General features: G+C 38.7%; 1 long non-coding RNA gene across 2 annotated transcripts; it reads left to right on the forward strand.

Moving 5' to 3' along the window:
• Window positions 1-26,456: 26,456 nt before the first annotated feature.
• Window positions 26,457-54,057, forward strand: LOC131276514 (uncharacterized). Of its 2 annotated transcripts, none has more exons than XR_009183981.2 (4): window positions 26,457-26,591; window positions 52,134-52,236; window positions 52,331-52,790; window positions 53,244-54,057. It is a non-coding gene; the product is annotated as an uncharacterized lncRNA (long non-coding RNA). The 2 variants fall into 2 exon arrangements; XR_009183982.2 differs by having other exon boundaries at window positions 52,493-52,790.
• Window positions 54,058-72,089: the final 18,032 nt, after the last annotated feature.

Raw genomic sequence — 72,089 nt, forward strand, 5'->3', positions numbered from 1 at the left:
GGTGAACATATAATTTGAAAACCCAGTAGCGATTGCATCTTTTCTCCTTTCTTTCCCTCCCTCCCTCCCTTCCCTCTCACTCTTCCTCTCCTCCTTTCCTCTTTCACTCTCTCCCTCCCTCCCTCATTCTACCTGGAACCAAGAAGACAGAAATTACATTTTTCTTTTGCCTCCATTTAGGGCATTATTTGAGACTGTTCTATTTACTATTTATTTTCCATTGATCTAAGAATAATTTGGGGTTTTTTAAAGATTTATTTATTTCTCTCCCCTTTCCCCCCACCCCAGTTATCTGTTCTCTGTGTCTGTTTGCTGCATGCTCTTCTTTGTCCGCTTCTGTTGTTGTCAGCAGCATGGGAATCTGTGTTTCTTTTTGTTGTGTCATCTTGTTGTGTCAGCTCTCTGTGTGTACAGCACCATTCCTGGGTAGGCTTCACTTTCATGCTGGGTGGCTCTCCTTATGGGGTGCACTCCTTGCATGTGGGACTCCCCTATACCAGGGAAACCCCTGCGTGGCAGGGCATTCCTTGCGTGCATCAGCACTGCGCATGGGCCAGCTCCACATGGGTCAAGGAGGCCCAGGGTTTGAACCACAGACCTCCCATGTGGTAGATGGATGCCCTAACCACTGGGCCAAGTCTGCTTCCCTAATTTGGTGTTTTGGATAAACACTCATGGAATCAGTTTTGGGTTTGCATTAAATTGTTAGTTTGGTAACAAAATGAATGATTGTCTTGTGAATTGTAACCCTTTCTATTTGTTCCTTAGAAATTATCTTTAGGAACAACCATATTTTTCTGCTGAGACTCAAATTTTGTGAAGGCTTACCAGAGTATTTCCATGATGAAATTGAGATAAGGATGTAAGACATTATAAGTGTGATAAATAATAATGGAGGAAGAACAAGAACTCTTCATTTGTGACCTCTAATTTAGAGATCTAAGTTTCTTTTAGTTGAATTGTATTTAGAAAAAGGTACCTTTTTATAATATCTGTTCATTAATTCATTGAATAACATTTATTGAATATTTACTCTTTGCAAGGCTTAGTAGATGCCAAGGGTATAGTTATGAACAAGATATACTGTCCCTAACCTTATGAAGATTATAGTTTATCAAGGGAAACATAGAAAGCAACAAATTACACAGTGGATGATTGAAACACTGTTTTGTAGTGAGTCCAAAACAAATAGGGAATGTTGTGAAAATACTTAATTTGACCCTGTCTGGGAATCTGGGATAACTCCCTTGAGGAAGTGACATTTGAGTTCCATTATTTATCATTATCACAAATGGACTGAAGAATTCAGATTAAATCAAAGCTTAGGGAAATACCTAAGTAAAAACTATTAAAGCTTTAATAACAGTCATGGTAACCTAAATTTATATTCTTTCAATTCTTAGCCATCCACTTGCTAAGATCATTTGAAACTCTTGGCTTCTTTTATTTTAATAGTAGCTTCCACAATTCCTACATGTACCTATGTATAGAGTATAAGACTTCATAAACTCATTTCAGTCTTTACAGTTGACAACTACTAAAAGCTTCCAAGCTATAATAGTTTTGAAAAAAAATTGTTAAAATGCTTTAAACTTAGTTTCTATGTCATCTTATTCTTCCTTCAAAAAACAAAGCAAAGCAGTCTATTAACTATCTTTCCAGATAGACAGTGAGCTTCTCAATGACAGAGGCCATGACCCCAGAACTTTGCCTACAAAGGAGACATATCCTAAGTAAATAAATAAATAAATATTGAGTAATTCCAATTATAAATAATTTAATGAGGTAGAAAGCAACTAAATTACCAAACTTTGGGATTTTTGGTAAGAAACTTTTTAAGCAGAATGAATAGTTACAAGCAGGGGCTTTGAAATCACAAATCCTGGTTTTGAATCCAAGTTCCTTAATGTAATATTGTGCATCTTTAGGAAAGTCACTACATTTCTCTAAATTCCATTTTCCTTGTCTCTAGAATAACAGATTCTGTGTATCAAGTACTCAGCATAATGTCAAGTACTTAGGAACTGTTGCATAAGTGGTGGCAAATGTTATTAAAAAGACTGTACCAAATTTTTTACCCATTTATGTTTTATCTGTGTAGATTTAAGTAGATAAATATTGTGACATAAAATACTGATATGCTTGAGAGAAGATAGATAATTGGCCTGTCCCACAATTGTCCCAAGTCAGAAAGTAAAGTGCTCTTAACTAATACCCTAATTATTTATTGAAACTAAACCATGAATTACTGCTAATCATTGGTAATTAAATGGATAATTATGGCCTTACCAGTTCAGAGACTATACTTCCTTCCTTTTTCTGTCAGTTTTTTAATAAATCAAGTAGTCTTTAGAAATTATTTTTTGTGGATTTTAAAAATCTAAATAATCTCCTGTTGTATCTTTCACAGAGATTAGAGATTTGATGTATGAGGTTTACTTGAATTGGTGTGTGTGGATATATTGCCTTTGGGGATTGAAAGAATAGGAGATCTAGTCTATATTTCTATGTTTCAGCTTCTGTAAATGAATTAATTCATCTTAAATACTTCTCAGGTATTCTCTTTTCCTATATTGTGTAAGGTACTTTCACTCTTCTCTTCCTGTTTTCATTTTATTGATTAATACTTGCATTTCCTAAGACCTATTTGGAAGTAAAACATGTAGGGAAACTCATTGATTAAATAAGCTAATATTTTAAGGCTTTAAAATGTCTTTTAATTTATGTTATTTCTAAAGTTTGCTTTACTGGGAAAAGTAAAATATAAGTGCACCCTACAACAAAGCAAAAAAATTCACTCAACAAAAATAACCTTTAAGTCCCTTTTATTCTACATTTTTAAAATGTCCTTTAAGTTTCTCTAGAAACAAAGTATTGACAATGTTTTTTCTCTAATAAACCCTAGATCTTGGATGTAGTTAAAAGATTTATGGAAAATGATTTTGGAATATGGTTCTAAGACTATAAGATGTTGATTTAAAATATGGGAATAGGAAACGGACTTTGGCCCAGTGGTTAGGGCGTCCGTCTACCATATGGGAGGTCCATGGTTCAAACCCCGGGCCTCCTTGACCCGTGTGGAGCTGGCCATGCGCAGTGCTGATGCGCACAAGGAGTGCCCTGCCACGCAGGGGTGTCCCCCACGTAGGGGAGCCCCACGCGCAAGGAGTGCGCCCGTGAGGAAAGCCGCCCAGCGTGAAAAGAAAGAGCAGCCTGCCCAGGAATGGCGCCGCCCACACTTCCCGTGCCGCTGATGACAACAGAAGTGGACAAACAAACAAGACACAACAAATAGACACCAAGAACAGACAACCAGGGGAGGGGGGGAAAGTAAATAAATAAATAAATCTTTAAAAAATAAAATAAAATAAAATATGGGAATATATGGTGACCTGAAAATTATTTCTGTACATGAAATATTTTGATTTGGTAGATTTTCTTGCTTCAGAAGTTATATTTAAAAGTAACAAATATGGGGAGTGAATGTAGCTCAAGTGTTTGAGCATCTGCTTCCCATGTATTGAGGTCCTGGGTGTTTCCAGAAACACCTTTTAAAAAAGTAAATTCAGCTTGAAGTTAGTGGGGGTTCCTAGGAATCCACTTAGAGGATTTTGCTTATAAGATTAATAACAGCTGACAGTTTTATGTAAGGCAACCCAACAACCTAAACTCATAAGAATATTAGTGAATGGAATTTATATCATAACAGTTTTAAATTTTAAAATTTGCATTGTTTTCTTTTTTTACCTTTATTTGTATTTCTCATTTACTCCTATAATGCCAATGAAAAATAGGAAACAGACAATATTTTAACAATTGTGTCCTGCCCCAGGATACAATGCAAATCATTGATTATTGATAGTTGTCTGTGGGTCTTCTGATTGTTTTTTCTCTTTCCATATGTTGGGCTATTTCATTCAATTATTTTGTTGACTTTTTAATCCATAATGAGGATTTAGAAATCTTGGTCTGTAATTCTCAAGATGATTTGCAAAGTATACAGTATTTACTGAAAGAATGAACTTGAAAATAAATGCCTAAGTAAAATTAAACTTTTCTCTGAATTTCCTAATGTGCATTTCTGGACATTGGTTTTCCTTTATGTACCTATTGCAATTCTAGATTTTCACTATTAGCAAAATTCAATCATGATGATTAAAATCTGGCTTCGCTGGAATTTTGGTTTCTAGAGACTATTAGTGGCCATGTTTTTCCACTTCAAACAACTGTGCTGGGTGGTTCTAGAGAGAGCAGATATGAAAGCTTATTTATTTATGTATTTATTTATTGAGGGACTTATATGCAAGTTTATTACAGTAGAACTTGCCATATACCTAGCTGCCCATTATCTTCTAAAAAAATTATTTAAGTATATCACTCATACATAAACATACATAAACAATAAATATTTAGTAATAGTTGTGAATTATAAAACAAGCATATAACATCATACAAGACTCTCTTACCTCTCCCTAACACCAATACCTTGCACATTTGTTAAACATTTTTACATAGAGAATAAAGAGCATTGTCAAAATATTACTACCAACCAAAGTATTTTCCCCAACCCACTCTATTATTATCTTTATATCATTTGTATATGAGCATGCATATACAAAAAGTGTACAGTAAAAGTTGTGAACTTACAAAGCAAACATGCATAACATACAGGGTCCCATACGTAAACCCTCCACCAATACCTTGCATTGTCATGAGATGTTTGTTACATATTATGAAAGTCTATTGCCAAAATCTTACTACTAATTAAAGTCCTTATCTTATATTTAGGGTATTTTCCCCCACCCACCCTATTATTATTTTTAAATATATTTTTTATGACTGAAGTTGTAAACTTATAAAACAATCATGCACATGTATAGAAAAACAACATCCCTCTATCAACACAGCACACAGTGGTAGAACATTTGTTACAAATAACATATTGTCATCTGATTGCTACTACATCCATAGTGTACATTTGGCACACATTTTTCATACTTCCCCATTATCAAAACAGTACATCTTTGACATAGATGCAAGAATATTATATTATTACTGCTAACCACAGTTCATAGATCACTCCAGTTGTATCTTTCCCATGCTTCTCCACATTCCCACCACCCTGCAGTAGTGATGTACATTTTCTCTAGCTAACAAAGGGCACTCTTGCATCTGTACTATCGACCACAAATCTCATCCACCTCTTGGTTTACTGTGTTATTCACTTACTAGATCATTCTTTAGCATTCTGTCAATTGGCATTTAAATACCTAGACTACCATTTTCAGCCACATCTCTAGTTATAAACTAGTTGTTATATGTGTTACCATCCACTCTATACATGTCCACACTTTTACAGTAAAGCTATTTAAAACTTCTACATACATTAAAATTAGTTCATCTTGGTCCTCATACCTCCTTTAAGAATCCAACACCAGGGAGCAGCCTTGTCCCAGTGGTTAGGGCATCCATCTACCACATGGAGGTCCACAGTTCAAATCCCGGGCCTCCTTGACCTGTGTGGAGCTGGCCCATGCACAGTGCTGATGTGCACAAGAAGTGCCGTGTCATGCAGGGGTGTCCCCCACATACGGGAATCCCATGCACAAGGAGTGTGCCCCATAAGGAGAGCTGCCCAGCGCTAATGAAAGTGCAGCCTGCCTAAGAATGGCACCACCTACATGGAGAGCTGACACAACAAGCTGACACAAGGTGACACAGCAGAAACACAGATTCCTGCACCACTGACAACAGAAGCACACAAAGAAGATGCAGCAAATAGATGCAGGGAACAGACAACCAGGGGGGAAGGGGAGAGAAATAAATTTAAAAAAAAGAATCCACCACCTACCACCAGGTCTTGAAGCTATTTTCCCACAATTTATTTTAGAAGCTTTATGGTTCTTTTATTTTTAGTATTTTTAACCATTTTGAGTTAATTTTGGGATAAGGTGTGAGAGAGGGGTCCCCTTTCCTTCTTTTGGCTATGAATATCCAGTTCTTTCAGCAACATTTGTTGAATGGACTGTTCTAGCCAAGCTGTGTGGATTTGACAGTCTAGTCAAAAATCACTTGAGCATACATGTGAGGGTCTGTTTCTGAACCATCAATATGGTTCCATTGATCTTTGTGTCTGTCTCTAGGCCAGTACCATGCTGTTTTTACCACTATAGCTAGGTAATATGAAGTCTAGAAATAAGAGTTTGCTTTTCCTTTTTATGATGTTTCTGGCTATTCAGGACCCCTTACCCTTCCAAACAAATTTGATAATCATGTTTTCAATTTAAAAAAATGCTGGTTGAATTTTTATTGGGATTGCATTGAATCTGTATATCAATTTGAGTAGAATTGACATCTTAGTGATATTCAGTCTTCCAATCCATGAGAATTGAATGTTCTTCCAATTATTAGGCCTTTCTTGAATTCTTTTAACATTGAGTTGCAGTTTTCTGAATACAAGTTCTTTCCATCATTGGTTAAGATTATTCCTGACTATTTGAGTCTTATCTGTCATATTATATTTTCACAATTAAAAAAAAAATTAGTTACTTTTATTGATATAATCTTCATTTCTAGACTCTCTTCTAGACCACTCTCTACTGTCTTTTCTTTTCAGCCTCTAGCACACTCTTTAGAGTTTCCTGAAAATCTGATCTCTTTGTTAGACTTTCTCTCAGTTTCTATTTATCTGTGAATATTCTAAACTCACCCTAATTTTTAAAAGACAGTCTTGCCAGATATAAGATTCTTGGCTGAAGTTTTTCTCTTGTAGTATCTTAAATATATCCCACCACTGTCTTCTTGCCTCCATGTTTTCTGGTGAGAAATCAGCACTTAATCAAATTGGGTTTCCCTTATGTGTTATACATTGCTTTTCTCTTGCTGTTCTTAGAATTCTCTGTCTTTGGCATTTGACATTCTGATTAGTATGTGTATCAGAGTTGGTCTTTTCAGAGTTTTTTGGATGGGAGTATGTTGTGCTTCTTGCACATGAATATCTGTGTCCTTCAATAGGTTTGGGAAATTTTCTACCATTATTTTTTCAAATATTCCTTCTGCCCCTTTTCCCTTCCTTCTCCTTCTGGGACACACATGACATTTCTGTTTGCATGTCTTTTGCTGTCATTTAGTTCCCTGAGACCTTGTTCAAATTTTTTCCATTCTTTTCTTCATCTGTTTTTTTGTATGTTTGCTTTCAGAGGCCATTTCTTCAAGCTCACCAATCCTTTCTTCTGCCTCCTCAAATCTATTATATAATTCCAATGTTTTTTTAATTTCATTGATTGCACCTTTCATTTTCCTAAGATCTGCTATTTTTCTATGTATGCTTTCAAATTGTTCTCTGTGCTCATCCAATGTCTTCTTAATATCTTTACTCTCTTTAGCCATCCCATTGAATTTATTAAGGAGATTTGTTTGAACATCTATGATTAGTTGTCTCAACTCCTTTATGTCATCTAGAGGCTTATCTTGTTCCTTTAACTGGGCCATATCTTCCTGTTTCATGGTGTGGTTTTTTTTTTTTGTTCATATCTTGGCATCTGACTTAGTAGAGTATTCTTTTTTTAAAAAAAAGATTTGTTTTATTTCTTTCTTTCCCCTTCCCCTACCCCATCACAGCTGGCCCCACCCCACCCTGTCCTGGTTGTCTGTTCTCTGTGTCCACTTGCTGCATGTTTTTTGTCTGCTTCTGCTGTTGTGAACAGCATGGGAATCTGTGTTTCTTTTTGTTACGTCATCTTGTTGTGTCAGTTCTCCGTGTGTGCAGCACCATTCCTGGGCAGGCTGAAATTTCTTGTGCGTGGGCAGCTCTCCTTACGGGACACACTCCTTGTGAGTGGGGCTCCCCTATGTGGGGGCACTGCTGCATGGCACAAAACTCCTTGCACATATCAGTGCTGCACATGGGCCAGCTACACACAGGTCAAGGAGGCCTGAGGTTTGAACTGCAGACCTCCCATGTGGTAGACGGACACCCTATCCACTGGGCCAAGTCTGCTTCCCTAGAGTGTTCTGGATGCAGTTTTTCTCTTTAGTTTAGGGCTTCCTGCCCTTTCTCCCCATGCTGGTTGTGTAGTAGGAACCAAGGATGTAGTTAGTGCTCTAAGCTGTGGAGGCTCAAGCTGTCCTCATTGCCCCAGGCACCAATGAAGCTTCTCCCAACTTTCTTCTTTGCCAGGGATAGGAACAGAGTCATAGCTGTGTGAAGTAATCCAAGTCATGCAGGCCTAGACTGTAATTGCTCAGAGAGACTAATGAAGCATCCCCTGCCCAGGATGGGGATGGAGCTGCAGGTGTGGGCAACAATCTATACACTGTTGGTCCATGATGATCTCATTTGCCCTGGTAGACTTCCAATTATTCAGTCTGTGCCAGCCAAAGGTACCTGCAGTTACCTGGATAGGGTGGTGCAGATCCCACAAGCCCCCTCCCTGCCAGAGGTGGGACTGAAACCTAGGTGAGGGCTGCAGGTCATTTTGGGTGAAAGAATCTGGTTCCAACCATCACTGTGATTTTTGGTCAGCCCTACTTCCCCTCATGCTGGTGGTAGAGTCCAAATGGTGGCTACTGGCCTCTTTCTGACATGGACAGGTTCAAACTTTAATGTTCTTAGGGTTATACTTTAGCATTGAATTTACTAATCAGTAGCTGAAATCAGTGGCCAACCATCTCCTCCTACCATTTTTGGGAGTTGGAGCTTCCAATTCCAATCACAGAATAACTCCTGTGTAAGCCTGTGCTGCCAAAGTAGGCTAATCACCAGCCTCTGTGGCATGGCTTTTATTTTCCCAGAGAGGCTGGCACAGGTCTCCCTAGCTTCCTCCCTACCAGAGGTGGGGCTGAGGCCTAAGCTAGATCTGCAATCTGATCTGTATGGAAAGAAGCCAGTCCCCATCAGCACTGTGATGTTCAGTCCACCCCACTTCTCCTCGTGCCAGGTACAGAGTTAGATGGTTGCTCCTGGCCTCTTTCTGACTTGGACAGGCTCAAACTTTAGCTGTTCTAAGGATTATAGTTTAACCTGCTGAATTTACTCCTCAGTAGCTGAAGTTGGTGCCCAGCTGTCTCTTCCCTGTTTTTGGGAAGCGGAGTTGCCAATTCCAGAAACAGAACAGCTCCCAAGGCAGCTTGTGCCTCCAGTGGAAGATGGGCAATGGCCTCCAGGGTGTGGAGTGCTCTACTCATGAGTCTTCTCTGCAGATGGGCAGTCTCCTCCTTCCATGCCTACATGGGTGAAATGTATGAGAAATTAGAGGTAAGTAATTGTACAGGGAAGGGATAAGCTGGGGGCATAGGCATACTCTTAGGTGGGTCTTTGCAGGCTTGAGGGCTCTAGGATTGGGATGGTGGGTCAGGCGGTTCAAGGAATTGGGGGGGTAGTTAAGGGAAGCAGATGAACATGGGAGATTGTCAGGTATGTGCTTGAAACTATAATGTTGAGAAAACTCTTTAGAAAATATAAGAAAGGGTTACTTAAGGTGCTTAAGGGGGCGATCTGACACAGGGGCAGGCTTTGAGGGGGTGTGTGAGTGCTTATCTTGTCATAGTGTGTTAAAATACTGGGTGGAGTCACATGCAATGAGTGGGAAGGTGTACCCCCATCCTTGGGAGACCTGATGTTCTCAAACACAGGGAAGGGTTTCTCTTGAGAGAATTGGTGGCCCCCAATGGAGGAGGACAGGCTAGTGTGTCAGCTGTCAGCACTGTTGCAGGTATCTATGAATCTGCTCCTTCAGGCAGTGAAGAACAATTGTCACTGTGGGCCCTGAGGAGAGGGGGAAGAGGAATAGAATAGATGGAAACAGGGTAACTGGGGGGGGGGCGGGCAATAGAAGTGTTCCACAAGATGGTTCAATGATGGATATAGGACATGTTAAATTTCACCAAGAAGTTATGAGAATGTATAGTCTAAAATGTAAATCATAATGTAAATAAAATTTTGAAAAGTGTATAGTCTAAAATATAAATCATAATGTAAACCAAAATGGAACCATGTTTGGTAGCTATGTTTCAATATCTGTACATCAGCTGCAGCAAATATAGTATGAACATGTAAAAATAACATTGCTGGGGAAGTGGGAAAAGGGCTTGATGTTGGGTATATGGGAGTCCCCTATATTGTATATGTGACTTTACTGAGATCTAAAGCTTTTCTGAAGGCAAAATTAAAAATTTGTAAAAAGGATGTAGACACTGAGAAGAAATTGCCTTGTCATTGTACATACAGAGCAACACCTATTACAGTGATGAAAGGCAAAATGTCAAAAACAAAGTATTATGATATATTTCATTTTTTAATTTCCCAATTTATTTTTTACTTTATTTTAATTTTCTAAATTAATATGTATTCTATTTCTACTCTTTAAACCTATCATTACTATTCTATTTCATTTTCCTACTATTTAAATTTGGCAATATATTAGGCTTCATTTTTTAAAGAAGTTTTGACCACAGAGTCATTCAACTATGACAGGGGAGGAACATTATTGTGGGATGTTACTGATGGGAGACACATGGTTGGGAGGGAGTTCTCCAGGGCATGTACATATGGTATATAAAAATGTTTGGATATTCATTGTGTATTTTATAGCAGTTACAGTTACAAACAACAACTGAGGGAGTGCTGAGTTCCCAGACAGGTGCACTCTGTCACATTCCCCAATGGGACAGCAAAAGTCTCCCAAGTGCAAGGGTAAAGACCAGTGATGAAGAATGGTCCAGTGATGAAGGATGGTCCAATGATGAGCCCTTGATACTGATGACTATACTTATGAGCCTGTGTGCCTGAAATTTCAACTAGGTTTGCCTAAAAGGAAACTCCTAAGAGCATCCAAGTTGCTCAAATGTGGCCACTCTCTAAGTCAAACTCAGCATGTAAATGCATCACCTTTCCCCCAGCATGGGACATAACTCCCGAGGATGAGTCTCCTGCATGCTGGGGGATTACTAGCGATCACCAGCTGGTGATACAACTAGAAAAAGACCTTGAATAAAAAGGGGAAATGGCAAACACAAATGAGTTTATATGGCTAAGAGTCTTCAAAAAGCATTGGGAGGTCATCAGAGGGGTCACATGCACATGTCAGCAGCATCCCAGGAACAGCCAAAGTAGATACAACTTCAGGTTCTGGTGTTCCTGGGGGCTGTGGAGACACACAGGTTCTATGGTCATGGCAGATGGATCTGCAGAAGAGTGCCTTGTCAGTGGGCCCTACTTTGTAATTTGTGTTCCTGAGTGTGATGGAGTTGGGCTCAGATATGACCTTTCCAGACATGCCTCTTCTGGCACTTTTACTGAACCTATGGCTGGTGCTGGTCTTGGTGTATACTCAGGAGACTTGAATCTCTAAATTGCACATGTGCTAGCTGGGCACTGAGCCTCAGCATAGTTGCAATCCTATTCTCTGGTTCATTGGCCTTATGCAGGTCAGCTAACATGGAGTTGAAGATGGACAAACACCATGCTAAGGAACCAAGAGTGCCTATTACTGTGAGCAGGAGAATTGCATCTCTCAACCACGTGGGATCTAAGGCCCTTCTCAATTTAGAGGTGAAGTGGACATCACCATCCCTGAGTCCACAGGGTGGAAGAGTGAAATATGGATTAGAGTGGACTTACTGGTATTCCACTATAACTATTGTGACTCTAGCAATGGAAGAAAGTGTATCATTGATGTGGAGACAGTGGCTATAGTAGTTGCTGAGGGCAGGGAGAAGAAAGCAGAGATGTGATGTGGGGGCATTTTTGGGACTTGCAGTTGTCCTCAGTGAAATCGCAGGCACAGATGCTGGACATTATATATCCTGCCATAATCTACTGAATGTACTGGGGGAGAGTATAAACTACAATGTAAACTATAATCCATGTGGTGCAGCAGTGCTCCAAAATATATTCACCAAATGCAATGAATGTGCTGCAATGATGAAAGAGGTTGTTGATATGGGAGAAGTAGTGGCTGGGGGCTAGGGGTGGGGTGGTGGGGGATGGTAAAAGGGAACCTCTTACATTTTGTAATGCAATATTTTTGTCTTTATTTATTTTTTAATGTTACATTCAAAAAATATGAGGTCCCCATATACCCCCCCTCCCTACTCCTCCCATAACAACAACCTCCTCCATCATCATGGGACATTCATTGGACCTGGTGAATACATCTCCAAGCACCACTGCACCACATGGTCAATGGTCCACATTATAGTTTACACTCTCCCCCAGTCTACCCAGTGGGCCATGGGAGGACATACAGTGTCTGGTAACTGTCCCTACAGTACCACCCAGGACAACTCCAAGTCCCAAAAATGCTCCCAAATCACATCTCTTCTTCCCACTCCCTACTCTTAGCAGCTACCATGGCCCCTTTCTCCACATCAATGCTACATTTTCTTTGATTACTAATCACAATAGTTTAAGAATAGAATATCAGTCAGTCCACTCTAATCCATACTCTATTCCTCCATCCTGTGGACCCTGGAATGGTTGTGTCCACTCCACATCTATATCAAGAGGGGGCTTAGATTCCACATGGGTGATGGATACAATTCTCCTGCTTTCAGTTGTAGGCATTCTTTGGCTCCCTGGTGTTGTGGCAACACTTTGTGTTCTAAAATTCAATAAATAAATTTAAAACAATAAGGAAGATTTCAAATCAAAGCCCTAACCTCACACCTGAAAGAACTAAATAAAAAGCAAAATAAACTCAAAGTAAGCAGAAGGAACAAAAACAAATAGAGCAGAGAGATAAATAAAATAGAGAACAACAATAACAAGAAATAGAATCAAGGTAACCAAACGTTGGTTCATTGACAATGTCAATAATACTAACCTTTAGTCAGACAGACAACAAGTTCAAAGTTTTTGTAATTTAAAAACTTATTTAAGAGTTGATATCTACATGCCCACATAAGACTTCTCCTGGAAAAGTCTCCCCCTCAGAGTCAACAAATAAAAGGCCAAATACCACTGGATTAGTTCTCTGGAGGATGACAGAGACAGGAGAAGGATTCCATCAACATTGAAACAAAGAAAACAGTAAATATCAGGTAGAGGTAATATTTAGAAACCATATATCTGATTAGAACTTACCATCCAGAATATATAAAATCTCCTAAATTCAACAACAAAGAGACAAACTAATTTAAAAATGTGCCAAAGTCTTGAATAGACACTTCTCCAAAGAGGATATACAAATGGCTAAAAAGCACATGAAAAGATTAGGGAAATGCAAATCAAAATCACAATGAGGTCTTTCATACTTACTATTAATAGAATGGCCACTATTAAAAAATCAGTGTTGAAGAGCATGTGGAGAAAGAGGAAAACTCACTCACTGTTGGTGGGAATGTAAAATGCTGCAGCCAGTGTGGAAGCCAGTTTGGCTGTTCCTCAGGAAGCTAAGTATAGAATTGCCATATAACCTGGCAATCCCACTACAAGTTATATACCCAAAATAATTCAAAGCAAGGACTTGAACAGGTATTTGAACACTGATGTTCATAGCAACATTATCCACAATAGCCACAAGATGGGAACAACCCATGTGCTCATCAACTGATGAATGCATAAATAAAATGTGCTATAGACATACAATAGGATATTGTTCAGCATTAAAGAGGAATGATTTTCTCATTCATATGACATGGATGAACTTGAAGATATTATGTTGTGTGAAATAAGCCAGACAGAAAAAGACAAATATTCTATGATCTCATTGTTAAGAACTAATTAGAATAATTAAACTCAAGAGTTAGCATCTAGAATGTAAGTTACCAGGGGCTGGGTTGGGAGTAAGGAATGGGGGAGTTAATGCTTAATTTGTACCAAATTTCTGTTTTGGTTCATTGTAAAGTTTTGAAAACTGATGATAGCAATAGTAGCACAACATTGTGTGTTCAGAAACATTTTCTTAGCAGATTAAAAATGAGAAGGGGACAAGTCAAAATCCAGGCCAGAGGTCAGCAAACTGTGGCTGGTGGGAGGAAGCCTTAAGGAGACCCAGTGTCCACAACAAATTGTGCAGAATGCGAAGTCTGACACTTTCAACTCAGCAAGGTACAGGGGTTTACTTTACCTGAGAGGTAATATACCGCTCTCTTTTGTCCCTTCTAAATGAGAAATTAACCTTTATATTAGCAATGGGTACTAGTGCCAGGGATGTAAAGAAGAAATCCACTGAGTATACATTTGGTCCTTTGTTTCAAATCATCTTAGGAGGGAAGATGTGCCTGAATTAATTTGTTCCATTCTTACCATGTGTGTACCTCAAAGTACAGCACATAAATATTTACAAAGGACTTTAGTTGACATTCTTCACTTTTCTATGCTACAATGTGCCATGCTAATTTTATTAATGATGTATCAGAAACACATAAACCAATTTTCATTCCCCCAGATTCCCTTAGTGTCAGTTGAGGATGGCCCAGCACTCTTAAAATATTGCATAGCACAATACCTCTGTGGACACATAGTTGATATGCATATAAATAAAATCACACAGAAATGTGTTTTAATTTTTATTTTAGTCTTTAAAAATATAAGGGGTAGACAGACTGGAGGCATAGTTACCTTTCAGTATTAGAGACCTTCATTGGAAAGGGAAGATTACTCAATGCACACATAAAGTAAGACCTTTGACAGCCCCTCTAGAACAGCATTTCTGAAATGGTAGTCTATGGGAGGAGTTTTAGAACCTTCAGAAACAGTACTAAAATTTATAAAATGGATGCCTTTATATCCCTGAATTTTTCTGTAAATAGGTTCATAGTTACTATCAGATTCTCATATCAGTCCCTTTCCAAAACAACTTCTGTGTAATTACTCTAGAAATTTATCAACTCCAAATGTAAAGATACAACTAGAAATCAATGTTTTCGGTTTAATTCTTGTAACGTATGGGAGACTTGATCTTGAGAATTGTTGGGGCAATGGTTGGACTTAACTTTTATAGTGATACTGTTTGGGGTTTTCTAAGATTTTCAATTTCTGGTATGCTTTCCTTGGCCCCGCACCCCAGATAGCTCCCTTATGGTTTGCTTGTTTTGTTTAGTTTTTTGCTTTTTGTCTGCTCATTGTCTGTTTTATCTTTAGGAGGCACCAGGAACTGAACCTGGGACCTCCCATGTGGGAGGGGGGCACTCAACTGCTTGAGCCACATTCACTCCCTGCTCATTTATTTTCACTCAGTGTCTGTTCATTGTTCATCTTCTTTAGGAGGCACAGGGAACAAATGGGAGGCAGGTACTCAACTGCTTGAAACACATCAGCTCCCTCCTAAATGCTTTATCTTTTCATTTTCATAGAAATCCATGAGTCTCAGCTGGCTATGCTCAAAGAAAAAAAATAACTCTTGGCCAAATAGTACTTAGAAGAATAAAAAAAGAGGAAAATCCTAATGGAACACTCAATTCAACACTGTACACCATATAAAAGGGAAACTTGAAAGTTCCTTTTTCACAATTAAATAGTCCTTCCAAACCATACATCAAACCATTTTCAATAAGCATATAGTACAGTTTTCTTAAACATAAGCTCTCATGTTTTATCTTTCTTATTGAAGATAAATCATTTATTGTAGCACTGCTTAGTCTTTTTCCTCCTTTATGAAAAGCAATAAAACAAATGTCCAGTTTAATTAATTATTGGGAGGCAATGACAACCAAATCCCACGTCAAGAAACAGGGACTTCCCAAGGAGAACTCCCACCCCCACATCCAGTGACCCTTGGGTCTAATAATCCCTCTCCCTCCTCATATCAATAGTCACTATATTGACTTAAAATAATTAAACTATACAGCACTGTGCAATGTAGTTTTGCTTATTTTGGAACTTAGCTTTAGTTCTTTCTGAGTTGTTGCCAGTTGCTGTATTTTATTTTCTCTCATATACTCTTCTGTTGTACAAATACACCACACTTTGTGTATTGAGTCTTCTGTTGGTGGACATTTGCCTTTTCTGTTTTTGATCACTGCCTACAAGTTTGCAATAAACATTCTGACCCATGTCTTCCAAGCTCATAAGCACCCATTTCTGAAGGAGTTAATACACCTGAGTACTGAACATCCTGAGTTCAAGTTTACATGATGACAAGCTGTTTTAATGTAGTCTCACCCATTTATACTCTTACCCGGAGTGCAGGGGTCTCCCCATTGGTCCCATCTTAACCAAAACTTGGTATTGTCAATTTTAGCCAGTTGGGCATGTGAAGATATGTCACATGGCTTTAATTCCTGATTCCACCATCACTCAGGAGGTTGAATGGCTTTTTATGAACTTGAGCATTTGTGTTTCCCCAATTATTTTGTCTATCTTTCTATTGAACTATTGAGCCTTTTCTTTAAATATTCTGCATACGAGAATTTTCATGAGCTCTAGAGGGCTGGGGTCAGGGACAAGAAACCAGAAGGGCCATTAAGGTTCCAGAGGGTAACTGCCATCAGGACGGTATGGGAGGAGATGGGGGAGGGGCGCTCTAAGAACCTGGGGGGCGCACAGGGTCTCTGTGATGAACCTGGAGGGGAGCTGCTGATTGGGCGAGGGGGGCCTTATAAGATGCGGCGTCACCAAGGCAGCCCCAAACGGGAGCGGGCTGCGAGGGCGCTGGACCCGTGTGCCTGCCCCTGCAAGGCCCGCTCCCCTGCTGCTGCTGCACCAGCCTGCTGACCTGGTCACCAGCACTGGGAGCCCTCCACCTCTGCTCTCTGTATCTCACCCCAAACCTCCCCAGCCCCTCCCAGCCACCTCGTCGCCCCCTTCCTAAATGGCAGTCTTCCCCAACCCTTTGCCCTCCCTTCCCTACTCCCCTCCCCCTTCCTCACCCCTTCCCCCTCCTCCGAGGGCACCGTGGGCCCACATAGGCTGCTCCTCTGGCTGCTCCTCTTCAGCCCTGGTCAGTGCTGGGTCAGCCAAACACGAGTGTGAGTGAACACTGCTCCCCCACGCCTTCTTCCTTGCCATGGGCTGTGAAGGGTTTGAAAGGGCCGACATCATGGCCACTGCTATCAGGCTGAGTGCTGGGTGCTAAACCCTCAGGTTCCACACATAGGTAAGGTCACTTGATGGCATCAGGAAGCAAGGAAGTCTAGCCTGGTAGGAGTCATGGAGCCGGGTTTGCTGCTGTGAGCTCTGTGCCAGTTGGGCATCAGGCTCTGCCAGCTTAGAGTTGGCCCCGTGTGTGCTTCATGTTTCCATGAGTGGGTTGTTCAAGGCTCTGAAAGCCTGGCAGCTGTGGCCCCAGGGTGTCTAATAAGTGCTGTTACTTCAACTCTGTTAAAAGGTCCAGGGACCTTGTGAACTCTACTTTCTGGTTTATTTACTGGCTTCTAGAACATCTAGTTTGGAAACCAACTCTCCTAGAGATGCACCTAGGGGCTCCATGTGTGGTTGGCTTGATGGGAGCTTGCAAAGCACATTGGCAGCCTGCTCAGATGACTCCTGGCCAGGAGGCAGATGAGTTACTGTCCTTCCCTTTGTCAAAAGCATCATGGACAGACTGTTGATTTACCCAAAGCAGAAAGTCCTCAGTATTGCCCAAACATAGAGATACCCAGTCCCAGCTCTGCAAGTCTTCACTCTTACTAAAAGCCAGCATCCTCCACCCTCCCCAACCAAAACAAAACTGTCAAGCAAATAGGGACACAGGAGAAGCCCCCATAGGGAGAAGCAGGGCCCTTTGGATCTTCATGCCCCAGACTCCAAGAGAGGCATCTGGATAGTCCCACTGGTCAGGGACAGCAGTGCAGTTGGGCAGAATGGCCCAAGCCACCCCACTCAAAGAACTTACTCTGTTTCTGCAGTCAACCAAATCGATGAAGACAGAGACTTCCTTGCCCATAGGGTGCACTTTTCATAGAGCAGATGCTCTCTCCCTCATCCTCGAGCATCTCGTGCGTTTCCCACCTCCAGTCTTGCTAACAACCATGTTCACCTGCACATATCCTGACAGCCATCCTAACCACTTGGGGAAGCATGGCCTTCAGGACCATCCAGAAGGCATCTTCAGCTGTGTGCAAAACTTTCCTTAGTGTGTGTGTTGCCAGGAGGCATTTGATTTTGTTGCTGTACTGCAGGGAACTTGATTACCCAGCTTCCCTCCTGGAAAAGGTCACAGACTCTGTAAGGGAAGGTACTTGTCCAATGTCCTGCCTCTGGGGTATTCCTTACAGGGCAAATACACTTATTTACAGGTATCCTGAGAATCATTTATGCAGAATTTGTCCTTTTGAAACAATGTTTTACTTGATTTTTCAATTTAAATGAATAATTCCTTGGCAAGGATGGTCTATAGAGGTAAACCCAAGCATCCCATGGTGGCTGGCCACAAAGATAATAACCATCACTGTTGGCCTCAAGTTCTATGAGATTATGTGTGAGATCTTAAGAATTGTGATGCCACCCTGTTCATAAATGTGAAGTTGATTATGACCCATGGTCTCATTGGCAAAGATGAAAAAAAGATGTATATCTCTTCTGTCTTCATATTGCTCTGATTTTTTCCCCTCTTTCCAGATTCATTAACATTTTCCTGTGGCCCCTCTTATGTTACCACACACTTTAATAAATCAAAATCACCTTCCTTAGCTTTTAAAATGGTTCTTCTTTCTGTGTTTATGCTTTCACTGTATAGTATTTTCTTATTGGAGGCTGAGGCATTCCCAGAAGCACAGCTTCAGAGGCCCCTTTTGGGGAGGCTGATTCTGGAGCCCAGAGAGCTGTCAGTTGCCACAGGAACATCTGTGACAGTGACAACTCAGATAGCACACTTTACACATCCCAGCTGAGAGGACCCCAGATGAAAGTCATAGATTTCAGAGGGTTTTTTTTTTCTCTCATGAGGAAGGTTTTTTTGCAATGTTTAACACAAATCAATTTTATTGATACATATTTATAAAGAGTACAATCCATCCAAAGTGTACAGTCAGTGGTATTTGGTAGTCATGTAGTTGTGCATTCATCATTTCAATCCTTCAATTATTAGAGCATTTCCATTATTCCAGTAATAATAATAAAAACAGCAGAACAAAAATCTTACCTTTCAATCTTTCTGTTGTTCCCCTGCTGTACACAGCTATTATTGTTTCTGTCTCTTGTTTATTTCTATGTGTATTTTGTAAAAAGTCTTATATATGCAATATTACCCATGTTCATATTTCACATGAGGTTTCACTGTTACATAGTCCCATGTTACATTTTTAAGTTTTCCCTCTAGTAATATACATGTTCTTAAACTTTCCCCTTTAACCACTCTTATACCCATCTATTAGCACTGCTAGTTACAAACACTATGATGTGCTTTCACAGTTTCTATTCATTTTCAGCAGAGGTTTTAATTTGCATGAAACAGACTTGGTGTGTGAGTGTGAATTACACCATAGATGTGTTTTCTCCTAAGATTCTTATACTATTCCCTTTTTGAAAAATCAATATGTTTGCCATTTGTTGTGGTACCTACACATTCCAGAAATTTCCTATTATTTTATCTATGTTCATAGTTGCTTTATTGGCTTAAGAGTATCTTGTAAGTGCAGTCTTATATTGAGGTGGGCTATGGGTGGGAGGCTCTTTGTCTCTTCAGAGATAACCTAAGCAGTCTGTGACTTGTAGGTGTGAGACAGTAAGAGGCTGCAGTCCTGCCCTTGGTGACCATGGCAACGACTCCAGTCCCAGGAAACAGTTTAACAATGCAAGGTCTATAAACTTTAAGTGCTCAGGGGAAATGCAAACCAAATATGCTAAAAGCTTATCTAGAATGCCTGAAGTCCATGACAATAGCTTACCTAAGATGTGGAAGATATATATGCTAATTCAAACCTATTGAGAACTGAAACGAAAGGACCATTTAACCTTTACTCTCTGTATAAAAGAAACTCGAAAGTCTTGTTTGGGGCTCAGGCTTGCAACGGGAAGCTCCTGAGTCTGGCTGGCTGTCAATAAACCATTTTTCCTTCTCAAAATCATTCCTGAGTTCTGGCCTCTCTATACACAAATAACTGAACCTCTCTCAAATTCTACAACACTATTACAGTGAAACAGGAAGGCAAATTCTTTGGTTATTTGGAATTGGGTTTCTAACCAGCTTTGATTCTCCTAACTTCAAATTTTATAGTGTACCATAATCTACTATACAATAATTCACTGTTTTTCAGATATGCTATCTACTTAAAAATTCAGACATTTTGTGTCTTGTGTTCAGAATGTAGCTGAATTCTGAAACAAAACATCAGCTTTTAAAGAAATGTTGGCCTAACAACAGTCTGCATTTAATTTTCATTGGAATAACAATTATAACAGTAATCATCCTACTTATGTTGTAGAATTTGAGAGAAGTTCAATTATTTGCATATAGAGCGGCCAGGACTCAGGAATGATTTTGAGAAGGAAAAATGGTTTATTGACAGCTGGCTGGACTCGGGAGTTTCCTGTTGCAAACCCGAGCCCCAAACAAGACTTTTGAGTTTCTTTTATACAGAGAGGAAAAGTTAAATGGTCCTTTGTTTCAGTAATCAATAGGCTTGAATTAGTATATATATCTTCCACATCTTAGGTAAGCTTTTGTCGTGGACTTCAGGCATTCTAGATAAGCTTTTAGCATATTTGGTTTGCATTTCCCCTGAATACTTAAAGTTTATAGACCTTGCATTGTTAAACTGTTTCCTGGGACTGGGTCTTTGCCATGGTCACCAAGGGCAGGATTGCAACCTTTTATCATCCCACACCCATAAGTCACAGATAGTTTAGATTATCTCTGAAGAGACAAAGAGCCTCCCACCCATAGCCCACATCATTTACTTATATTAATATATTTATCAGGTGTTTATCAGCTGTATCTGTACATTTATTGATATAATTGGTATATCATATCACAATGATGCAACATATTTATATATGCATTTCCTCACCACTAAAAATTTTCTCATTTTTCTGTTGTACGAATTTTTTTAAAGATTTATTTTTAAAATGTATTTATCCCTTCTTGCTTCATGCTTGCTGTCTGCTTTCTGTGTCCATTCACTGTGCATTATTCTGCATCTGCTTGCCTCCCTTTGTTGCATCATCTTGCTGAGCCAGCTCTCCATGGGTATGGGCCATCATGTGGGCCGTCAGCTCTCTGTGGGCACAGGCCATCAGCTCTCTGCAGGTATGGGTGAGCCTGCCTTCACAAAGAGGCCCCAGGAAACGAACCCAGGGCCTCCCATGTGGTAGATGGGAGCCCGATCACTTGAGCCACATCCACTTCCCTGTACACAATTTTAATTGCCCATTTTTGCCCATTCCTTTAAACAGATCATGTATATTTTTAGAGCTTTCCCAATAAATTTACTTCAAGCAGTTTATGAATTTATCAATGAAAAATTAGACTTCTTGACTAATGTACATTCTTGATTTCTTTTTATATTTCCAATTTAATAAGTCTAATTCAATTTTTTGAAAACCTTTGAATTTTTTTGTTAAGAAATGAAAAACTCTTACATTTTTATAATTGTTTTTCTATTATTTTATTGATGTACAAGTGATGCATATTAAAAGGCACCTCTGTGATTTGTTTGGTTTTATGTTACTAAATCCATAAAAACATTTCTACAACCAAAATAGTAACCTTACCAAACATCCCCCAGTTTTTCCTTCAGACCCTTAATAGTCCATCCTGCCATCCACCACACCTTCCCTGCCAGGTCCTGGACCACCTTCAATCTGCAATCTGCCATTACAGATTAAAATTCATTTTGTAGAATTTCATATAAATGGAATGTGGAGTAGATACTGTTTTGTTTGTCTGGGCTCTTATACGCACAATCATTTTTAAGTCTATCCATGATGTTGTGTGTACTGATAGTTTGTTACTTTTATTGCTGAGTTTTATTCCATTTATGGATATAACACAATCTGTTAATGCATTCACTTGTAAAAGGCATGGAAAGAGAGTGTTCTACTTAATGGTGCCAAATTCACAATTTCCAACAAGAAAACCAGCCGAGCAGAAAACATGAAGCAACCAATTTCCCATCTTCCCTGAAACAGTGGAATCCACTGGAGGTTTTTGAGGGATATGGTTATCACTTAGATGCTGATTGCAATTCTAATGAATGTTTTCTGTGCCTCTTTCATTGTACAATCTTTGAGGTTCTCATTATGTCAAGTATTGCTTTGCTATTTCAGCTAGTTGACATCCTACCAGGCAATTTTCTATCTGGACCTGGTTTTATGGAGTTCCATGGAAGCCTGTCAACATTGCAGTCTTGGGAATTATTTTCATTGCAATATTCTTATGGGTGAATATTCTACATGTGAGTATATTAACTTGTAGGTATCCTGTGAGTCATGAAAAACCTAGACTTTTTTAGTCACAGGACTTTTGTTTCATTTTAGATTACTAATATGAATACAAACTAATGCTTGAATTTGAAGCTAGCCTGGTTATATAGTTTAAATTTTGAGGTAAACAACTCAGTGAACAAGGCAACTGTATAATCTCAAAGTGAACATTTCAATTAAAAAAACTTTCTATTTAAAGTGAAATATTAAGTAGTAGGGAGGCACTTTAATTTACAGTTAATAGAACTCTGAATTCTCATAACCATCCTAGAAAGAAATTTCATATTATATAATGGAATGCCTTTAAAAAATTTGTATCTTTTTATTCAGTATGAAATTTACTTTTTTCTTTGTTTTAATTGCAGTTTTGAGAGTTCTTATAAATCCTGAGAGAGGTATTCATAACTGTATCACTCTAGTCATATAAAAGGATCTGTTTTTTGATCCATAGAAAAAGAATTCATTTTACATACCAAAACATTTGGAGCATTATTTTACGAATACAACAGGATGAAACCTGAAGTCCTGCTTCATCTGAGATCAGCCCTAAGGCAATTTAATTGATATTCATAGTTCACTCTTAGGTACTAAAGTGATTTCTGACTCTAGGTCAAAAAGTATCTTCTTTACATGTGTGTTTTGTACATCCTCAAATTTCCCCCTTGCTTCCCTTGGGTATTTCCTTCAGATGAATAATTTCATGATTTTCCAAGTTGGACCTTTCTGGATGCATTTTTCACTAACATTCTAGTGTTTCCATGCTACAATACGATTCCATTATTTCACAAGTTTTTCAGGCTGGTCTTAGCAGCTAATTATCACTTATAATATTTGAAAGGGGAAATATGTTCTAGGTGGAAAAGAGCTGCTACTTCACCTGGTGTTTCAATGGGTTCCTGCCTAGATTTTATTATACTGTAATTTCAGTGATGTTGTTTGGAAATGATGGGGCTTTTGAAAGAACATTCTGCCCTCTACAGCAGGCATCAGCTGGCATTTCTGTTGTTACTTGTGCATTTTGTCCAGCAGTCCCCACTCTTCTCCTGATTTGACCATTTCTGAATTTGTCTGGAACAATCATATGATCTGGCTTATTGAAATTGTTAATTCAAACAAATATCCAACTCTTAGTAAGTTCTCTAAGATGCTTTCTGGTAATTGAAAGAGGTGTTTCTCAGTCCAAAGATTTTGCCTCTACTTTTTGCTCATGGACTTTTAAAACATTTCCTGATTCTGAAACTTGTGTTTCCATTTAGGAGTTGACAAATAAGTGATTTGAGGCTAATGATACCGTATCATATTTATTCTAAAAATGTCTGCCTTTCCTGTTATTAAAAACAAATAGATTTGTCCATGTTTCAGAAAGGTGTAGGGAAACAGACTTGGCCCAGTGGTTAGGGCATCGATCTACCACATGGGAGGTCCACAGTTCAAACCCCGGGCCTCCTTGACCTGTGTGGAGCTGGCCCATGTGCAGTGCTGATGTGCGCAAGGAGTGCCGTGCCACACAGGGGTGTCCCCCGCATAGGGGAGCCCCACACGCAAGGAGTGCACCCCATAAGGAGAGCTGCCCAGCGTGAAAGAAAGTGCAGCCTGTGCAGGAATGGTGCCACCCACTCTTCCCGTGCCGCTGATGACTACAGAAGCGGACAAAGAAACAAGATGCAGCAAATAGACACAGAGAACAGACAACGGGGGGGGAGGGGGAATTAAATAAATAAATAAATATTTTTTTAAAGGTGTAGACAGACTTTAATTCCAAAATAAGGTATTTGCCTTAGTGCTTGTACCAGAACCTGATTTTTTTTTAAAGATTTATTTATTTGTTTAATTTCCCCCCCTCCCCTGGTTGTCTGTTCTTGGTGTCTATTTGCTGCGTCTTGTTTCTTTGTCCGCTTCTGTTGTCAGCGGCACGGGAAGTGTGGGCGGCGCCATTCCTGGGCAGGCTGCTCTTTCCTTTCACGCTGGGCGGCTCTCCTCACCGGCGCACTCCTTGCGCGTGGGGCTCCCCTACGCGGGGGACACCCTTGCGTGGCACGGCACTCCTTGCGCATCAGCACTGCGCATGGCCAGCTCCACACGGGTCAAGGAGGCCCGGGGTTTGAACCGCGGACCTCCCATATGGTAGACGGACGCCCTAACCACTGGGCCAAAGTCGGTTTCCCAAGAACCTGATTTTGAGTATTACTTATCACTTAAATGAGAAGTTGTTTTTAAAAAAGCTTTTCTATTTTTTCACAGATAACTCCTGTCAGTTGTTTCCTTAGAGAACCCTGAGTAAGAGAGGATTCATTATTCTAAGCAATCCAATATTAAAATTTCTCTTGGCTATGATTTTGAAGTCTTATCAGGATTTAGAAGATTTCTATCAATAAAATGTTTTGACATTAAATTTAATTTTGTTTACTTTCTTTTAGGTACAACATAGACTTTATCCAGGTAAGATTTAATCTTATGTTGTCTATACAGTGTTTTCTCTATATTGGTACTTGATGTGGGTTCTAATTCTGTTAGAAGAAGACTCAGTGATTTCTGATGCCTGATGTCTTGATAACTTGGAAAAATTTAGAATTAATGGCTTTCTGGCCTGAATGAAGGAGATCGCAATACCATCAACAGAGAAAGGAGACTGAGAGGAGCAACAGACTGTGGGATTTGGGAGAAGAGGAGTTTGATTTAGTATGGAAATTCCTATGGAGCACTGATGATCATCTGAGGTTTGGGGTCAGTGATTTCTGGCACAACCTGGCTTTACAGACAATGTAAACATGAGACCCTGTAGGTGTGTATCAAGAAATGTAAGGCTCAGAGAAGACTCCAAATATTGCTGGGCAAATTAAGTCTCTAATAGGCATTTAAGCCAGATGTTGTGAAGGTTAAGGTGAAGGAGCCATTAATTCCAGAGAGAATGAGTAGAAATAAGCATGATGCAAAATGGGGATAATGAGTTCCATATATGCATCGTATGTATTTCTTGATGGTTGATGTTTCTTCAAGAAATAGTGTTTCTTGAAATCCATGGCCTCAATACATTATATATTAGGGTCAGATGAGAGAATTCAGTGCCAGTCAGGGAAGTCTGAAATCCTAAGTCCTGTCCTAGATACCAGATCCTGTGCCTTTGCTCCTAATAATTAGGGTAGTTCCATTTTATTTCATTTCTCCTAATTTTCTTATGGGCAGGTCTCTGTCAAGAAGACAGAATATCTGAGACTTTGAAGTACTGCATGGTGGAAAACAAAATACTCATTAAAAAGTATCTGAATATAAAGAGAAGATATAAAGAGTTTTTTATTTTTCCAGGTTTCATCTCGAATTCTTTCCATGCATCTTCTGATTCCATTATTATTGGATAATTTCTTTCATTAGAGTGTCCTAGATCACAATTTTCTATAAACAGCCTAAATCTGAAGCCAGTGTCATATGTGTATATGCTCTTTAGTTTTGTTGGGGCTTACCCACTTGGGGCTAGGTTTGAATACCACTTTAATTTATATTTTTAACTCTAAATCCCTTATCACATTTTTGTGTAGATCACTGAAGTAAATAATTACTTTGAAGAAGTCAACAAATGAAATAAAACTCTCAGATAAAGCAAATAAATTTAAGGTAAAAATGTCACCTCTATCTTGGATTACATTTTAAAAATAGAAGTAAAACTAATGAGTAATCATTACTGACCTCAATATGCTTTGTGTAGGATAACAATAAAACACTCAGTGGAATGAACAAAATCCTGATTGATGTAATTCGAAGCATACAAGTTCCATCGGACTTTGAGGGAGGTCAGAATAGCAAGGATCAAGCCTTGGTAAAAGTTTTGTTTCTAATTTTCCATGATTTGGGTTTTGACTTTTTTTGTACATTGGGTGCCATATAGCTCTTTTTCAATTTTTAGGCAAATCCTGAATTATCAACATTACAATGTGAACTGAGTATCCAATGCCCAATAATTTTGCCCTGGAAGCTATGTTGGTTTTTGAGAAGAAATTCTCTCTTAGTAGAAATGCTCTGACATTGGAAGGTAAAGAATAGATTCTGATTTTCTGGATTCAGGCTCCTCTCCTCAGGCCCCCAACCAAGTTCACAAGTCCATTTCCACACACACAGTGCACAAATGTTCTATCCTTTACAGAATCTATAAAAGAACTGGAAGATGACTGTGATTCATTGCAGTCTGAGAAAGATGCATTGGATGAGTAGAACAAAGTGCTGAGAATGAAAAGAGCTGAGAATGAGAAGAGCTCCAGGAACTGTATGACCAGAGAAAGATGGACACGCAAATGTAAGATACTCCTGAGTTCACTGCTTCAAATAGTGCTCTATGAAAGAATGTGTGGTAGAGTAGATAACTGTCATTTTTGAGGAAAAGCAATGCCATATATTTGCCATATTTACACTAAAATATTGTCTTTCTTTCTCCCTTGATTCCATAATCTATACTGTTCTTTCCATCCTAACTGTTACCAGGATTCTCATCTCTAATTTGTTTTGAGGAAGGATGTTCAGGTACCATGAGTTTCTGCTGCTCCGCTGCCTCTGCCATTTTGGTTTCTTTTTTTTTTTAAGATTTATTTATTTCTCTCCCCTTCTCCCACCCCAGTTGTCTGTTTTGTTTGTCTATTTGCTGCATGTTCTTCTTTGTCCACTTCTTTGTTGTCAGTGGCATGGGATCTGTGTTTCTTTTTGTTGTGTCATCTTGTTGTGTCAGCTCTCCGTGTGTGTAGTGCTATTCCTGGGCAGGCTGCACTTTCTTTCACACTGGGCAGCTCTCCTTAAGGGTTGCACTCCTTGTGCATGGGGCTCCCCTATGCGGGGGACACCCCTACGTGGCTCAGCACTCCTTGCACACATCAGCACTGTGCATGGGCCTGCTGCACAGGGCTCAAGGAGGCCCAGGGTTTGAACTGTGGACTGCCCATGTGGTAGACAGGTGCTCTAACCACTGGGCTAAGTCCAATTCCCTGCCTCTGCCATTTTGGGAAGGCATGCTCTTTCTGTGCTCCACCAAGCTAATTCACCTTGCTTTCTCTGTGACCAAGTTACCTAACTGGGATTTATCTTCCCCTTGCTGTCCTGGCTCTCCACAATCTTGAGTGATTGGTGTGAAATGGTTGTAGTAGCATAAAGTCTTCAAAACCCTTTAGAGAATCTTTTTAGCTATCAATAGAGCCATGTGTTTCAGATTTACTGGATGGTAAATATACAGAACAAACATTGCATAATGTCAGAGGTGAGCTGGTAGGAGTTATAAACATACAAAGACATCTTTGCAGAGTATGCTTGGGTAATTCATTAGGCTGTGGAAATATATGTGGCATTTGTGGAGTTTGGTTAACTTTAAAAATATACAACTTTATAATGTATTTTGACTTGTTAATCCTCAAAATAATTTCCTTGCAATTGGACTTTCTATTTCCATTGCTGTTTGTATCTACTCATGTTCTTTGTATCTTCTGGGCATATGGCCATCACTGAGTGGTTTAGCATTTACTCACTGCTCAGGTCCCTACTGCATGATGCCGTTGAACACCAAAATCAGACAACTCACTTTGCCCCTTTTCTCTGCTCACCAAGCAATTGCTTTTTTCCTATCAAAAAAAATTTTTTGGTTCATGCTTAATGTCTGGCCTTCTTGATAAACACATGTCTCATTGCAGTATTTGTTTTTAGGAACTAATCTCTGCCACCAAAAATTACCTAAAGGACACTTGTTTTCCCTCAGGGAATGGATTCAGCTCCTCCAGCATCCAGCCCATTTCATCTGCTGTGTTGTGGCTGCCCTACTCTCTCTCCCAATGCTGTGTCCTTACCTAATCATCTTTCTTGCCCCACTATCCTAAGTGCTTTGTGTCCAATTTCCTGTCCTTCTCACTTCTTCCAAACATCGATCCATCCTCTCCACAGCTGCCAGAGGGAACTTTCTGGCCACCCCCTAAGTGTGTCATTCCCTGATACAGTCTATGGAGGATGCTCCTTGTACTGCGTGGTCAGTCCTGGTTCCTCAGCAGGGCACAGGTTGCACCCCCTCAGTTGGTCCCGGGTGCCACCCAGTGCTTCTCCTGAAGCTCCCTCCCAAAAGCACTGAGCTGCAGCCAATCTGCCTCATTTCCTCGGGTCACCAGAAGCCTTTATGCCTTTGCATCTGCTGTTTCCTCTACAGCAAAAATGTCTGCTTACATTCTTTGCACCCGACAACCTCCTGCCCACTCAGGTCTTTCTTCTCAAGTCCTTTTTGGAGAAAGGTGGTGCACAAATAAGCAGATAAGAATCTGGCAACTCATAGTTTTATGTCTAAAGTAACCTCTGAATATGTGTGGTCCAAATCAGACACCAAACACAGGACCAACTTTCCAGGGTTCTCTCTCTGCCTCCAGTGTGGTCAATTCTGATGGTAAAACCCTCCATTGAGTTCTTAATTCCAGTTACTTCATTTTTCATTCTCTGACAGAATTCATAAGCTTGATTTGTAATTTCTTGAACAAAGAGAGTTAAAGTTTGTGTGATGACTTTGCTATCTGGATCCCTCTGAGAAGGCAGGCTTCTACTGTATTTTAGTTTTTGTCACATCACAGTGCCTTGTCCTGTCCATTGTCTGGTCATTTTTAACTGAGTTCCAGAAACTGAGTTAAAAATTCAGTGAAGCTGAAGCCTAGGAAGGTATTACCTTACTCAAGAAAAGAGTGGGGTTGATTTCTTATAGCTGATAGGGGACACTAGCAGTCCTAGAGCCTCTTGATCGAGTCAATTGAGATCATTCACAAGGGTGTAATCCCTGCAACAGCCAATGGATTTCCTGCCGGCCATGACTCCACATGTAGCTTTCAGGCCCCCAAACAGCCAGGGGTTTTATTAGGTGTGACCTCACCTCAGTGGCAGACCCTGCCCTCCACCCTTCTTCCTCATGGCACATGCACACATGGAAACTGCTGGACTTTGTTGTGTCTTCTTGAATTCACCAGTGAGCCTAGGGGACAGGGCTCCAAGGGTCAGGCTGACCTTATTCCTGGGTTTCTTTCTCTGCCTGGGTCTTGGCTTCATGATTCTTTACTGCCTTCTTAGCTGTATGGTGCACTCACTCGCATACTTCACATTTCACGATTCTTGTTCTGGGAGGGGGAGAGCAGGGGCTTCAGATCCATCAATCCATGGCCTGAAGCCACCTCTCCCTGATCTCCCCTCAAGACTCAGGCACTGTGCCATCCCTTCCCGAGCCCCAGCAGGGATTGCTCTGTCCTCACTGGTACCTTACAGGCATGACCCTGTGAGCCCCTTTAGCCCCTCTGTACCTTCCAACTTCACACAGTCCACATCACCTTGTAGCCCCTGCAGAGAACATTTGCTGGAACATCGACTGGGTAGCTGGAAATGAATGCATAAGACTTGCATTCTCTCTAGGGTGTTACTGTCCCTGATTCACAGAGCTCTTTATTTTGCTTCTCAACCATAGAAAACCAAATGTTGAGTTGAATACCTTTTTAAAAATATATAACTTTATTATAGAAGTTATGAACTTATAAAGCAATCATGCACATGTGTAGAATTCCCATTTAACACCCCTTTATCAGCACACCACACTATGGAGGAACATTTGTTACAGATTGTGGGATAATATCATCAGACTATTACCACTATGGTCCATAGCACACATTTGGCATACGTTTTCCATTACCCACCACCCCCCAGTATATCAACACAGTACATCTTTGGCACTGATGCAAGGATATTACAGTATTGTTGTTAAGCACTGTCCATAGGTGACACCAATTGTATTTTTCCTAGGCCTCTCCAAATTCTCACCACCCTGCAATAGTGACAGATATCCATTTCAGTTCAAGAGAAGCACATTCTTGCATTTGTACTATTAAACACAATTCTCATCCATCTCTGGGTTCACTGTTATTCTGTCCTGTTGGAGAAAATATGGCTCTTACTGGGACATGGAGACTGATTGACCATAAGCAAAGAATTTATTTAATTGGGAAGCTATCCCAATGGAGGGGATCTGAAGAACAGACTTCAGCCCCAACACCAGCATGGTGGGGATCTGAAGAGAGACTTCAGCCCACTTCTGGAAGGAGGGGACTTGAACTTATACAGATCTTTCCTGGGTGGGAAATGATAGTGGGAGGGGGTTTGAGGGTCTGAGTGAGATAGTGGGAGGGGCTTGAGGGAGTCTATGCCTTCTTGGAATGCTGCAGGAGCAGATGTTTCTTTTGATCTGTAAGGTTTTAAAGGATTTGTAAATAGTGAAAGTTTCTGTCTCCATCTCCCTCTGATATGCAGGTAGTGGTAGTAAAGATCTCCATCTCCCCCCGATATGGTGATGATCTCTATCTCCCTTTACTCCTATCTCTATGGGGTTCCTTTGTTTAACCTGTGGGAAAGTGCCACATGGGGGAGGGGCTTTACCTTTTTCCCCCATGCATATCAGGGGAAACTGAGGTACAGCTTAATTATTGCAAACCTCTAACATTCCTAACTCTTTGTTTATATATATATAGTGGGGACTGGATATTGGGGTATAAGGTACTGGGCAGAATGGGAGGGTGAGGGGATTTGGAGCCTCAGCTCTGTCTGGCTACTTCCCGCTGTCAAGGGGCAGAGAAAAGAAGCTTTTTTCCATCCTGTACAGGGGACTGTTGTTTCAGGTCCCACAGGGGTTGATGTAGTTCACACAGCAGAAAGATGCTGTTTACATATTCTTGGTTTATTGACTGTACAATTTGGTGTATAAATTGGACAAGAAGCTATTAAGAGACAAGGACCAAAAAGGAGCAGCAGCAATACTGTTAATAATGATGGTATAATGGGTAAAATGATTGATTTTATGGGTAAAGAAAAATAAGACAGGAATGAGGATAGCCATGACTGGTTACCATAGTTGTTATTTTGGGTATTCTGGGTGATTTCTAAATATTTTTTAAGACTTTTAAGATTTTTTTATCTGACCAATTCTGTTAATGTAAAAACAGGGACAGGGGTGGCAGTTTGGGGTTATTTGTTATCTGCTTGTAGGGCAGGGGAGGCCTGAAATTCCCAACTCTTTTTGATATGGTTGGGTGGAGAGGAAGAGCAGGAAGGTGTTGTGGAATTTAGTTAGTTTTTCTTTTGGTGCTGAGGTGTTTTGGCCTCTGGCTCAGCTGCTGGCACTATATTTTTGCAGCAAGGGAAGATCATGTACATGATTATGCATGACATCTTGGATGGTTGTCCGGATAAACTGAGTTATTGCATGGAAGATGTGTGGACCTGCTGGTAGGAGGAGAATGAGTTATCATTGTGGTAAGAATAGGAATTAATCAGGAAATTTAGGGTTGATTGTGAGGTTATCACCTCCAGGAGTCTGAGGAAAAGGAATAAGAGGATTATACATTCAGCATTAAACAATGGCATTAATGGTTGATACATGATTTGATGCGCTTATACACTTAAGAGTTTTAGCTGGAATAGGAGACTTTAGATTATTAGCTGTGGTTTTATAACAGTGTTTTTGAGTGATTTTTTATTGGATTTAAGATTTTCAACCAGCAGAGCTGCATAGACCAGTATGGTGATCACAATGGCCACATTTTTCTCAGTTTATATAGTTGGAAGCTAGGCAACAACTAATTATTACTACTTCCCTTTTTGGGCTTGGAGCAGCTGGCACTTAATTTGTAATTTAGACTTAGTCCATTGCTGTAAGACTTCAGCTACAAGGTTACATGAGTTCCGTTGCAGTGTCTGCAGCATGGAAAGCATACCTTGCCCCTTCTGAGAGAGAGAGGGGACCAATGTAATCCACTTGCCATCGTGCTACTGGAGTCTGTGCTTGGCCCGTGTGTTTCATCCAGTGAGGTAATTGCCACAGTCATTGGAGTGAGCACAATGGACACTCATGGGTGATGTTCATGAGCTGCTGGTGAGTGACAGGCAGTCGGAACTGCTTGACTAGGCACCACAAGGTCTGGAATCCATGATGTTTGCCTTTTTGGTGGAGCCACTTTGCTGCTTTTTGGGTTTCAGTATTATGGCTCTGCATCTTTTGTTTTTTTTAAAGATTTATTTATTTATTTTATTTCTCTCCCCTTCCCCCCTTACCCCAGTTGTCTGTTCTCTGTGTCTATTTGCTGTGTGTTCTTCTGTGTCCACTTCTGTTGCTGTCAGTGGCATGGGAATCTGTGTCTCTTTTAGATGCATCATCTTGTGTCATCTCTCCATGTGTGTGGCACCATTCCTGGGCAGGCTGCACTTTCTTTTGTGCTGGGTGACTCTCCTTATGGGGTGCACTCCTTGTGCATGGTCTCCCCTATGCGGGGGACACCCCTGCATGGCACGGCACTCCTTGCGCTCATCAGCACTGTGCATGGGCCAGCTGCACATGGGTCAAGGAGACCTGGCATATGAACTGCAGATCTCCCATGTGGTAGACAGATGCCCTAACCACTGGGCCAAATCTGCTTCCCAGCTCTGGATCTTCTTGAGAGCATCTGCCTTAACAGTTCCAAGAGAGATGTTAGAGGAGGGGACAGGAACATGATAGACAGTTACCTGTCACTACTGGCAGGTGTTTCAGATGTTCTTCCACAGATTTCTCTTTTTTATAGAGGGCAGCTTAAGACAGTTCATTGTTCTTGTTTTGCACTTTGAATTTTTCTTGCAATTGTGACTAAAACTTAAGTCGCATTTGTTTAGAAAGTTGCCTTTGCCACAAACCCCACCCAAAACCAATATTGGTACTGGCTACATCCAATTTATAGGGTAAGTTAAGATCCACTCCCTTACTGCTTGAGCCTGTGTTATTGTTTTAAAAGCAGTCTGCTGGATGGGCTGTCATTTCCATGCACGGCTTTTTCTGATTAGCATGAATAATGGTTTTAATATCTGAGTTAAATGAGGGATGAAGGGTTTTCAATATCCCAATAATATGAGAAAATGTTATACTTTATCAGTTACACCAGAGGGTATACTTAACTTTTACTTAACTAAACACTATTTAACTTAAGTTTTACTTAACTAAACACTATTTAAGAATGTGATAGAACTTTGTAGCTTGTCCTAATTGTTTATGAATCTCAGGCTCTTAAGATAAACCAGTTGTTTTATTTTAGGACAAAATAATTATCTTTTTCCTTAACAATAAAATACATTGTATATACTTTGCATGCATAAGTTATTAAAATGATTTTGGAATCTGTTTTAAAGCAAATTTTTACAACATGCAACTATCATGATTAAATTAGTTAGCAGGTATTTTATTTTAGCAATGCAGAAAAACTACTTTTCTCATTATTTTATGATAACTTAAGATTCCCAATGAAATTAAAATGATTTTTCCTATTACCAGTGTAACATGCAGATTGAGGGACTTTTAATTATCAATTCAGTTTCTGTTTCAGGATGACTTTTTGTAATTAGCTATTTGAATATTTCAGTTAAAGCAATGCTTTACAAACTTTTTGTAATTAGTCATAATTGCATAGAGTATATTTACTTCATTTCATTTCAAACTCTGCCTTCACAGAACATATTTCTTTATTCAGTGCTATCACAATACCTTCTACAACTTGCCATGTGCATTCAAGTTTTGTCTTACATACTTTGATTCTAGTTTTATGAAAACCAGCCAGTTTATCTTAGGACAAAACACTTTCTTGACCAAACTTATTAAATTTCATTCAGCACTCTTACAAATTTTTCACTTCTTTCAATACCTTACATTTCATTCTGTGAAGAAAAATAAACATTTTAATTTAGGCAAGAACCATTTTTTAGGAGAGATTTGTAGCAATTTTATCAGTCAAGACAGAATTTTTATCAGTTATACCTACTTATTAATATAAGCACTTGTTTAATTTTTGGCCATTTGAATAGCGCTCTTGTAGGAATTAATATTACCACCCAGAGGTATTAAAATATATACTGGCAGTGAACAAACAGACAAATACAAAACGAGTTACAGCACACAGACAGAAACATAAAGTTCATTAATTTAACTCATAATTTTTACTCCTTTGGTATGGTTATTTTACTGCCTTAAGATTTTTTGGAATCAGTGTTGCTTGTAATATGTAACTTTGCTTTTGGAAACACGTTTACTAGTAATCAGCAACCCTTAGGAATATTTGAGCATGATAAATGCAGTTAAACTTTAATTTAACAGTTAAGATAGACCTTTAGCACATATATTTTAGATTATTGTTTTTTAGGAATATACTTAGACTTCAGAGTCAGCTGAAAGCTTACTTGTAAGAGGTGAGCAATCATAGCATAAGGAAGATTATTAGGGGTAGCTGGGTATTGGTACAGAGGAATAGGATCTGAGAAGGTGTTTGATTTGGGAGAGATCAGATTGAGAAAGGGATGTGCTTTCTGCCTCAGCCACTTCCTGGAGAGGGTAGACAGGAGCTGGGGAAGGAGCCTGGAGAGTGGGGAGCTGGGCTTGAGAGTGGTGGAGGGTGGGAAGAAGGGAGCAGGTTTATAGGGAGATGTGGGGGCACTGGAGGAGGATGGAGTAAGTTGGGGTGCTGATGAGGCAAATGGCAGTAGAGGAGGGACGTGATCAGAAAGATCTGAGTTGGAAGAAGGGTTTTCTGTATACAGATGTCAAGCAGGGGTGGGGAGAGGATTTGAGCTCCAGCTCTGGTTCCTATATGAGGAGGGGAGAGAGTTGGGGTGGAAGGCAGTGAGGACCAGAGGGGGAAGAGGAGGAGTTAGTGGACATGATGTCTGAGGAATATATGGAGGAAGTGCAGGGGGAGTCTGATCAGCTGGATCAAAGTTGAGGTCTTTGGGGGGATTTGAGGGGCAGAAAGGAGGAAGAAGAAAGCATTCAAAGAGGTTTTTGGTGTAAAAGATGAACAGAATACAAAGATGAGAGAAGGCCTGAGTGTAAGGAATCTCACATGTCTACCACTGCTCTGGGTGAAGTTTTTTAAATTTTGTAGAACTTGGGAATTAAAAGTGCATTGATTTTCATTGTCCATTTGATATTGCAGCCCACAGAGGTTGAATAGAAAATGAGTTTTTTAGGTCTGATATCTCCCTTCTGGGTACAGTTTTAAGGTTATGAAGGAGAAAACCCAGAAGTGTGGATTTTTGAGGGCCTGGACTTTAATTCCCCATTTTAGGTAGCTTGGGTGAGACTAAGGACCTCTAGAATGGGGGAGATTCTGAGTGAGACAGGTATCACCAAATCAGTCAGATATCTCCAAGGAAATGGGAAGCAGCTCTTGGAGCCAGACATCTCTGGGGCCAAGGGGTTTCTTTCCACAAGGATGCAGGCATACCACCCACTGTGGCTCTTGGGGAATGGTGAGGATCCTAACCTAGCACTAGGTTTTCCCAATGGGTTGTCCTGGACAACAGAAAAGGAGAGAGAGAGAGAGTAGGATCCTCCAGCGGAGAAATCCTTAACTCACCCAGCTGAGATTTGATGTCCGGTGTTGGGTGGGCATTCAGCCATGGCAGAGGGGGGAGATTCCTCACTAGTCAATCAGTCTCAACATGATCCCAGTCTTGGGTTTTAGCACCATATGTTGGAGAAAATACGGCTCTTACTGGGACACGGAGACTGATTGACCATGAGCAAATAATTTATTTATTGAGAAGATCTCCCAATGGAGGGGGTCTGAAAATCAGACTTCAGCACCAACCACCAGCATGATGGGGGTCTGAAGAGAGACTTCAGCCCACTTCTGGAAGGAGGGGACTTGAATTTATACAGAACTTTCCTAGGCGGGGGAATGATAGTGTTGTAGAACTTGAGAGAGGTTCAATTATTTGTGTATTGAAAGGCCAGGACTCAGGAATGATTTTGAGGAGGAAAAATGATTTACTGATGGCTGGCCAGATTCAGGAGCTTTCTGTTTCAAACCCAACCCTCAAACAAGATTTCCAAGTTCCTTTTATATAGGGTAAGGGCTAACTCATTCTTTGTTTCAGTGCTCAATGTGTTTGAATTAGCATATATCTTCCATATCTTAGGTAAGCTTTTGGCATGGACATCATACATTCTAGATAAGCTTTTAGCACATTAGGTTTGCATTTTCCCTGAATATTTAAAGTTTATAGAGTTTCTATTGCTAAACTGTTTCTCTGGGACTGGAGTCGTTGCCATGGTCACCAAGGGCAGGCCTGTGGCCTCTTACCACCCCACAAACACAAGTCAGGACACAGACCGCTTAGGTTATCTATGAAGGGATGAACAGTCTCCCACCCATAGCCCACATCATTTCCCCCCCTTGCTTTTCTTAATGTTAAAACAAAATTGTGAGATAATGCTGGGAGTCAATGGATTAGCATAGAAGAAGTCATGATGGAGGAAGGTGTTGTGGGAAACTGGCTTACATATTTGTTGCTTCATGTTTTTGTAGATGATGTTGCAATTGCTTCCTGTTACTGTAAATGTTACTTTATTGTAGATGTTGCAGTTACTTCCTGTTATTGTAAATGTTACAGTTGCTTCCTGCTATTATAAAAGATGTTACAAATTCCTTCCTGCTACTGTAGAAGATGTTGCAAGTTGCTTCCTGTAGCAAGGAGCTGCTCGTTAGCTTTCAAATAAATACAATGTGGAAACTAAGGTTGAGGTTCTCAGTTTCAGAAGCTGTGAAGTCCCCTGGTCCCATCTTTGCTTCCTCTCTTGTGTCTTTCTTTCTGTCCTTTTATTTCTTCAGTTGTGCATCACCTTCCCTTCATGCAGACCTATTGCTGAGCTGGTCTCAGCAAATGGCACCCAAACAGGGACTGAAGGGTAGAAGAGCTTCAAGCTAAAAGGTGTGTTGTCATCGTGCAGAGCCCTGAGTGGTTTAGAAGGCCTTCCAAGTCCTCAGTGAGTAAGGACACTCTCAGGTATTCTACATGGTTACAATGGGAAACAGAGACAGTTCAACAAAATACCATCCATGAGTCTGTCTCCTCAAACAACTCCTCAAGGCAGGAGGAGCCAAAGCCAGTGAGTCTCATATTTTAGAACTTTTTTGGATTATAGAAAAATATTGCTCATGGTTCACAGTGGTAGTGTTGTAGAATTTGAGAGAGGTTCAATTATTTGCATATAGAATGGCCAGGACTCAGGAATGATTTTGAGAAGGAAATATGATTTATTGATGGCTGGCTGAACTCAGGAGCTTTCTGTTTCAATCCTGAGCCCCGAACCAGATTTTTGAGTCCCTTTTACACAGAGAGGAAAGGCCAAATAGTTCTTTTGTTTCAGTTCTCAATAGGCTTAAATTAGCATATATTTTTCACATCCTAGGTAAGCTTTTAGCATGGACTTCATACATTCTAGATAAGCTTTTAGCACATTTGGTTTGCATTTTCCCTGAATATCTAAAGTTTATAGACTTTGCATTGTTAAACTGTTTCCTGGGACTGGAGTCATTGCCATAGTCACCAAGGGCAGGACTGCAGCCTCTTACCATTCCACACCCACAAGTCAGGACTGACAGCTTAAGTTAAGGTTATCTCTGAAGAGACAAAGAGCCTCCCACCCATAGCCCACATCAGTAGGAAGTTTAGAATTAGAAGACTGGGAAAGAGTAGGAAGACAGAATTACATGTACAAAGTGTCCCACTCCTTGTTACTTTTTGGTCCACTTGGATGATTATTAGATCTGTTTTGGAACCTTTGCAAACAGAAAATGAGGAAGAGAAAACAGAAAATAGAGAAGGAATTTCCTCCTCTGAATTTTTTGGTACTAAATCTAAAGTTATTTTGCCTACAGCTCCACCATTAACTGACTTTAGAAAGTCATCCCCTCACCAAGCCAATACCTCCTCCCCTTCCTATGCCTGGAAATGTTCAGCCAAAGTTGCCAGTTTTATAACAAGGCATTTTACAGGCTAGAAGGGAGGGTGACTTGGAGGCACTTCAAATGGCCTTTCCAGTCACTGTAAAGAAAAAATAGCTCCTGGAGTGGATCCTCAAAGTCTGAATGGGGTTTATGTGTTCACTCATGAACCCTTCCCATTTAAATTTTGAAAGAGTTAAAAGCGGCCGTGCAAAAATACAGTCCAAATTCTCCTTATCCCTATGGTATGAGGCAGGGGTTGGCTGAAGGCTCAAGGCTGATCCCAGCTGACTGGTCTGCATTAACACGCATCACCCTAGGGCCTGGAGAGTTTTACAATTCAAACTGGTGGACTGATCATGCAGAGACTCAGGCTGCTCATAATAGAGCCCATAATATCCCCATTTCCTTGGATCAGTTAGTGGGGGTGGGGAATTGGGTGGGAGTAGATCAGCAATTGACAATGAATGATCAAGCCATTTCAGAGGTCCGTCACTGTTGCTTAAGAACGTGGGAAAAAATGGAGGCTAAAGGCCAGTCTCCGGTGTCATTTAAAAAAATATTACAAGGAGCTAAAGAACCTTACCCTGACTTTAACACTTGGCTAAAAGAGACTATCAAAAAATGGGTCAATAATTTAGAAGCTGTTGATACTATTTTGCAGCTAATGGCTTATGAAAATGCTAATCAGGATCCTCAGAAGGCTATTGGGATTATGAAAGGTAAAGTGGATTTGGCAGGGTATATTAAATTGTGCCAGGATATAGGGATGGAGGGTCACCATGCTACAATGATGGCTCAGGGTATGGCAGGAATGAAAATCAGTAAGAGGTTCTTTGGAAAATGTTTTAATTGTGGGAAAATTGGTTACATGAGAAAAGATTGTCAGAAAAGGTCTGAGGGAAAATCTGCTCAGAAACCATTTGAGCCGTGCCCCTGTGGTAAATGAATTCATTGGTCTAATCAGGGTTGGTCTAATTATCATAAGAATGACACTCCTTTGTCAGGAAATTTCCTGTGGTGCCCACTCCTAGCCTCATTCCAAAAGGGGGCTTTCCCCATCCAGCAGAGCAATCCTGGCACTCCCCTATATTCTGCAGTGCCCTTGACTTATCTCCCGCCATGGCAGGAAATGCAGCCATAGATATCCCTATGGCAGAACCTGTTACCTTGTTTCCAGGAGATACCCCCACCTGTGTAAATATAGGAATAAGGGGACCCTTAAAAATTGGTATGGTCAGACCTCTCCTCAGGAGGAGCAGTCTCACCTCCCAGGGAGTTAGAGTGCATACAGGAATAATTGATTGTGACTATCAAGGAGAAATTCAAGTTACCATGTCCACCTCAGTTCCATGGAACGCTGATATTGGAGATCACATAGCACAGTTGTTGTTGCTCCCTTATGCTTCTGTAGGAGCTAGTGAGAAAGTCTGAAGGAAAAATGATTTTGGATGTACAGGAATAACAGGAGTATTTTTAATTGAAAAGATTTTAGAATCTCATCCTGTTTGTGAAGTAACCATTCAGAATAAATGGTTTAAGTGACTTACTGATACTGGAGCTGATATTTCTATCATTAGTTCTAACCATTGGCTCTCTGCTTGGTCATTACAAGATGCATCTGTTTCTGTTGTGGGACTTGGCACTTCCAGAGGTTTAAAGCAGGGTGTACAAATTTTTCATTGTCTGGAACCTGATGGGCAACATGCCACCCTGCAGCTGTAAATTGCAGACTTATCTATTAATCTCTGGGGATGTGATATATTAGAACAGTGGCAGGCTGAAATTTATATCCCCCAGGTTAGCCAATATAGTCAACAAAGTCCACAATTAATAAGGAAACAAGGGAATGTTCCAGAGTTAGGATTGGGTAAGCACTACCAGGAAATTGTTAAGCCAATAGATCCCACAGCTCTTGGTAATCATGAAGGATTAGGATATTCACCTTTTCCTTAATGGCCACTGTTCAGCCTAACCTCCTTGTACTATCCAAATCCATTCCTCTTAAATGGACTACAACCTCTCCAGTCTGGGCCTAGCCTCCTTGTACTATCCAAACCCATTCCTCTTAAATGGACTACAACCCCTCCAGTCTGGGTTGAAAAGTGGCCATTAACCCTAGAAAAATGGGAGGCACTTCATAAATTAGTTAAGGAACAGTTAGATAAGGGGTACTTTGAAGACTCTTTTAGTCCTTAGAACTCTCAGATGTTTCCTATTAAGAAAAAAAATAGGCAAGTGTAGGCTTTTAACAGACCTTCGAGCAGTAAACGCAGTCATTCAACTATAGGTGCACTGCCACCAGGTTTGCTCACACCAGCTATGATCTCTCCTAGCTGGCCACTTGTTGTTATTGATTTAAAGGATTGTTTCTTTACAATACCTTTGGCTCCCCAAGACTGCAAGAAATTTGCATTCTCGGTGCCTTCTTTTAATAACAAAGAACAAATAGTTTCAGTGGAAATATCTTCCTCAAGGAATGCTTAAAAGCCCCACCATATGTCAAAATTTTGTGGCTAAAGCCCTAAATCCAGTCAGACTGACTTTTCCTTCTTGTTATATTATACATTATGTGGATTATATACAGTGTGCTGTTCCCTCTTCCCAGACTCTAGTTTTAGCATATCAGGCCTTAGAGAAGAGTTTAACTATAGCAGGATTAAAACTTGCCCCTGAGAAAATTCAAAAGATTACCCCTGTTTCTTATCTTGGGACTATTGTTGATAAAATTACAATTAAGCCTCAGAAGATTCAGATTCATAGAGATTCTGTTAAAACTTTGAATGATCTGCAGAAATTATCAGGAGATATAAATTGGCTAAGGCCCAAAGTAGGCATTTCCACCTATGAACTGTCTAATCTCTTTTCACTATTACGAGGAGATACTCAAATAAACAGCCCCTGGGTTCTAACAAGAGAGGCAGAGCAAGAACTAAAACTCACAGAAAAATATTCAAAGTGCCCAAGTTGAGCATATTAATCTAGAATGGCCACTGCAATTATCTTGCCTTCCTTACACTCCCCCATGGGAATCCTTATGCAACAAGATCGTATTGTAGAATGGATATTTTTATCTAACAGTATTGTTAAAACTTTATCTCCTTATGTGGATTTTATGGCCCAAATTGTACTTAAAGGCTTTGAGCACACTCATGCCCTTCACAGACAGGGCTCTTCTCATATCATTCTTTCACTTTTGCTCAAGGAAATTGAGGCTTGTCTCCCAAACCACTTACAATGGCAAATAGCCTTTGCTGATTATGTTGGACAAATAGATAATCATTACCCTAAAAATCCTGTATTACAATTCATTAAAAGCACTCAATGGATTTTAACTAGCATAACTAATTTTCAACCAGGACTTGATGCCCTTACAGTTTTTATGGATGGGTCTGGAAATGGTACCGCTGGGTATATTGGGTACAAAACTAAGAAAATTCCTACTCCTGGATTTTTGACTCAGCAAGCTGAATTAATAGTAATACTTACTGCTTTGCAAGACATACCAGAGTTCATAAACATCCTTTCAGACTCGGCATATGTTGTCCAGGTTATTCAAATGATTGAAACAGCTCTTATCAATCCTAACATAAGTCAGTTTCTTTATAAGCTTTTTCACAAACTTCAACAAATAATTAGAAATAGAAAAAAGTCCATTTTTTATCACTCATATTTGATCTCATTCAAACTTACCTGGACCATTAGCCCAAGACAATAATGCTATTGATAAATTAGTCACTCCAGTTTTACAGGAAGCTATTCAATTTCACAACCTAACCCATATATATGAGCTGACCTCAAGGCTCATTTTCCTTTAACAGGGACACAAGCTAGGGAAATAGTTCAAACTTGTCAATCTTGTCAAAGTCTTAATAATCCAAAAACAATTGGAACCTGGAGTAAATCCCCATGGTTTAGCTGTTAACTCTCTGTGGCAAATGCATGTGACTCATATCTCCTCCTTTGGAAAATTATGTTATTTTCATGTCTCTGTAGATACTTGTTCAGGATTCATTTGGCCTACAGCTCAGATGGGAGAAACTGCTCGACACGTAAGACAACATTTGTTAGCTTGCTTTGCTGTAATGGGACTTCCCCAGTCTCTAAAAACAGATAATGCTCCTGCTTATACCAGTATCTGCCTTAAAAGATTTCTAGATAATTAGAGTATCTCTCATACTACAGGACTTCCTTATAGCCCCCAGGGGCAGGCTATTGTCAAGTGAGCAAATAAACCCTTAAACTCATTGATGTGGGCTATGGGTGGGAAGCTCTTTGTCTCTTCAGAGATAACCTTAACCAAAGCTGTCTCTCCTGACTTGTGGGTGTGGGATGGTGAGAGGCTGCAGCCATGCCCTTAGTAACCATGGCAATGACTCCAGTCCCAGGAAACAGTTTATCAATGCAAACTCTATAAACTTTAAATATTCAGGGAAAATGCAAACCAAATGTGCTAAAAGCTTATCTAGAATGTATGAAGTCCATACCAAAAGCTTACCTAGGATGAGGAAGATATATATGCTAATTCAAACCTATTGAGCACTGAAACAAAGAATGATTTAGTCCTTCCTCTGTATAAAAGGAACTCAAAATTCTTGTTCAGGGCTCAGGTTTGAAACAGAAAGCTCCCGAGTCTGGCCAGCCATCAATAAATCATTTTTCCTTTTCAAAATCATTCCTGAGTCCTGGCCTTTCTATATGCAAATAATTGAACCTCTCTCATTCTACAACACTGTTACAAAAGCAAAAAGGAGAAGACAGGGAGACACGGCAGGTGCAGCTACACAAAGCATTATTTGCTCTTAATTTTCTTAACTGTGGAACAACCCTGGAAGGGACAGCAGCTGAAAGGCATTTCCAAACTAATTCTAAAACAAAAACCCAAACTCTATCTGAAAAACCTTTAATTTGGTGGAATGATCCACTGACCAATAAATGGTCAACAGGGAAGTTGTTAACTTGGGGAAAAATGGTTTGCTTGTATTCCTCTGGGAGATGGAGAATGTCCTGCTTGGGTACCAGCTCATCAGATTAAGCCATATCATGAATGCCAAGAGACAGGGAAAGTTCCTGTGGAACCCAGAACCTCTGGTCATGTGGATGGAGAAACTGACACTGAAGATGGCATTGCTGGGTCCCATTCTGAAGGTTAGAGTAGCTTCACCTCCCACCTGGAGGTGAGCTAAAAATCTAAAGTCAAGAAGCTGAACATCAGCTGAGCAAGTGCTCAGTTACATCTTATATCAGGATTGAGTCTTTGCCTGATATGTATGATTTGCTAGTATTCTTACAAAAAGTGTTTAACCATGCAAAAAGGTTTATAGGCTAGAATGGCTTTACATTAAGTTATTAAACAAAAGAAAGAAAGGAAGAAACGACTGCTTTTATGTTTATCTGTTTGTTCAGTGTCAATGTGAGTGTGGTAATTGTTTCAGTGTGTGTTGTAATGATTTTTTTGTGATTGTTCATTGTCAGTGTATATTTTGATACCTCTGGATGGTAATATAATTTGATAAAGAAAATTTTCTAAAAGAACTCTATTCAAAAAAAATACTATTACTACTACTACTAGTAATAAATGCTTATACTATTACCAAAGTTTAAAATGTTTATGAGATCTCTATAGTTGTAAGTCTTGAATAATAAAATGCATATAGCAAGTTGTAAAGGTATTGTGGTAGCATTTAGTGAAATAATGTATTTCATAAAAGTAAAATAATACTGAATGAATACAAAACATGCCAAAACTGTGTGAATAGGGCATCAATGGACTTTTGCAGTTCTTCAAGGCTTTCTCCCCTGGCCTGTTGGCAATGAATCTGGCTGCATGGAAGAAACCTGAGGCAGTGACCCTACTAAGAAACATCAGAGACAATGGTATATTAAGTACCTCTAATAGGCAAACAATTGGGTCAAGCTGTAAGGTCCCTGCTTCTCTATCAAATTCTTAAATGTTGTTTGGTTGGGTAAGGCAAAACTATACTTTCTGCTGTAATTGATGTAGCAATGTTTTCTCATGTTAACAGAATTTGTAATACTGTTGCAGTACTAAAAATCTTTTATCCCTCACTGAGATGTGTTAATTAGGAAAGGTCCTTCATGGGAGTAGGAGGACCTCTAGCAGGCTGTGGGGGGAAAAATGAAAAGTGGGGAGAAGGTGGATATTGACTTAGCCTGTGAATTGGATATGGCAGCACCAATATTGGCTTTGGGTGCGGTTTATGGCAAAGGCAACATTCTAATTGAGTACCCCTCAGGCTATAGTCTCAATTGTGGGAAGAGACAATAAGTACAATATAAAAAAGCAATTGTGTGCAGCATAGGAAGCCCTACTGTGGGCTATGGATTGGAGGCTCTTTGTCTCTTCAGAGATAACCTAAACTATCTGTGACTTGTGGGTGTGGGATGATAAAAGGCTGCAGTCCTGTCCTTGGTGACCATGGCAAGGAAGGACTCCAGTCCCATGAAACAGTTTAACAATGCAAGGTCTATAAACTTTAAGTATTCAGGAGAAATGTAAACCAAATATGCTAAAAGCTTATCTAGAATGCCTGAAGTCCATGCTAAAAGCTTACCTAAGATGTGGAAGATATATATGCTAATTCAAGCCTATTGAGAACTGAAACAAAAGGACCATTTGGCCTTTCCTCTCTGTATAAAAGGGACTCAAAAATCTTGTTCCTGTCTCAGAATTGACACAGAAAGCTCCCGAGTCCAGCCGGCCATCAATAAACCATTTTTCCTTCTCAAAATCATTCCTGAGTCCTGGACTCTCTATATGCAAATAATTGAACCTCTTTCAAATTCTACAACACTACTAAAAGTGAAAAGCTTAACCCAATAGTGTCTGGTTACTCTGAAGACAGTCATCCCTCTCCAGGGGTGGATTGCAAATACTAAAAGCAAGACAAAAAATGATGAACTGTTGTGAATCATCCTCTATGGGGAGAGATCTGTGGAAGAATATCTGGGACACCTGTCAGCAGTGACAGGTAACTGTCTGTCATGTCCCTGCCCAATCCTCTAACATCCCTCTCAGGACTGTTGAGGCAGATGCCTCATAAAGATCCAGAGCCATACAATTGAGACCTGAGAAGAATCAGAGTGGCTCCACTGGAAAGGTGAACATGATGAGTACCAGACCTTGTGGTGCCTAGCCCAGTGGTTCCAGTTGTCTGTTGTTCACCAGCAGTTTGTGGACATCACCCATGAGTGTCCTTCATGCTCACTTCATGCTCACTTCAATGACTGTGACATCACTCCCCTCCTGTTCTTAGAAAGGGCAAGATATGCTTTCACTGCTACAGACACTACATCATGTCTCTTATAACAAGCCAGCTATTGTTTTCTGCCTGGAAAATGAGTCCTCACAATGATGCACTAAGCTAATTCAACAGTGTGTTGTGGCCTCAGATCCAGTGAAGATGATAAGAGCAGGATCAATGAAGGCATTGAAATTATGTGATAAACTTCCAGCTGCCCCACAGCCCCAAACAGGGAAGTAACAATAATTTGTCATTGCCTATGCCTCAAACTATATAAATTGGGGAAAATGAGGTCATTTTTGATCAAGTACTGGCCTTTCTAGCCTTGCTGGCAAGAAATCTTAAGCCCATGAGAGATAAAGCATCTGTTAGTTGGAAGTCTGTATAAATCTGCTGTAGTTATGGATTATGTATAAAGTACTGTTCTCTGATTTGACATTATTAAAAGATAAGCATGCGACAAGCCCTTCAGGGTGTGAGGCAGTAAGAAACCACCTAATCTGCCTTCATTGCTTTATAAAAACAAAAAGGGGGATATGTTGTGGGAAACTGGCTTACCTATTTGTTGCTTCCTGTTATTGTAGATTATGTTGCAATTGCTTCCTATTACTGTAAATGTTACCTAATTGTAGATGTTGCAATTGCTTCCTGTTATTGTAAATGTTACCTTATTGTAGATGTTGCAGTTGCTTCCTGCTATTGCAAAAGATGTTACAAGTTGCTTCCTGCTATTGTAGAAGATATTGTAAGTTGCTTCCTGTAGCAAAGAGCTGCTTGTTAGCTTTCAAATAAATATGGTGTGGAAACTAGGGTTGAGACTCTGTTTCAGAAGCTGTGAAGTTCCTTGGTCCCATCTTTGTTTCCTCTCTTGTGTCTTTCTTTCTGTCCCTTTATTTCTTCAGTTCTGCATTGCCTTCCCTTTGTGCAGACCTACTGCTGAGCTGGTTTCAGCAGAAGGGACACCTCCACATTCAATTAAAGATTTTCTTGAGCATGAGTAAGGGTGTCTAAGTACATTGGAAGCAACTTAGATCCAGTCCTTGCATGGTGTAGTGCTCAGAGGAATGAGGAAACTTGGAGAGGAATTGTTTTATGGATTTCCAACATCTTCAACTCTCCCTGAATATCAGAATTGAGGAGAAGAACTGTCTTAATATACCATGTGACCAGAGAAAAAGGGTATCTCTCTTGACTATCAAAAAAAAAAAAATCCAGACTCAGTAAGGAGAAATTTTATACAAAAGATTATTGCAATGGAGAAAAGGGACTGTTGCAATAGAGGAAAGGGGATGATTGCCATAAGGAGAATGCTCTGATAATAAGATCAACGTGTCTTAAGGGTTACATAAAAATGAATTTCCTTTTATAGAAAGGAATAAAGAAGACTAGAATGATCAAGGTATAAAGAAGCCAGATACATTCTCAACAATAGATCAGAGAATATTTTCCATAAGAACATCTTATTTCCTGGGAAGGTCACTTAAGGAGGGGCTGCAAGCTGGCCAGGCTGAGGGTGGAACCAAATTCAGGTCCTGGGGGAAAGAGACTTAACCAAATCTGACAAACAAGTTGTTCAGTGGGGACAAGCTTTAGCTAATCACCTATGAGACAAAGATTGGAATGTCAAGGGTCTGAGTCCAGCCTCTTCTTAGATAAACCAAAGGGACATCCTTGCATCTTATCCAAATCATATTTGGGGAAGGGTTTCTCTTTGAACTAGGCCATTTTCTGGAACACCAAAGGTGAGGGATTTCCATAACCATCCCTGTATTCTGAGATCATAGGGCTCCAGCAACTCACAACATTGTCAAGATTAATGATCAATGACTTCATTTGGCCTCATATGAGTTTGAGCAAATAGTAAACTCACTAAAAAATAATTTTTCTCACAATTGTTATGGAGTCCTGGAATGTGTACCAAAGTACAATCATAGTCAAACCCAATGCAGTCACCATTGATTATATGATGCATTATAGCAGACATGGGGAAAGGAAAGAGAATGAGCAGAACTTAGGCATTCAAATGCAAACTGTGCACATCTGGACTTATGAATCTGAGAGTCTGTCATCCTGACTTTACTTAATACATGCAACAGAGCTCAGATAATGCACTTTAAACATATTCTGTTCTGCACTTGGATCACAAAAATAACTCAGAGTGAGCTGTGTTGTGAATCAATTATCATTATATATACTGGTGGGTCATTGTGGAAGCACATGGTGTAGTGGTTCAGGTCCAGGGTCTGCATTTAGCTCTATGTCTGCAGGATCAATAATCACATGAACTTTCACTACCCTTTTTCTGGGGGACTAAAAAATGGGAAAAACCCATTCATTATATTCCATGCCCACCATCACTGTGGATTACAATCACATGGGGATTTTTAAACATGGCAGTTTGCAATGCCTCCCAGTAGGAGAGGGGTCAGACTGTTGGTGCAGAGCCTTGCTGCTCAAAACAGCCTATGCCCCTACAGTCAGAGTCTTCAATTTTGGGAAGCTACGAATAAGCCAGTGCCATTGATTAGAAATATACATTAAGCTGCATGGGTAACTGTAAGTTTTCTAGTAGGTGCATTACAAAAAGTAATAAAGTGAAGGTTAAAACTGTTACTTTTAAATTGTGGTAACATATGTACAATACAAAATTTTCCACCTTAACTCCTGTCATGTGTACAAATCAGTGATATAAATTATATTCAAAATATTGTGCTAAAATCTCACCATATATTACCCCCCAAAAATCTGTACCCATAAAGCAATAATTCTCCATTCTCAGCACCCCCACAACTGCTAGTAAACTGAATAAAATAATTTTAATGACATATCTATTTAAATCAATATATGTAAAATATGATCATTTTCCCTGGGGCACTGGACAATTTCAAGGGCTCAGTGTGGTTCCCATATTGGAAAGCACAGGTCAAGGACATGACCTAAATATGATATTTTCTTAAAAATCTCCTAGTGTTGTAAGGGTAAGGCCACATTGGGAAAATAGGAATAGAACTACATTAGGAAATAGGAATTGCATGTGCCCTCAGATAAATAAATAACTTACGGCTGCTCCCAAGAAGAGTGCCAATAAATAACAGGGCTGCTCCCAAGAAGAGTGCCAATAAATAACATGGTGCTGCTCACAAGAATGGGCTTTTAAAAAAGAAAAACTAGATATGCTATCTTCAGCTCATTGCAGTGTTTTGCTTGCTTGCTCACTTACTAGTAGACCCCCCTCCTGAAAGGCTATAAAAACACCTCTTCCCTTAGACTCTGGGCTGCTCTCTCCCCTGCACAGGTAGAGGCAGTCACCACGTGGCTAATAAAAGCTCTCTAATTGGCTTCCAATCCTGAGTTTGAGTGTGATCAATATCGTTGGGCTACAACAGTGTTTCCAATTCATACTCAGAAATGAGAGACTCATTTCTATTTCTCGTGGCAGAAAAATCTAGATGCCAGAATTCAGCTACTGATATGTAGGTCCAGGTTGATGGAACCACAATGTATTTTTCAGTAATCATGCAGTAACAAAATAAGGGGAGATGGAATTTGGCCAAGATTCATTTCCATTCTATGAGACAGATTTTGCGCTTTGATTTTATTGCCAAGAAATGACTAGAAAAAAGAAATATTATCATCTTGTTTTACTTTGCCTTTCAAAGTAAAAAGGTAAGTGTGGCAAAAACATCAAACTTATTTCAAATATTTTTGAGATTTAAAAAATGGAACATCATAATAAGTTTCTAAATTGCACATAGTTTAAATATCAATGAAATTTGAGGAGGTTTTCTTTTGCTAAACATTTCCCACTTACTTTTTTTATTCCATTACAAAAATCTGGACAGGTTTTAGCTTTTGAGTGGCTATCAGAGGTATGATTAATAAATAAGTAATAAAATTGCTTGGGGTTATCTCACAGATGCACTGATGTGGCTCCATGTCTCAGTTACAGAGCACCTGGCTATGACCCAGGTTATCCACCCCCATTCTACTTTTCAAAAGGGCCAGGACTCATGTGGTGCCACATTGCTCAGTTTAGTAAACTTTTCTGATTCTTGATGCCTAAAGGTATCCTGACTACTCTCTCCTCACTATATTATTAAATATTATAGCCATTTAAATTTCTAGTCAAATGTTCAGCTCTTCCTTCTGCTGGAAATCTTTAAGTCTTTTCTTGCAAAACTCTACTAAACTCAATGCTCTGAACAATTTTCCCTTCTTATAGGATCCTTCCCTTTGCCCCAAGACACATAATTTATTTCTATTTTTCTCCCAGGACAATTTGTAAACACTTCTAATAGAACTGGATATTATTTTTATTTATACTTGTGTGGTCTTAAATGTTATTTACTGAGGCAACCATAATTGATGAACTGATTTTGGACATGATTTTGTGTATAAATTAAGAAGAGTATCAGGGGAAGAGCAGAAAGCAAATAACTGCTACTGGATCAACATAAAATTTAATTTAATAACTTGAAATTAATCTGGATTCTTCATGATTTCTCCTGATTATCATTCTCCCTACACTTCCCTGGTTCCCTTTGAGGAAAGGTGTGATGGTTAGGCAAGTTTGTTAACACAGCCAGGTAATTGTGCCCAGTTGTTTGGTCAAGCAAGCACTGGGCTAACTGTGGTACAAAGACACGTATGGGCTTTAGTGAGTTTGCTGTATAGATGGCTGATTACATCTGCATCAACCAGGGAGATGGGAGATCGCCATCAGCAATGAGTGAAGCTCTATCCAATCAACTGAATGCCTTAAAAGGGGAAGTGAATTCAGCATTCAGAGAGAAGATAATTTCCTAGTTCATCTTTGGACAGCTGAAGTCTCCCAGAAACTCCTCAAGGACCTTCATTAGACTTTCATTGGAGCCCCTCATTTGTGGCCTGCCTGTGGAACCTGGACTTGTGCACCCCCATGGTCACATGAGAGACTCTTATAAAATCTCATACTGTTGACAGATGTCTCCTGTTGATTCTGTTTCCCTAGAGAACCCTGACTAATACAAAGGGGGTCATTAAAGACAATAGTATATTATAATTAAAAGTAGCAAAAATTGATTCACAATATACAATGACCACAACAAAGGAAAATTTTCTGATTTGGGCTATGGCATCAAGGAGAGAAAATATTAGATTATGCACAAATTATTCATGATTTCCTATCTCAGAAATAGAGATGACAATTCTCACTAGGGAAAGTTACTTGTAAATTTTGATATGTTTCCAAACTTTAGGTAAGTAGATTTAAAAAGATAAGGAACATAAAATACCCAAAGAGAAATGTTGATATTGATTTTGAGATACATAGTTCCAATCAATTCTAAATGAATGGAGTTCACACTTTTGTCAAGATATTAAGATAGCCTAAATGCATATACTTACAATTAACCAAGGATGAAAAAATGTGAAATAAGCTGATCACTCATAATTTTTATATGGAATACTATATACAGAGTATGATTTCTTGAAACTTTAGGTGTCTTTTATGTCTGTTACAATTTTTTTTTTTTAAGGAACATCATTTTCCAGTTTCAGATGGTCTCAGGGCAGTTTCTAGTTTGCTTAAGAACCTCTGAAAATACATCTTTGCAATCACAGAGGAAAATATTTTGGAAGAAATGATTGTGACCACAGAGTAAGTTTTTAGAGAACACTTTCCAGAAGGTTGCATTCCTTTTTAAAAATCTAAATATAAGAAGATTTTTATTCTTTTTTTTTCCATCAGTGGGAGCAGTGACTGTGTTCTATATGGATATTGACCCTCTAATATTTGGTTGAAAGAGAGTGACCAGAAGCCCAAGTTTCCTTAAAAAAGAAAAAGATTTAATAGGTGTGGTCTAAGCCATGGTCTCTCAATTTCCAAACTGTTGACATTTGGGGCCAGATGATTCTTGAGCATGTCTGGGGTATGAATCTGTACCTTGTGGGATGTTTACCAGATTCCCTGACCTCTACACACTAGATTCTTGTTACACCATCACCCTGTATTGGCAACCACAAGTGTCCCCAGGCTTTTCCAAATCGCTCTAAGGTATCAAAATTTTTCCTGGTCAAGAAACTCAGGACATCATTACAATGTGTACCTGTTAACTAGAAAAATATCATGTCAGGGTGTATTATTCTCTTATGTGCTTTAATTTACTCAAAATAAGACTAAAGAGATATGGCAAGGTGAGAGGACAAACACTCTCCTGTAAAAGCCACATATACCAGAACTGAACTCACTGTGTAAGCACCTGGAGGCAAGTAGAAGATTCAATGAGAAGAGAGATGAGTCCTAATTAAGTGTATGTATTTTTAATTCTCAAGTTATAAAAGAGTAGGAAGGAAATAACATGATGGAAAATTTTGACATCCAGAACCAAAAAATTACTTACTGAGAACCATCTGCCTAACAATAAGTAAGTGATTTTGTCACACATCTGCTCTGTTTAGAACACACAGGCATCAATGTAATTTTTGTTACCCAGTCTAGAGAAGTGGATTAGTACATTATTTTCATAAGCTGAAGGTTAGCCTGGGATGTCCTGAAAAATCTTTTCACCTAAATTTCTAAAATGGCAATGATCTACATCTGTACTGTTCAGTTTGGCAGCAACTAGCCATATGTGGGTATGGAGCACTCAGAAAGTGGCAGGTGACATATGTAAAAATTATAACATTTCTGTTATATTGGTTTAAAATATGTCATCTGCATATTTATTTTACTTTTTTCCCTAAATGTGCTTATTAGAAAATTCAGAATTACATATGTGCCTTGTACTATATTTTCTATTGTAACAGATGCCCTGAAGATGGCAAATTGTAAGCTCCCTTTGACTCCTGGAACTTCTCAACACTTCTCTGGGTTAATTTCCCAGTGAGGCAGGATCTGTAGGGGGAACAGGTATGTCCTGTTGAGTCTGGACCCTTCTCCTTCCTCAGTTCAAAACTTGAGGGTGATTTGTATCTTTCTTCAACTCCTATTTCAATCTCTCTAGGGTTGGATCTTGTTCTATTTGCATTTAAGTGCTCTTTGCTCAACACTAAGAATGGCATGAAATTAAGGCACATTAACCCTCTGCATATAAAGTGGGAGAGACTTTTAGGAAACAAGAGCATTCAAGTCACAGAAGCTCCCAATACTCTGTTCATTTGCCCAGGAAGAGTCAGCAACCATGGCTGTACAGACTGAAGAAGCAAACAGATATCCTGGCTGCCTGGTCATCCTTAGAAACTCATGTACTTGAAATGTAGAAGCATCTACTGCCTCCCTGCATCAATTTACAGCAGAAGAGCCCTATGAGAATACTTTAATGTGTCCTTTGTGTCCTGTGGTGTCTCAGAATATCAATGCCAGGCACAATTGGCAGCTGAGAAAAATGGTGTCCAAGACTGAGGAGCTGGAGCCCTATCTGAGAACTATTCTATATATGAACCCAAGGATGCAAGGATTCCAAGGTAAGGAACATTTCCTCCCTGCCCCATTCCTCACTAAGTACTCCTGGAGAGATGACATTGCAATTGGCTCTCCATTAAAATGGAGACTATCTGAATCTTGGCATTTTACCTTTTATAGCTCCTCCTGATATCATGGTCCTCAGGCCTCAATGCTGAGTAGAATCACCTGGTGATCTCTGTGGTCAAGATTAAAGACCATTTCCTGTCCTAGGCATAAGTGAGCCACCTGGCAGAGGTGATCACCAGTATAGATTGGTTTCTTCTAAGTCACCTATTATTTGGGCAGGTTGTCAATCCACAAATCCCTTCTTTTGGTAGCACTAAATTACTGCCATAGCCAATCTCCCTCCTCATTCCCAAGTGTGAAGTTGAATCTCTTTAAAGAGAGGATATCATTTGTCTCTTCTGATTTCCTTATAAGATATCTGACATAATCTTGCTGTTTTTTCTTAGATTCCTGTGGGGAAAACTCTGTGACACCAATCTGCATATGATTTAGGAAAAGAAAAGTGTTGTAAAAAGGAAGATGAAATTGCAAGTATTTAAAAATATTAATGCACCATATATCTTGTATTGTTCATGTCCTCATTTAGTAATGTTTACTGAGTAGTTAAATATGATGAAACAGGGTATGTGTTAACATGTGTAAATAATCGATTCCTAGTTCAGGAATTCAGGAATGATTTTTGTGGAAATGTTTTATTGACTGGAGAATGAGAAAAAATAAAGCAGTTGTTTTGCATTGAATCATGTCCCCAACCAAGATTTGTTCATGTTCTAACCTCTGGTCATGTGGCTATGAACTCATTTCACAGATCTTATTATAAAGAAGTCAACTTGAATCAGGGTGGGTCTTAACCCATTGTGACTGGAATCCTTATAATCAGAGAAAATTTGGGCACAGTAGTGAGTAGGAAACAGCCAGCTACATGATAGAGGAAGAGATTGAGTTATGGCTTGCTGACAAGCTTCAACTAGAACACTACAAACTTCAGAGAGAGCAAGATCCTGCCAGTGCTTTGACTTTAGACTTCTAGTTTCCAAAACTGTGCAGCACAGTAAAATCCTATCTGTTTAAATCAAATAGTCTGTGGTATTTGTTACAGTAGCCCTGGCAAACAGAGACAGCATCTTAAATGACAGAGGGATATTTGGGCCAATTCTTCAACTAGATTATGTAGTCTGCCTATTTACTAAGCTATCTGCTTTCTCTCCACAGTGGATATGCCCTTGAATATGGGTACAGCCATCAACAACCTTATCATATCTGAGGACATGAGGAGCATCTGAGTTGGACGTATTCAACAAATTGTGCTGAGAGATTCAGCTTTGTGTTATTGTCCTTGGCTCTCCTTGTTTCACCTCTGGTTGCCATTACTAGAATGTGGTCTTTGGGAAAAAAAATACAAAGAATGAGACTTGGGGGCTTGTGTAGAATCTGTTCATCAAGGGAAGGTCAAACTCTTCAGAACTAGGTACAGAGCTTAGGTAGATTTTTCCTACTTAAAGTATTTGTGTATGTATTCTTGTTTGTATAGTTCTATGCAATTTTATCACCTGTGTAAATCTGTAAACTCGACCAGTTACCCTGTGTTTTACAGAGATTATGAATTAAATAAAATATTTTGATTCATCGAGTCATCATGTGATATTTTCTCATTTTCATACCTTAACTTTTATATATGTAGTATTAACATGCATAAATTCCTGTGAAATTTTCAGTATGAAAAGGATGAATTTTTGCCTTCTCAACAATATTTATCTGATGCTTCACAGGACCTGCCTTGTCTAGTTAATTGAACCCTTTGTCAGCTTTTCACCTGAAACTTCTTTAGAGAGAAAAAATATGCCCTAGTGGATGTAATTGCTGGAGGAATGTGACTATGACATTCAGAGGACAGAGGGAGTATGGTTATAAAATTGGTTTCCTTGAGACTGTAAGCAAATCATTTGAACAAATAATTATTATTGAGGCAAATGCAATCCAGTCTTCTAACTAATGGATGAATTATTTTTTTTAAAGATTTATTTATTTTTTAAAATTTATTTAATTCCCCTCCCCTCCCCTGGTTGTCTGTTTTCTGTGTCTTTTTGCTGCGTCTTGTTTCTTGGTCCGCTTCTGTTGTCGTCCGCAGCACGGGAAGTGTGGGCAGCCCCATTCCTCTGCAGGCTGCACTTTCTTTCCCGCTGGGTGGCTCTCCTTACGGGGCGCACTCCTTGCACGTGGGGCTCCCCTACCCGGGGGTCACCCCTGCCATGGCGTGGCACTCCTTGCGCGAATCAGCACTGCGCATGGGCCAGCTCCACACGGGTCAAGGAGGCCCATGGTTTGAACCGCGGACCTCCCATGTGGTAGACGGACGCCCTAACCACTGGGCCAAAGTCCGTTTCCCGAATTATTTTAAAAACATGGAAAAGGCAAGGGCTTGAATGAATACTAGGGATTGTTTAAGAATAAGGAAAACTGTGAATAACTCTATGTTTATTATAGCTCAATATCGACAGATATAGATGGGAGTGTATGTGTGTGTGTAGGAAATCCATTTGATTACAAGGTTTGTCTGCTAAGAGGGCCCAAGAGCTACAAACACAGCTAATACTGGTGGCAATAAGCACAACTAATACCAAATCTTGAATTCCACATGCCAGACTCTATGAAAAAGAATCAGAATTTCCCTGGTGAAATGACTGATACCAGAGCTCCACCTGTGCTGGCAAAGACAAGCCTAGAACATCTTCTTGTGAAAGAATATGGGAGATTTACTGGTCTCTCAGTGATCAATTATGGGACAAAAGGGGCATAAAAATAAATATAACAATAAGAGAATACAACCTTTTGGAAAACAGGAACACAGGAGTCTTCATTGACATTAGAATGACTATATGCCTTTTATCATATTGAGGAAATTTCCTTCTGTTTCTATCTTTTGAAGTTTTATCAAAAAGGATGCTGGATTTTGTTAAATGCCTTTTCTGCATTGATTGAGATTATCCTTCAATTTTTTCCTTCAATTTGTTAATGTGGTGTATTATGTTGATTGCTTTCCTTAAGTTGAAATAAACTTACATACCAGGAATAAATTCCACTTGGTCATGATCTGTAAATCTTTTCATATGCTGTTGGATTCAATTTGCGAGTGTTTTGTTGAAAACTTTTGCATCTATGTTCATTAGAGAGATTGGTCTATAATTTTCTTTTCTTGTAGTACCTTTATCTGGCTTTGGTGTTAGGGTGATATTGGCTTCATAAAAGGGGTTGGGTAATTTAACTTCCTCTTCAATTTTAGGGGAAGAGTTTAAATAGCATTGGTGCTAATTCTTTTCAAAATGCTTGGTAGAATTTGCCTGTGAAGCCATCTGGTCCTGAGCTTTGCTTTGCTGGGAGATTTTTCATGACAGATGCAATCTTTTTAAATGTGATTGGGTCCCATATTTGTGGGAATATAGTTCTTTGATAATCACTGACTATTTGATTCATGATGTTGGGATGTATAAATGTTGATCATAGGTATGAATTATCTATACCTCACATCACATAACAGGTTACCAGAAGAAAAGAATAAATTAGGGTGTTTTTTATTTTCCTTTTTTTTAATCTTAAGTGACCCGGCCCGCAGGTCAAACGAACCGGCACCTGAGAGAGGGAATGGGAATTGGGGGACAAGAGGTGAGAGAAACGGAGACAAGACAGGATTTTGATCAAGTTTCCATTTATTGAGGGTAGAGCATCAGAATATATACTAAGGGGAGGGTATTAGCAGCGGGTGATAGGCTGATGAAGCGGCTCTTCCATATAAGGCAATAAAATGCTGTTACACCACTTGCTATAGGTTGCGAGTCTTCAATGCTGGTCATGGCTTCAACATCTTGTTGCGCAGGTGTGACGCTTTTTGCCCGGGAAACTGGAGAAAGGGGAAGAAGAAGGCGGAAGCACAGGGGTGGAGTAGGTGTACTTATGAAAACCGCCATGCTGCTGGAGACCGCAAATGCACGTAGCTCCGGGCGGCTCCTCACACTTAAGAAATGAGCATTCTGTAGGAAAACAAGGTGAATCCTTTGAGGCATGGGCTAAGACATGTATTTCTGACTTAAGTTTAAAATATAAAAGACAAAATGAACATAAAATTATATAACTAGGGCATCCATCTACCACACGGGAGGTCCTCAGTTCAAACCCTGGGCCTCCTTGACCTGTGTGGAGCTGGCCCATGCACAGTGCTGATGTGTGTAAGGAGTGTCATGCCTGGAAGGGTGTCCCCCTCATAGGGGAGCCCCACATGCAAGGAGCGTGCCCCATAAGGAGAGCCGCCCAGCATGAAAGGAAGTGCAGCCTGCCCAGGAATGGTGCCGCACACATGGAGAGCTGACCCAACAAGATGATGCAACAAAAAGAAACACAGATTCCCATGCCACTGACAACAGAAGTGGACAAAAGAAGATGCAGCAAATAGACACAGAGAACAGACAATCGGGGGCAGGGGGGGAGAAATAAATAAATAAATCTTTTAAAAAATTATATAACTAAATAAAAATAAAATATTTTAAAGAAAAATTTAAAACTGACAATCAGACAAAATAATTACAACTCAGATTACAGACCAAAGGTTAAAAGATTCTTATAAAAATACTGATATTGAGAAATAATATGTAACACAAAAGAAAATGTGGGAAGCATATTAAGAAAAGTTTAACACTTATTAAATACTAGGATTAATCATATAAACACATACACAGTTATGTTTAAACATTTTTACAAGTTTATTTGTTTCAGTGCTACTTGAAGTAGCAGAACTTGGAAATATACAGAATATTAAATTTTAAGGATATTTTTAAAATATAGAATTTCCAGAATATTTAACAAAAGACAATAATATATTTCTCAATATTTACCATTTAGATGATATTAATTTTTAAAACATGATGTAATTCAATTTTATATATAAAATAAAATATGAATTAAATCACATGATTTTATAATATTATAGAAGATCTGACTCTTTGATATAGAAAGTTTAAATGAAGTATATCAGCTGATAAGAAGGAAGTGAGTTACAGAACTATAAGATTTTTTTCAGTGAGTTCAGGGAATCTTTCTTAAGAAAATGAAATAGAGGGAGCCTCTGAAGGATGAGTGCACAACCAGATTGCTAGGAGAGGAGGCTCTTTCTGGTGGAATGAGAATCACATCCAAAGATTTCTTTAGGAAGAAGCATGGCAAGTATATGTTGATAAGACAAATGGTTTGGCTTTAACTCTGAAAATGATAAGCGCATGGAAATAAGAGAAGACATTCTGATCCTAGGTCAGGATTACAAATTTTAAAAAAAATCAAAGTCTTGGAAGAGTTTTAAGAAGGAAGGAGACAAAAATCTAATGTTAGAACAGTTTCCTTCTGGTTAGACCATGAAGTATCATTTGCAAGATGAACTTAGAAGAAGTGGACAGACCCATGAGGAGATTACTGTGGCATCCAAAATGCAAATATGCATAGCTCAGATTCCAGTATGTCTTGGAGATGAATATATACTGATGTATTTCCAAAAAAATTTAGTAGAAAATTAATCAAGGTTTGCTGATTGATCAACTATGAACAGTGATGGAATAAGAGACAACAAGGAGGATTCTAAAGTGTAGGGTTTTCCAATGTAAATGGGGGAGACTCATTACATCAACAAGGGCCCATTCCATTAGAGGTGGTGAAATGAAGCTGAGTTTCATTTTATACTTTATAACTTCCACAGTTAAACCCTGTATTCACAAGGAAATAATAAGTGATGCAAACAAATATTTTACATGGGGATTCATTACAATAGCATATGTGAATACAAACTTAATATTTAAAAGTTATAACATTTATTTTAGCAAATGTAGACCACTGAATAAGGTACATTGAAATAAATTAGATGGCTAAAATAATTTACTAATATGGGAACTTGCTTAAATACTTATAAAAATAAATACATATATGCATATTCAAGCAACTGATAAAATGATAATGTGAACCATAGACTTTTATCAGTAGCTATGCTTCAATATTGATTAATCAATTGTAACAAATGTACTATATTAATGTACAATGGTAATAATAGGGGAAAATGGGAAACGGACTTTGGCCCAGTGGTTAGGGCGTCCGTCTACCACATGGGAGGCCCGCGGTTCAAGCCCCAGGCCTCCTTGACCGGTGTGGAGCTGGCCCATGCGCAGTGCTGATGCACGCAAGGAGTGCCCTGCCACACAAGGGTGTCCCCCACATAGGGGAGCCCCACGCGCAAGGAGTGCACCCATAAGGAGAGCCGCCCAGCACGAAGGAGGGAGCAGCCTGCTGAGGAATGGCGCCACCCACACTTCCCGTGCCACTGACAACAGAAGCGGACAAAGAAACAAGACGCAGCAAAAAGACACAGGAAACAGACAACCGGGGGAGGGGAGGGGAATTAAATAAATAAAAATAAATCTAAAAAAAAAAAATAGGGGAAAATGTTTGCTGGGGTCTTATAGGGAATGTCCTATACTTTTCTTTTTTTAAAGATTTATTTTTCCCCCTTCCCCCCCCACCCTGGTTGTCTGTTCTCTGTGTCTATTTGCTGTGTCATCTTCTTTGTCCGCTTCTGTTGTTGTCAGCAGCACGGGAATCTGTGTTTCTTTTTGTTGCATCATCTTGTTGTGTCAGCTCTCTGTGTGTACGGAACCATTCCTGAGCAGGCTGAACTTTCTTTCGCACTGGGCAGCTCTCTTTATGGGATGCAATCCTTGCACATGGGGCTCCCCTATGCAGGGGACACTCCTGCGTGGCATGGCACCCCTTGCACGCATCAGCACTGTGCATGGGCTAGCTGCACATGGGTCAAGGAGGCCCAGGGTTTGAACCCTGGACCTCCCATGTGGTAGATGGATGGCCTAAACACTGGGCCAAGTCTGCTGCCCCTATACTTTTCATGTCAATTTTCTATAATCTAAAACTTCTCTAAAATTAATGTTTATGATTACTTAAAAAATAAATGTGCATATGATAATTAATTATGCCATAATTAAATAGAAATACATGACAAGGAATAGGTTACAGTTCATCATTCTTGCTTGATATTTATTTACTAAATATGTTTTTGAATTACAAAGTGTTTTTAATCGCCCATCTGTCAGATGGAAGACCACAACTCCCTTTATCAGAAATTAAAAAAATTTTTTTTGGTTCATGGAGGCTGTTAGAGTATTTATTATGCAAATATTCATCTGACACTTTATATAATACTAAACTAAATTAATTTATGTTTGTGAGCACCTTGTGGAAATGGTACTTGTGTCATTTCTCTTTCTATCACTATGGCACTGCACTATGACATTATTAAATTAGATAAGTATAGAATAACTATTTGAATATAATCAAATTGAAACCTAAAGTTCAGAGAGCTATCCATATTGAATAGTATCAATTTCATAATGTAATTTTTAATACTTACTATTTGCAAATGTATTTTGGAAATCTAGTCCAAATTGCTCATTTTTGTTGATCTCTCAAAACACCTTCATGTTTCAAGCTAAAAGCAATCTCCTTCATGCTAGAACATTGCTGAAAGCTTTCTTCACATCTTTGTTTCTCAAGGCACAGATAAGAGGGTTTACCAATGGGGTGATCACACAGTAAAACACTGACAACACTTTCCACATGTTGAAATTGTATGTGGCTGGAGGTCAGACATAGGTAAAGATGATGGTGCCATAATAGATGGTGACCACAGTGAGGTGGCAGGCACAGGTGGAGAAAGTTTTCTTCCAAGTCACCCAGGAAGACATTCTTACTATTGTGACCACAATTTGGCCATAGGAGGACATGGTAAGTAGGACAGAACTTAGAATTACAACAGAGCTACATGTGTAGCTCAAGGCTTCTGTTAGGAATGTATCTGAGCATGAGAGTTTGAAAATGGGGTCTGAGTCACAAAAGAAATAATTGATCTCCTGGGGGGCCACAGAAGTTGAGGTAAGAGATATGTATGGCAGGTAGGAGAGGGGCAATGAAGCCCCCAATCCAAGATCCAGTTGAAAACCATAGGCAAATATCAACACTCCTAAGGACTGAGTAGTGTAGAGGGCTACATATTGCCAGCTACTGGTCATAGGCCATCACAGCTAGCAGAATGCACTCAGTAGCCCCCATGGAGAAAAAGAAGTAGTACTGGGTTATACAACCTGAAACAGAGATGGTTACAACCTGTGATAGGCAGGTAGCCAGCAGTTTAGGCACCATAGCTGTGGTGCACCAGATTTCTAAGAAGGGCAGATTTCCTAAGAAAGTATACATGGGTGTCTGGAGTGTGTTATCCATGAGAGCAATGTAAATGATAAGGGCATTTCCTGTGAGGGAGAGCAGGTAGGTACACAATGAGAAACATCAAAAATAATGTGAGCTGTGGATGGGGAACACCAGAAAATCCAAGGAAAATGAACTCTTTCACCATTGTTTGTTTTTTTACATCCATATTTCATCTTCTCTGATCTGCAGTGAATCAATGAAGACCAGAAAATTTAGGTATATGAAAAATAAGAATTGGATAGTCTCATATTCATTTTTAAATGACAATAATGGATTCCTAACAATAACAGAAAGTGTTGGCTGAGAAAAAGTTGACATCATTCTAACCTGGATTAAATTGTTGGGTTTTCAATTTAAAAATATTTCAAGGGAACTATTACCATAATCCCCATTTTAAAGATGAAGAAACTGAGAGAGTAAGTAGCTTTCAGACAATTACAGCAATCTGTTGGTGGCACTGATTTTCAAACCTGTAGCTTGATTTGAAATATCATAATCCACACTAATATATGTAATGTCATTAAAGGGAAGAACATGACATTGCCTCATAATTAGAGCCTATTGAAAGACCAACAACATAAAGCAGGTCAGAAGCCAGGGGTCATGGGCCTCTGGACTGGAACTCTCAGCTATATGAGTAACCTCATAAAAGAAAAGTGCTTATAATTTTGACTTCATTTACCCCTTGATTTAAGCCATCAAATTAAGAGCTGGTAAATATTGATACATGGATAAAATTCTATATTCAGAAAACAAAACCATGAGTAGGACTCAAAATTTGCATGAAAGAAATTTTGTTTTAAAATATTCTTTAAATTTCCTCTTCATTGACTTGTTTGTTCTAAGCATAGTTATATTAATCTATTTTTGCACACTGGTTAGAAATAGTCAATCAAAATAATTTAGGAGTTAGAAATCTTTTGAGAAATAGCAGATTATCAAAAAACATATTATGGTTACATGTGTTTAAGGGCCAGAATATTTAGATGATAAATGTAAAGTAAAATTTTTCTTGGTATCCATAAAAATTATTATATATGCAAAATAAATTTATTTTACTATTGTTTAAAAAATTGAAGCAGTAAAGTCACAAACTTGGAAATTCTTATATCACAATTAAAAAGAACATCTGAGCTTAACATGGAGCTATTTGAGTTCATGTCTATAATGTCTTCTTTTAACCCTTTATGAAAGTTTTGAATCATAAAACTCTACTGAAATAAATACATATAGGCTTTAAAACACATATTAGGTTTAACTGTGGTGCATTGTTGTCACAATACATAATACTTTAAGATATATAATGGAAATTATGAATTAGGCTTATTTAAAATGTCAAGAAATATTAGTGTGGTTAGTTTACATTTTAGTTGTATTCCTAACCAAACTATTTATATCAATCCCCTAAAAATGCAAAGTTTTTTTGTCATATTTCTTAGATTGAGAAAAATAAAATTGTATAGTTAAAAAATACCATAGCTATCAATATACCTAGAATCTTTGGTTTAGGCTGTCTGGGTGAAACAGCTTGCACTAATTAAAATATATACATATTTCATTATTTTGATTCTCTGATTCTTTAAAAAGAAACATTAAAATTCATATTATTCATGTAACACCAAAGATTCAAGGGGTTTCTTATTCCTTTTATGATAAGAATATTGTTAGTTAATTTTGTCCTAGGAATCACATGCTCAAAAATGCTAAATTAACTCTTTGGAAAGGGAGTTTGACAAAAGAATCATACTAACATGATTCTATGGATAATCCCTTCCCTTTCTCTGATATACCATATTTACTTAATTTTACCTTTAACAAAATTAGGATTAGAGACTCTATAGATCAGTATTAATTTAGAAGGGAATTGGAGGGTAAAGAAAAGTAATTTAAGTAAATTATTATTTTTACAAAAATAAAAATAACAATGATGAAATCAAGAAATTTGTAAATAATTTATATTTAGTTTTGTTTTAATTTTCAAACTATAGTAATTTTTTTCTATCTGCTAAATGAGTGCTTTAGGAGGTATATTGCCTCTGGTAGTAGAGATATCTAAAATCATTTTTTAAGATGTTTGCCGTTATATGGCTACATTTCCATTACTTCCAAGACAAGTGAAGAATAACATGAATACTTTCACAGGTATACTCACAGCTTATATTCTGTTTTGCTATTTTTTTGGAATAGAAGATTACTTAAATTTTCTTACAAATACTTCTTTTCAGTAAAAATATGTATTGGAGCCTATAAAGCATTTGGTTGGATCAGAAGAAAATAAACTATAATGTCTCCTCTATGCTGGGGGCTGAGGATACGTTAGGGCTATTGCCTTCATCAGCAGTTCTATAGGCTGTCCCATGGCATTTAGGTCATAACACCAAATTCTCTGTTGTGTTTTTCTTTTTCTTCAGATCTTTCTTTTTCCCCCCATTGACAAGGTGCAGGGAAAGCCATGGGCTAAAATTTCCTTTGTGAAAACTATTTTCATAATTTCTATAGTCTAGAGACCTGGAGAGTTGTCCTTTACCTTGGGACTTCATGTGGGCTCCCTGGGGACTTTCTGTGGGTTTGGGATATTGTGCTCCCCTAAGAGAAAAGAAAAAGCAAAGGAACTATAGGAGGCATTAGCAAAGTCTCCACACATACTGAAGGAAGATCCTCCTAAGTTTCTTCATTGGCTGATAATGCCTATAGTATTCATGATTCAAAAGATGATTGCAGAATAATATCCCTCAGTAATAGGGCTCTCTGGGGAAACAGAACAAAAAGGAGGTATATATATTTACATGTAGTAAAATAATGTATAATATATATATATTGCAAATATGATTTTTAAAAAAATAGAAATTGGCTTACATAACTGTGGAGATGGGCAAGTCAAAATTTCATAAGGCAGGCTGCAAGCTGGGAACTCCAATGAAGGTCTATGATGAATTTTCTAGGAGAAGCAGAATTTTCTAGGAGAAATTTTAAAGTTGGAAAATTTCCCTCCTGATTGCTGAAAACATCACTTCTCATGTTAAGGCCTTTATCTGATTAGATAATACTTCTTTCATTGTTCAAGGCAATCTTCTCAGTTTATTATAAATGTAATCATAGATGCAATCAACTTACTGATAATTTAAACTCTCACAGTAAAAATCAGGCCATTACTTTCTTGGCCAAACAACTGGACACAATACCCTAGCAAGCTGACACATGAACTTAACTTATCACAGTCCATCTCTTGTCAGTCACTTGGCACCCATACCTATCTCCTTAACCCATGCTTAATCTCTAACTAAAACAATAGCAAACATATTTTCAACTAATGTGTACAATCAGAAACATATTACCTTTCTTCATAATAGGGTGCAAATCTTCAGTTAACACTCAATCTTAAATTTGATATCCTATAGCCTGAATACTATAAAATGAAGGTAACACAACTTAAGTCATTTAATAAAAAGTTAAAATAGGGAAAAAACAAAGATATTTGCTTTATGTATATGTACAGATATACTCATAAGTATGAAGGGTAAAGGGAATAGGAAAGGAGTAGCAGAATATGATAGTTATAATAAGAGCTACAACCACATGATCATTTCCAGAAATGAGGGTTGTAGTATCAGAAGGTAATGAAATGCAATCCTCTCTTTAGGCCAAATTCTGCTTTTGGTGGTCAAGGATATCCCATTGAAGCAATGAAGTATGAAAACCAGCTTCAACCAGTTGCCAGGCCTACACAGAAGTAGCTCCTTGCTGTCCTCACTTCAACTTGCTTAATTAACATAGTAAAATTCCCGCCCAGGGGTGGAATTATCCACCCCTTTCTTGATCATGCAATGTATGTGCAAGCATGATTTCCTGAACATTCTAATCATACAGTTATATAACCAGCTATGTGTGTTCATCCATATGCATAAAAACTAATGCATAATGAAAGCAAATGCTAAGCAGTAACTTGGGAATTTAAACAAGAGTGAAACTGCACCAGGAGAAGTCAAGTCTGAGTCACTTTGGACTGGCCTTGGCTCCTTACCTCTGAAGATGTAATAAATGAGAGTTTGCCTAACTCTCGAGTTGAAGTTTTCCTCATGCCATCTCTGGTTATCCATAAAGGCCTTGCTCTGAGGCCTAACACTCTTCATTAGGGTTTTTAATCCATGCAGTTTAGGTTTGTTTTCTCAGCATTCAAATGATGTGCTGCCCACCAATGATTGCCATTTCACAGTGAGTCTCATTTAGTAGTTCATTGAGCATTTTATTCTGACTCAAAACTGCCTAGATTTTCTGTAATCAGCTTGCCAGTCCATGCCCTTAAAGAGGTTTCCACCTCTTTTACTCACAGCAGGCTTCTCAATTTTCTCCTAAATGTCTACACTTTGGGAAGATATTGCAGTTGATTAAATACCATGTTGATTTTTCATCTTATATATGTAGATGCCATAGTCACATCTGATCTACTAATTAGTCATATCCCACTTTTTAAATATATTCTTAAATAATTTTAGAAATATTTATCTCCCCTTTCAAATTTATATATATCTATTACAGACATGAATATCTTAATTTGCACTTCACTGATTCCATCTTGTCTTTTAAGGTCAACAACCTCCCCTTACAAACAACAACAACAAAAAGAATATAAACAAACCAATCCCTTTAATTTTAGTTTAATGGCTATGTTTTCTTTTCTTTTTTTTCTCTTTAACATTTTATTGTAGCAGCATATACACAACACAAATTTTCTATTTTAACCTCTGCCCTGGGTTCCATTGATTTCAACTCCTTTCTCTTGTGCATTTCTCTCTCTGCTCCTGTGACTTTTTCTGGATCTCTCTCTCTATTCATCCTGATTATAAAGAACTCCAGCAAGAAGTTGAAGACCAACTCTGGGTCATGCCCTTCTGAAGTTACCTGATCAAAAGAAGTTCTCAGCTACAAGAGATTTTTAAACTCACAGGAATGGGTTAGCCCTAAGGACATATTTTCTGGTGCTCACAAAAGCCTCAAACTACCAAACCAACACTTAGAATTTTCTGTTTTTATAAATAGTCATCCTACTGGGTGCAAAGTGATATCTTATTTTGGTTTTGATTTGCATTTCCCCATGTCCAATGTTGTTGAGCATCTTTTAATTTCTTTTCATGTGCTTAATAGCCATTTTTATGTCTTCTTTGGAGATATGTCTATGCAAATCCAGTCTATTTTTTAACGTGGTTGTCTTTTTGTTGTTGAGTTGTAGGAGTACTTGATACATTATGGACATCAAAAATTTTCAGATTTTTTTTACCCCTTGTACATTTTCTTTGGAGAAATGACTATTCAGATCTTTTGCACATTTTACAATTGTTTTTTTGTTTTGTTTTGTTCTGTTTTATTTTTCTTTTTGTTGCTAAGTTGAAGGATTTATTTATATATTCTGGATATTCAATCTTTATTAGCTGTGTGGTTTCCAAATATTTTCTCCCATTGTATAAACTGTCCTATTACTTTCATGATAACATCCTTTGAGATAGGAAAGCTTTTAACTGTGATGAGGTCTCATTTATCAATTTTTTCTTTTGCTGCTTATGCTTTGGGTGTAAAATATAAGAAACCACTGCCTAACATAAGGTCATGAAAATGCTTCCCTATGATTTCTTCAAGGAGTTTGATTGTTCTGGCTCTTATACTTAGGTTTTTGATCCATTTTGAGTTCATTTTTGCATATCATCTGAGGTAAGAGTCCTCCTTTGTAGCTGAGCGTGGGGGTTTCGTCCTCGCTCAGGCCCAAGAGTCGGGGGGGCTTGCTCCTGCCGATCAGCCGGTGGGGGGTGCCCCAAGAGGGAGCACCGGTTCTCCAGGCATGGGGGATGCGCGGTTGGGGAAAAACCACGGAGAACGCTTGAGCGCAAGAACAGGTCTGCTTTATTGCGGAAGTACACTTGGTTATATAGGCAGGGAAAGGGGTGGAGTATGAAGGGGAGAGCAGGGCAGAGGGGTGGCTGCGGATTGGCTAAAACTGGGGGGGCAGACCTCTGGTAATACGCCCTAAGCAGTTACTGGGGAAGAGGGCAGATTGTAGGTTGGTAATATGGGTGGGACTGGCGGGAAGGGTGGCGGGGGCTGGAAGGGGAGGAGGGGCGGAGAAAGGCGGCAACACTCCTTTACTTTGCAATTGGAGATCCAGTTTCCCTAGCACCATGTGTTGAAGAGACTATTCCTTTCTAGTGGAGTAGTCTTGACCACTTTGTCAAAAATCAGTTGGTCATAAATGTGAGGGTTGATTTCTGAGCTCAGTATTCAATTCTATTGGTCTATATATCTGCCCTTGTGCCAATATCATGCCATTTTGATTATGTTGGCATTGTAGTAAGTTTTTTAATAACAACTCAATTTTACTATACATTTTAATAAGCCAAAAATCCATCCAAAGTATACATATAATGGTATTGAATGTAATCACATATTTGTGCATTCATCACTTCAGTCATTCTTAGAGCACTTTCATTATTCCAATAATAACAATATTAAAACAAATCTCATCACCTCTCAGTCTCTCTTTACTTTTCCTGCTGCCCATAGCTGCCATTCCTTTTCCTTCTTTCTAGCATATTTGCATTTATATTTTGTAAAAACAGTTTTATACAAGCAATATCACTCATAATTGTGTTTTACATGAGATTTTACTATCTTATTCAGTCTCATGTAACAGTTTTTAGATTTACTTCTAGTACTAAAGATGATCTTAGACTTTCCATTTCCCCACTGTCATACCCATGCAGTAGCTCTGCAAGTTATGAGCACTACAATATGCTTTCACCATTTCTATTCATTTCCAAAGATTTACAAACAATTTTTTTAACCAGTCCTGCACAGATTAAACTTCAGCTTTCCATTCTCTAAACTCCTTCTATTTTCTGGTGACCTATATTCTAATTTTTAACTCCAAAATTTACTAGATGTATTTTGTTCATAATAGCATATCATACAGTATTTTTCCTTTTGAGTCTGGCTTGCTTCACTCAACATAATGTCCTCCAGTTTCATACATGTTGTCATATGCTTCACAATTTTGCTTTTTTCTTACCACTGAATAATATTCCATTGTGTGTATACACCACACTTTGTTTACCCATTCTTCAGTTGCTGGACAACTGGGTTGTCTCCAACTTTTGGCAATTGTGAATAAGGCTGCTATGAACATCATTGTGTAGGTACCTGTTCATGTCACTGCTTTCAGGTCTTCTAGGTATTTACCTAGTAATCATATTGTTGAGTCAAATGGTAAGTCTATATTCAACTTCCTTAGGAATTGCCAAACATTCCTTCACAGTGGCTGTACCATTACACATTCCCACAAACAGTGAATATGCGTTACTTTCTCTCCACATCCTCTCCAACTTTTACAGTTTTCCTACTTTTTATAGTGGCCAATCTAACAGGTGTGAAATGATATCTCATTGTAGTTTTGATTGGCATTTCCCTAAGTGCTAGTGATGTTGAATATTTTTTAATGTGTTTTTTTGCCATTTGTATTTTTCTTTGAAGAATTGTCTTTTCAAGTCTTTTGCTCATTTTTTAATCTGGTAGTTTGTCTTTTCTTGTTGAGTTGTATGGTTTCTTTGTATATTATGGATATTAAACCCTTATTGGATATGAGATTGCCAAATATTTTCTCCCATTGGGTTGGCTGCCTTTTCACCCTTTTGACAAAGTCTTTGAGTAGCGAAAGTTGAATTTTGAGGTTACCTCTTTTATCTTTTTTTTCTTTTGTTTCTCATGCTTTGGTTGTAAAGTTTAAGAAATTACTGCCTACCACAAGATCCCATATTTTCTTCTAGAAGTTATGCTTCTCACTCTTATATTTAGGTCTTTGATTGATTGAGCTCATTTTTCTATAAAGTGTGGGATAGGGGTCTTCTTTCTTTCTTTTAAAAATGAATATCCAGTTCTCCCAGCACCATTTGTTGAATAGACTGTTCTGGTCCAGCTAGGAAGACTTGACCACCTTGTCAAAAATCACTTGACTGTAGATGTGATGGTCTGTTTCTAAGCTCTCTATTTCATTCCATTGTCTGATGTGCCTGTCTTTATGCCAGTACCATGCTGTTTTTGGCACTATGGCTAAGTAATATGCTTTAAAGTCTAGAAGTGAGGGTCATTCTTTCAATCAATAATGATCAGCATTGTTAGCCATCAGGGCAATACAAATTAAAAACACAAATGAGATACCATTTCATACTCACAAGACGGGCTACTATTAAAGACACAGAAAAACACAAGTGCTGGTGAGTATGCAGAGAAACAGGAACACTCATTCACTGTTGTTGGCAATATAAAATAGTATAGCCACTGTGGACAATAGTTTGACAGTTCCTCAGAAAGCTAAGTATAGAATAAACATTTCAAAAAAATTGAAAGCAGGAACTCAAACATATATCTGCACACTGAAGTTCATAGTGGCATTATTCATAATTGATAAAAGATGGAAGCACCCCAAATGCCCATCAACCAATGAATAGATACAAAAATGTGTATATACATTCTATGGAATATTATTCAGTCATTAAAAAGATTAGAGTTCTGTTATATGTGGCAGCATGGATGAAACTTGGAAACATCATGTTGAATGAAATAAGCCAGACACAAAAGGACAAAGATTGTATGTTTTCCTTCATGCAAATTAACAATAAGCAAACTCATAGAGTCAGAATCTAGAATATAGGCTACCAGGTGACATGGTGGAAGTAGAGAATGGGAAGTTTCAGGCTTACAATGTACAAGACTTCTATGTAGACAATGGAAATGTTTTGGGAATGGATGGTGGTGATAGCACAACATTGTGAAATAATTAACAGCACTGAAATATACACCTGAATGTGGTTAAAGGTCGAAATGTTATGTTGTATTTATGGTAATAGAATAAAAATTTTAGAAAAATCCATGGTACTATACTACACCAACAAAAACTTATCAGATATATGGTACAATGTTGAATAGCAATGGTGAAAGTATATACCTTTTTTTTTTTCTATTTTCCCCAGACCTTCTCAGGGGGAAAGTTTTCAGTGATTTACCATTGAGTACAATGTTAGCAATGGATATCCTTCTATTTCTTCTTTTACTCTATTCTTTTTTTTCTCATGGAAAATCACAGTACACTATCAAACTCTTGATAGTCTTCCTTAATTAAATGAGCAAATGAAATTCTAGGGAACATCAATCTCTCAGTATATGATTGGCTAACTGTTGACTTAGAACTATTTTCATTGATTTTATTAAAATATTTTATAATTTTTGCAAAAATATTTAAACATTGTCCATAGTAAAGTCCCCAATTAATTTTTACATGCCTCCAACTAAAATTTATCCTTAAGTTGTGATAAAAGTCAGTCTGAAAAAACTTAAGGCTAGTCAGCAAAAAAAATGTTCTTAAAAGCTTGAGGACAATAGTGTAATACAAAGGAGAAACCCCTTTTATCTCATGGTTTTCAAAACTGTTGGTTTAGTCCCATAACCTAGGTTTAATTTATACCATGCATTTCTCTAAGGTACAGAGAACTTGGCTGCATTTTCTCTAGTTAAGTCAAGACCCCATAGTATATTAGATTATTGATATATATTGACCTCCTTTTCCTACCATCTTTTGGCCCCAGAGATGTTGCATTTAGCCAGTACCTTGCTTTATCCCATTTACTGTGAAATAATGAAACAATGTACCTGCCTTTATGAGGTATTTATTTTTTCCCACGTGCCATTTTGATAGCTTTTAAACACTTTTATGGAAAAAAATGCTGCAAATAGTTACTTCCCTCTAACGTGGGTTCTAGTATGATAGAAGAGGATGAAATTCCACCCAAATCCACAACTGGAAGCACAGCTGGACCTAATGGCATACATACTCACCCTTATGCAATAAATGTGCATTATTTTGTGCCATTGAATTTGTGTTAGTCTTTTATGCAATGAACATGGACTAATAAAGAAAACCATATCCCATACCTAATCAGAAGGATTGGACTTTTAAATGTTCAGTTTGAAAATTTGTGACAAAGCATATACCAGAGTAACATTCATCTTGATAAAGATAAAAGCATTTTCACATAGATACCCCATTCTTCACTCTAACCATTTCCCACCTACACCTACAGAAACCACTGCTCTGATTTCATCATCTATAAATTAGTTTTACCTTCTTAGAACTTAAAATAACTAAAAACTTAGATTTTCATGACTGACATATTTCTCACTGCTTAGATAGTTTTGAGGTCCAACAATGGTACACATATCAGAAATGTGTTCTATTTAATTAAAGACAAGGCACATTTTTGTCCACTCCCTTGCTGTTGGAAATTTGATTTATTTCCAGAAATGTTGTTGTTTCTGCTATTGAAATGAATAAAACCTTTATGAACACTTCTATGTAATCTTGTTATGTATGTGCATGTTATAATTCTCCTCAATAAATCCTTAAACATATAATTTGGGGTCATAGGAAAAGAGCATATCTAACTTTGTATGACACAGTCTGACATTAACCTAAAAAAATGTGTACCATTTCACATACCGACCAACAATGTATAAGATTTTCAGTTGTTCTACAACCTTATCAATATGTAGTGTTGTAAGTCTTTTTAATTCTACCTATTAATCTGCACAAGCAGTATTTTTTGTGGTTTTAATTAGCATTTCCTAAATGATTAATGTTGTTGAATCTTTCCATGTGATGACTATTCAAATGTATATTTTCTTAAATGTCTGTTCAATTCTTTTGTCAATATTACTCATGGTTACTTTTTCCATTCTTATTATTGTGTTGTAGTTCTCTATATAAGTTGGTACAAGTCCTGTTAAAGGGATAAATATTCAAATATTTTCTCCACATCTGATTGGATATTCATTCTCTTAAAGTGTTTGATTGATACTAATGTTCATGAAGTCCATTTCATTATTTTTGCTTCCTGAATTTATGGTTAATGACTTTTGGATTATGTGTAAGAAAACTTTGGAAACACCATATT

This window comes from Dasypus novemcinctus, chromosome 29 (assembly GCF_030445035.2).
Source record: "Dasypus novemcinctus isolate mDasNov1 chromosome 29, mDasNov1.1.hap2, whole genome shotgun sequence".
Lineage (NCBI taxonomy): Eukaryota > Metazoa > Chordata > Mammalia > Cingulata > Dasypodidae > Dasypus > Dasypus novemcinctus.